This window comes from Aquarana catesbeiana, linkage group LG09 (assembly GCF_042186555.1).
Source record: "Aquarana catesbeiana isolate 2022-GZ linkage group LG09, ASM4218655v1, whole genome shotgun sequence".
In the NCBI taxonomy this organism is placed as follows: Eukaryota; Metazoa; Chordata; class Amphibia; order Anura; family Ranidae; genus Aquarana; species Aquarana catesbeiana.
In genome coordinates, this window is record NC_133332.1 from 225162887 (window position 1) to 225234975 (window position 72089).

At 42.9% G+C, this 72089-nt stretch overlaps 1 protein-coding gene across 2 annotated transcripts; it reads left to right on the plus strand.

The window, feature by feature from the left end:
• The first annotated feature begins 8344 nt into the window (after window positions 1-8344).
• WDR31 (WD repeat domain 31) lies at window positions 8345-40059 on the plus strand. Of its 2 annotated transcripts, none has more exons than XM_073599837.1 (10): window positions 8345-8492; window positions 16352-16476; window positions 18214-18343; window positions 24583-24657; window positions 24756-24900; window positions 27097-27197; window positions 29645-29712; window positions 32198-32339; window positions 36170-36332; window positions 39356-40059. In XM_073599837.1, exons 2-10 carry the CDS (start codon window positions 16430-16432, stop codon window positions 39514-39516), a joined length of 1032 nt encoding a protein of 343 aa, XP_073455938.1. In that variant the 5' UTR covers window positions 8345-8492; window positions 16352-16429; the 3' UTR covers window positions 39517-40059. The 2 variants fall into 2 exon arrangements, with proteins under 2 accessions (XP_073455938.1, XP_073455939.1); XM_073599838.1 differs by lacking the exon at window positions 8345-8492 and adding an exon at window positions 11867-11984.
• The last annotated feature ends 32030 nt before the right edge of the window (window positions 40060-72089 follow it).

Consider the following 72089-nt stretch of genomic DNA (forward strand, 5'->3'; position numbering starts at 1 on the left):
CACATAGTATGTAGGCCAGTTGGGCTGAGGAGCAGGAGCTACCTCAGTTATTTAGGTCATGGAGATCCTTAATTCCCCATTCCCACCTGTTTTGCCAGGGAAGGGGATTAATGCTCTGGGACATCATCTGCTGGGTGGAGTGTCACGTGTGTGTGCGCTCTCTTTCCCACCATTCAGTATAAAGGAAGCATCTCTTCATTGCTTCAGTTTTTTTGTTTGCCAGCTTCCAGTTCTTCTTTAGGCGACAGTATAACACAAAGGTTAAAACTTACTGTGTCCCTCAATAGACTCAAAGAAAAGGATTTTAAAGTGAGTAAAAAAATACCTTATTTATGCCCCAATAAAGGGGTTGTTTCTAACCCTTTTAGGTGAAGTGTATGTTTTGTAACTACATTACTACACAATCTGAGTTAAAGAGAATTGTTTTGCAAGCCTTTCTCATTTTGCATTGGATGTCGATATTCTCATATAGCAGTTATTTTAAATTCACAGGAGTTATGTTACAAAATCTATATTTCAAAAGTCCTTAGCGTACCTGCTAGACCTAACTCAGGCCACCATTTCATTGCCTAAACCATGCATTTATCAACAAAGAGCTTTGCCACAAAATACTTAAATGTCATATGTGATTTGTCTCACCTTAACCTTGCCAAGTCTTGTTATTGCTTACAGTATATGGGTAACTGTACTCTAAGCACTGTCATAATGGTTCCCATGGGTTGTATTTTATGGTGAATACCAGGTCTGTCACAGGTGGCAATATGGGGCTATATACTTAGTTCAATAAAAAAAAAATAGACAAGTATAGCGAGCCCCTTATCTCCCCTCTGCTCCATTGTTGGATGTCACCATCCCTCCTCTTCACCTTGTTCAATTAAAAAACACCTTGTATTTCTTGCTCTATATTTTTTATTGAAGAAAAGGTTGAGTAACAACATATTTCAGAATTGGGATCACAATTAGAACATAAAGTGTGTCTTATAATAAACAAAAGGGATAGAACAACATCAGGAGGTTCGAAGTACCATCCACAGAGGTTTAGTGAAAATCCAAAACATATTTTATTATTTAAAGTGATACTAAATTCTCATTTTATTTTTTAAATAACAAACATGTCATACTTACCTGCTCTGTGTAATGGTTTTGCAGAGAGAGGCCAGATCCTCCTCTTCTCAGGTCCCTCTTCGGCACTTCTAGCCCCTCCCCCCTACCAAGTTCCCCCCACAGCAAGCAGCTTGCTATGAGGGCACCCGAACCACTGCTCTGTGTGTCCATTCAGACACAGAGCCATGGCCCGCCCCGCCCCCTTTCTCTCCTCATTGGCTCACTGACTTTGACAGCAGCGGGAGCCAATGGCGCTCCGCTGCTGTCTCAGCCAATCAGGAGGGAGAGTATACAGAATACTTTATTAATCCCAAAAGGAAATTGTCAAAATTTCCTGGCCAGTCCCAGCCAGCCAAGTCTCTCGACATTTGATCGATATGGGGCTCAGGTAGGTATTAGGAGGGCTGAAGCACAAAGAAGGTTTTTATTTTAATGCATAGAATGCATTAAGATTAAAAAAAAGAAACTTCTGCCTTTAGAACCACTTTAAAGTATTAGGCAAAATAAATATTCATACTGGAAAGCTAATGACAATAAACATGGAACCTATGTTCAATAGTAACTCCAAATTTGAGAAAAAACAATCTCCTCTGGGTGATAAATGTACATTGCAAAGTTTTTTTAACCACTTGGCGTCCGCGCTATAGCCAAATGACAGCCACAGCGCGGACCTGAATTTCCGGGAGGCTGATATGACGGCCTCCCCTTTGCACGCTGTGATCACCGAGTCACTGAGACTCGGCCCCTTACCACGTGATCAGCTGTCAGCCAATGACAGCTGATCACACGATGTAAACAAAAGCTCGGTAACCTTTTTTTTTTTCTCCTCACGCTGTCAGCGTGAGGAGAAAAAAAAGCCGATCACCGGCTTATTCGGGACATCGGTCCCGAAGAGGCAATTCTGCCAATTCTGCCTCATCTGTGCCCACCAGTACCCCCTGCCAGTGCCGCCTGCCATTGCAACCTGCCAGTGCCCACCAGTGCCACCTATCAATGCCCACCAGTGGTGCCAATCAGTACCACCTAGCAGTGCTGCCTATCAGTGTAACCAACCAGTGCCCATTATTGCCACCCATCAGTGCCCATCACTGCCACCCATCAGTGCCCATTACTGCCACCTATCGGTGCCCATCAGTGCCGCCTCATCAGCGTACATCAATGAAGGAGAAAAATTACCTGTTTGCAAAATTTTAAAACAAAATATAGAAAAATATACATTTTTTTTTTTTAAATTTGGTCTTTTTAAATTTTTTTAACAATAAATAAAAATCGCAAAGGTGATCAAATACCACCGAAAGAAAGCTCTATTAGTGGGAAAAAAATGATAAAAATTTCATTTAGGTACAGTGTTGTATGACCGCACAATTTTCATTCAAAGTGCATTAGCGCTGAAAGCTGAAAATTGGTCTGGACAGGAGGGGATTTTAAGTGCTCAGTAAGCAAGTGGTTAACAAACTTTGTTGCAGATTCCTATCTTTTGCTATTCTGAAGAAATAGCAAGTTTTTTTTCTGCATCAGTAAGATAAAAAACCATCTGCCTTTAGAACCAATTTAAAGTTTTATTTCGCACACCAGCAAAACAATACAATTCCAATATCGATAGAGGGTATCCCCTTCCCGCCGAGCGTACGCAGATGTGCACAAGGGATGTTTACATTCCTTGTGACAGCAATAAAAGTCATCAAAAAAATTTTTTTTTTAAACACAATTTATAAATATAAAAATAAACAAAAGAAATAAGAAATTTTTTTTTTTTAACCCCCCCCATCCCCGCGAGCTCGCGCAGCAAAGAAAATGCATACGGAAGTCACGCCCGCATATGTAAACGCTGTCCAAATCACACATGTGTATCGCCGCGATCGTCAGAGCGAGAGCAATAATTCTAGCACTAGACCTCCTCTGTAACTCTAACCTGGTAACCGTAAAAAAAATTTAAAGCGTATTAGGTACCGTATTTGTCACCATTCCACGAGTGCGTGCAATTATAAAGCGTGACATGTTTGGTATCTATTTACTCGGCGTAACATCATCTATCACATTATACAAAAAAATTGGGATAACTTTACTGTTTGTTTTTTTTAATAATCATGAAAGTGTCCCTTTTCCCAAAAATTTGCGTTTAAAACACCGCTGCACAAATACCGTGTGATATAAAATATTGCAACAATCTCCATTTTATTCTCTAGATTATCTGCTAAAAAAAATATATATATAATGTTTGGGCGCTCTAAGTAATTTTCTAGCAAAAAATACGGATTTTAACTTGTAAACACCAAATTTCAAAAATAGGCTTAGTCATGAAAGGGGTATAATATTCAAAAGGGTTACATAAACATTTAATAAAATATAGCCATGAGCCAGAGAGGCAACTGATAATTTCAGTACTCTGTAAAGAAGTGCAACAGTGTGTTAAAATTGATGCTCCTGGTACATCTAGATGACATTAGAATCAATAATAATCCCTATTCATATATTCATAGAGCCCTTCAAGCATAATCTTGCAAAGAAAGAACAGTTATAATACTCAAGAGAGAGAAAGAGAAGAATTGAGTAGGGAGAGCTTATAAAAAATAGGCTTAGCGATCTCCCAAAGACGCAGAAACTGTAGATAGAGGAGTCATCCGCATTTGCATATATTTGGCCCAAGAGTCCCAAGTCTTCTCGAATTGCTTCATTTATCTTTTCATGAATCATAATCCATGAGATTTTGTGTTTAACCTTCTCAAGGAGACAGAGGATTTTTTCCATGCTCCCACTATTGATATTTTGGCAGCAAGAAGGATAAAGAAAATTAGTCACTGTTGACTACAAGGTATCTCGGACACTGGTTGAATCAATAAAGCTATTTGAGGTTGTTGCTGTATTGACAGTCTAGCCACATGGCTAAAACAAGGAAAAAATCCTATTATAAAATCTCCTTATCTTGGGACATTCCCACCGTAGTGAACATCCCCTGAAACAAAGTGGAGAGGAGTGAGGATACATTTTAGCTAAACTAAAAATTAATAAGTACCCTAATCAATACTTTAAGGTTGGCCTCAATCAGAGACACATTCAGAATTCCCCTAAAGGAAGATCAAAAGTGTTGATGTCACCTATCCAAATCCAGATCAACTGAAGAGTCTCTGTCCCAATCTGTCATATATGGTAATTTTTTGAAGGAGAAGCCCGTAGATCCTCGTTGACCCAGGTCTTTAGTACACCATTTCTCCTCCTTTGTGAGGATGAGGAATGAGGGTTTCGAGGGATCAGAAAAAGCCAAAATCTCAAATTGTTGCCTATCATTAAGTTTCGTAAGCCAATAACACATGGTAAAAGGTTCCACTTGAGTAAAATAGTGTCCAATACAATATAGACCTTTGTCAAGCCACCACTTAAATTCCCTTGCATCCAGACCTGGAGGGAATTTGAGGTTATTAAATATTTGGGCCAGCAGATTTAACTCAGAAATAAGAGTTCTATGATCCCATAACCTAGAGGGCTAGAACACCTTGTATTTTTTTCAAGAAGTTCTGTAAATAGTGGCAGTGCCAAGCAAGCAACCCATTGTGGTCAGTGTGCAGAGGGGAAGCCACGCACAGAACTCAGAAGATTTCAACTTTCACTTTAGTAACACCGACTACCACTATGATTGTCAGCTTCCCCAGGGGTCCCTCAGGTATCAGATATACATACTTTCATTGTGCCAAACTGGACCAATGTAACTATGTAATTGAGATCATACCTGGAGTTCAGCTTTAAGTTGGCTGGTGTGGTTCCCCCCACCAACACACTTTTATTAGTACAGGCCACAGAAGTCACATAGAGGTCGACAGGAGGAACCACAGAGGGGGAGATTTACTAAAACTGAAGCGTGCAAAATCTAGTGCAACTCTGCATGGAAACCAATCAGCTTCCAGGTTTTATTGTCAAAGCTTAATTGAACATGTTGAAGTTAAAAGCTGATTTGCTACCATGTACAGCTACACCATATTCTGAGTGCTCCAGTTTAAGTAATTCTCCTCCAATATCTGAAGTTACAGGAAGAATCGGATAACAGTCAGCAAAGTTTGAATGTGCCATCCAGTGGAAAGGTGAGCTATTGCAAGGTATGCGATTCTTAATTTTATCAGGTAAGTGAGAGGGTTGACATCTGCTGCAATGAATCAATATAAAGGCCTGTGGCAACAAACTTTGGGCTTGTGTTAATGGCATTAGTTTGAGATATTTCCGAGATCATTTAGAGAATGTATTCCTGGTGTATTTGACCTGTAGTTGTTCTCCTTCAAGCAGGTTTTTCACCCCAATAGATTTGTATATGAATACAAAACCCACTTGAAGCAAACAAATAGCCCCTCCACACAGGCTGTAAACACAAGATATGCATTAAAGCCTCGTGCACTCTGGACATTAGGCCCCTGATGCATGGGATTCCAACGTTTTCATCAGTGGCAGCTGGTGCTCCATTTATCGGGGGGGAAGCAAATAAACCCCCCACCCCGCCGGCTCGCCAGCCCCACACTTACCTCATCCAGGTGGCGGGCGGCTTCTGCTCTCGGCCAATACGGTTGCCTTTCCTCCTGGCCAATCCGGCCCTAGGACCCGCTTCCTGTCCTGATTGGCCGGGAGGAGCAGCAGGAAGACAATAGCGAATGCTGATTCGCTAATGTCACAAATAGGTGGGCTCGGGGCGCAGTGCTCTCTGCCCGAGCCCAAACTTTTTGAAGCCAATTAAAGCCTCAGTGTTTAATCATGTGCTTCAAAAAGAAAAAAAACCTCATAGAAATCTATGCGTCCCGCGCCCCGCATGGAGATTAGGGGCAGCCGCATAGAGGGGTGCGCTCCCAGTACAGAGGCCAGGGTCTCACGGAGAGCCCCCCGGGCCCTGTACTAATGATCGGGACCTGGAACTCCCGATTCCGGGTCACCTGATCGCTGTAATAGTCTCTGATTGGCTATCATAGTGATCAGTCATTGTGAAGCCCGACCCCATGTTTTCTCTCTCTGAATGGAGGACAGAGAGAGGACAGTATCTCTCTCTTTCCTTGCAGAGAGAAAAAAAATTGTGTGTAATAAAAAAAAATATAGTAATAAAAAAAAATACCTAGATCAACGTTTGATCTAGGTCAGTGCCAGGGTTAGTGCTTGGGTCGAGGTCAGTATTTTTTTTTGGGCACAATTTTTTTTTTTAATCAATGTCAGTTAGTGTCCATGTGTTTTAGGTAGGATAAAAAAAAAGCAAAATGTGCACTTTTGTTTCTGGGCTGTACTACAGGTACATACAACTAACACACACATATGTGGTATCACTGAGATCATTGGGAGCAAGAGAATTTATTTTGGGTTGTTCTTTTGTGGTAGGTTATAGTAGTAGCAAGAAATATACATTTTTAATATTTTTTTTTTTTTTTTAACTATTTTGGGCCAGTTTTTACTTTGATAATAAAAAAAAAATCAGGAGATATCCGTTACCATTTACCACCAAATGAAAGCCCAATTTGTCCTGAAAAAAACACGGTATAATCCACCTGGATGCACAAAGTAGTTGTGATGATATGTTCGGTTTTACTAACACATGTTAAAGTTGCAAAATTGTGCTTAGGCATTAAACTGGAAGTCCATGCTAAAACTAAAATCCCTGCATCTATAGACACCCACGATCTAACACTATACCTTCTCTGAAGCCAATCCGATCTCCAGTGGCAGAAGCTCTGCAGAGGATACAGACGACAACGGCTATGAAATGAATGGGAAGTGACATCACCCATAGAGTTACAATGGGGCTTCCGTTGTCGGCTGTGTCCTCTGCACCCGCCTACAGAGCGAAGCCACATCTGACAGCTCGGTGCGGGATCGGGTCGGATCAACTTCAGAAAAGGTATGTATACTGATTTCTTCTTTACAGAGCTAGATAGGTTAGATCGTGGATGTCTATAGATGCAGGGATTTTAGTTTTAGCATGGACTTCCACTTTAAGATCTGTTTTACCATTAGGCACAAAGTGGATCTGCGGCTGGACAGTGCACAGAGTGGCAAATGTACATCTTCGCCAGCACACCATGGATCAGCAAAAAGTTTTTCATTAAAAACCTTCTTGGACAACTTTTTGCTGATCCATGGTGTGCTGGCGAAGATGTACGTTTGTCTGATGCTTCCAGGACCCAACTGGTAATCGTTGCAGCACCCACTATTTATGTGCCATTTTACCAGGGACGTGTGCTATAGGAATATTGAATAGAGTGCACAGAGTGGTACTATTGTTTAGGGCACTATTCCCCCAGAGATGAATGTCTGGAATGCAGACTGCTTGCACCCCAGGGTTCTATCAAGAAGTTCCCCCCATTGAATAGTGCCCAGTATGTATTGCGCATGCGCCGTACGGAACAGCACAACAGCTGATTTGCCGATCAGCTGGGCTGACGTAACCAGGGCGCATGCGCATATCGTAGGAGGTATCTCTCGATGGGAGATACCATTTCATGGGCACAATTTAAACCTATACAAACAGTGGGGGAGAACGTAGTTCTCAGATTGTGCATTGATGCTGCTGGAGGGCGGCTAGTGGCTGTGTTGAAGAGTTGGTTTTGTCCGTGATTGCAACCCAACCTTTCACACAGGCAAAACCGGACGTTCAACGCAGACAACACCAGACCATCAGCACACTGTAAAGCCACCCCGCAACAGCGAGGCACAATGTCAGAACTACGGTCTCCCCCCGCTGTTTGTATAGGTTTCAATTGTGGCCGTGAAATGGTATCTCCCATCAAAAGATGCCTCCTACGATATGCGCTTGCGCCCTTGTCACATCACTCCAGCTGATCGTCAAAATCGGCTGAAGTGCGGCTCCGCCCTGCGCACATGTGGCCACTATTCGATGGGGGGCACTTCTCAACAGAACACCGGCCATTCATCCCTGGGCACATAGTGTCCTAAATAAGAGTACTGCTTAGTGCTATCCAGTAGCAGCTTTCTGCCCCTCATAGAGTTTTACAGGCTGCTGGCGGGGGGGGGGCGGGAATGGTGGTGCACCTGTGCCTTCTGCCAACACCAAACACTCAGTGTACATAAGGCCTAATAGTACAGCCTTTCCTCTCAGTATTGGGCTATTTTATCTACCATCCCTGCCTGGGAGCCCCTGGAAAGTCAGGCACTTCTGGCAGCCATTAACTACAACTCCTTCTAATCTCAGCTCCCTTCTCCACTCTATATCAGTGTGCAAGGCAGCAGGTGGGTCACATGACTCCCTGCTCTAGGGCACTCCTCGAGGGGCGGAACCAATGGGCTGCGGCTCAGGTGGGATGGTTTTCCATGTGACACCCGCGCCTAGTAACCGGTGCCGCGTTGCTAAGGAGAGAAGAAGAAGACGGCGGAGGATGGGCGAGCCCGGGGGGCACCGTGTGCTGTGCGGGGTAACACTATTCATCCTGCCACCAATGGCGGCACCGTCCTTTTGTTATTGCTGGCTGTGTGCCGCCGTTATCATTCTATTGTTCGGCATTGTACTCCATGTAATCACCCCGGAGGGCTGTGTTATTATCGGAGGTGCTGATCTATACACGTGTGTGTGGATGACAGGGAGGTGATACTGATAATAATACAATGACATGTCCATTCATTTCCCTCTCATCCATATTATATAACATGGGTGACAGTTCATGGATGGGAAAGCCAGCGATTGCCAAGGCAGTGCGATCGTTTGCGATTTTCTGTTCGGTTTTTCATCAGATCGCCTTCTGTTCTCTAAATCAGGGGAATGAGCGCCTCTCTGTGCAAATAGCGATCAGGGAAAAAAAATCACTGTTTGCTCTTTTGATTAATGGAGTTGTCGCCTGTAATTGGTCACATGATCGTGGGACTGAATAAAACTCAAGGCGGTTCAATGCCAAGCGATCCGTCAGTTACCTGTGTAGCTCCAGCCTGAAGTATAGGCTTGCATCTAAACTGCCACGACTCTGAAAAGCGATCCCTTTTCAGATCACTTTTCAGGGGTGTTTGACAGGCGGTGAAGAGGCGATCTATCACCTCCTCACTGCTTGTTTTAACCCTGTACATGCTGAACCAACGCACCGTGTTGCATGCGGTTGTGGGAGCGCTTGCAGTGTGTCTTTATTTGCTGAAATGGGTCGCGCTCAGTGGGATTACTGATCGTTGAACACAACAAGAGTGATCGTTTTTGCTGAAGGCAGGGGATCCGCTACCTATGCAGCTTTTGGGGGGGGGGGCACTAAAAACGTGGCTCAGTCGCATTTTTTTTTATTGCTCCCCCCTTAATTGCACATCTAAATAAGCCCTTAGGGTGGCCATACACATTGTACAATCACAGTCTCATCTAAATTTACTAAAACAAAATAATAAGAGGAAAAAAACAAAACAATCCATTCATTTTCTTTTTTTTTCAAAATACTTTATTTTTAAAGATTGCACATGGATTTTACAGAAACAACATATCACATATGTCCAGTGAAATAATGTGTCATACAATTAGCAGACCAACACTGAACTGGAGTCAAAAAGAACATATGAAATGGCAACCCGAGGAACCAGGCAATAGCGGGTCCCTGAACACAATTTGCACAGTAAATACCGTCAATAAGGGGAAAAAAAAGATGGGGGTGAAGGAAGAATAGGAACTAGATAAGGGGGAGGGGAGGAACAAAAGGGGGACCATCTCACATAGCCCAAAGAAAAAGCATTCATTTTCTATCCAGTCCTTAAGCTGCCCATACATTATACAATTTTCTTTTTCAATTTCCTTTAGATTTACCTTCAACCATGTAGTGCAAGGGCCTGCCTGATTGCATACAGAGTGTAAGTGTTTAGGTTTGACCTCATATTATACAGTGAGCAAAAAAAGTATTTGATCCCCTGCTGATTTTGTACATTTTCCCACTGACAAAGAAATGATCAGTCTACAAAGGGGTCCTATGCATTAAGATGAAAAAACACCTGGCAGTGACCGGCCAGCCAGCCCCCCCGTTTTACTTACCTAACCCCTCGAACTTGACCCACGGAGACGCGCTGTCTCTCTGCCTGGGAGTTCTCAGCTCTTGAATAGATTGATAGCAGCGCAGCCATTGGCTCCCACTGCCGTCAATCAAATCCAATGACGTGAGCGCCGGGGGGCGGGGCCAAGTCCTGCATTCGGCCTCTTTGAAAACCGAATGCTGGACTCGGGAGCGCGCCTGCAAGGTAACCCCTTTGGGGAAGCACTTCTCCAAGGGGGTTATCAGATGTGGGGAGGAGCCACTGGGGGACCCCCAGAAGAGCAGGATCGGGGCCACTCTGTAAAACGAGCTGCACAGTGGAGATAAGTATGATATGTTTGTTATTTTTTTTAAATAACCTTTACAATCAATTTATTGGTCGGTTTATTTTAACAGTGAGAGACAGAATAACAAAAATATCCAGAAAAACGCATTTCAAAAAAGTTATTAATTGATTTGCAGTTTAATGAGTGAAATAAGTGATTGACCCCTTCGCAAAACTTTTTTTTTTTTTTTTTTTGCACACATCTCAGGAGGGATTTTATCCCACTTCTCTTTGCAGATCTTCTCTGAGTCTTTAAGGTTTTGAGGCTGTTTGGTAACTTGAACTGTCAGCTCCCTCCACATATTTTCTATGGGATTAAAGGGGTTGTAAACTCTTGTGACACTGACCGGCCCCCCAGCCCCCCCGTTTTCAAATCCAATGACACGTGCGCCCGGGGGGCGGGGCAGAGTCCTGCATTCTGTGTGAATGTACACAGATGCAGGACTCGGGAGCGCGCCCGCATGGGTGTCCACCTTAGGAGAGCCTTCTCTAAAGTGGACACTCGATGCGGGGAGGAGTTACCAGCGACGCCGGGGGATCTGATTTAGAAATATTTACATCTTATTGGATATCCTGAATTTTGTTTTCCCAATTATTGGTCTTTTTTACTTGTCAAATTTACAATAAGCAACATATAATGATATATATTATCTGACATATAATTACATATCATACTCTTTAAAGCGGAGTTCCACCCGTAAAATCAACTTTACATAGTATTCTCCTTGAGCAACAACATTTGGAAATCTTTTATTTATTTTTACTCACTCAGTAACCACTGTTGCTATGGGGTCCCTTCTATTCTGCCACTTCCGGTCCGCGGCGATTGACGTGATATCTCTCCGCGCCTGTGCTCCTGGGAGATGTGTGTCATCTTTCCCAGGAGTCAGTGGGCAGCGCCGAAGGCTAGCATCGCGTTGTTTGAAACCGGAAGTGAAGCCACGAAACCATAACAGGGCGGGCATTTCCTCCTTCGCCGACCGTTGTTATGGCAACAAGATAATAATCCTTTCCCTGCGCCCTGTGTAAACGGCGCACGCGCGAGAACGGGAGGTGCATGCTGGGTATCCAGCATCACCATATCCAGGAAGAGAATACTAGTGGGCTTCACATGCCCATACTAGAGATGGAAGCGCTCTACAGAGCAGAAATAAAGAGTAGGTACTATAAAGAAAACTGGAATTGAGCGGCGATTTCATTAATAACATGGATTAATAGTGTTTAAATAGTGCATTTGCAGTGCAGAAAAATGCAGCTTGCTGTACTTTATTTCACTGCACTGCAATAGTGTGAACTATGCCCATAGGATAACCTGGATTTCGGACTGTCTGTGCAGTTGGAGTGCAATCAAAAATGCAACCCGCTGTATCTGGTGTGAATGGGCCCCTAATATATCACTTCCCTCTGCCTGAGTGACAGTACATAATTATTATCACGCCATCCAGAGCTCTTCCCCTCCCTATATGAAGGTTAATGGGCTAACCAGCTTTCTAGTGGTGTCATGTCAATCAGGCTGACGTCGCTGAGTGCTGATCCTAATGGGATTTGTTCGGCTGTCTCCCATAGCTACATAATGCCGGCCATCGGAAATGGTGAGCAAATACAACCTTCTCAACCTTCTTTTTTTTTCTTGCCTCCATTCTGCGTCTAGCTCAAACCCCGTTTAATCAGATTTGATTACATAGATCTTTCCGGGATCCTGTAAATGCATTAAATGGGTTTATTTATATACACTGTAATCTTCTAAGACTCTAAAGTGGATTGGAAAGCATCCGTTCCCAATGAGTCGCGGTGTTTATTTCAGGCCATCTTACATCCCTGAAATGTCCCTTCTTATAGACGATGTATACTTTCTGTACATTGATCTGTTCTTCTAAAAGTGTTCTGTATTTTCTATTCCAAGTGTGTGAAATACAAATGGTCTGAGTTGATTCATAACAGATACATTCTTCCTTTTCCAGCTGTTCCTTTTATAGACTTGTATGTGATCGGTTGCTGTAGTAGTTTAACCTGGATGGTTTTTATTTTAGATCCTTTGATACACAAGAGTGTAGGTCAGTTTGCTAGCATGATATTGTTTACTTTACCCTGAAGTATATGGCACCCACATTTGAGGTTACAAATATGTTTCTAAAGAATTGAACCTCTGCCTCCGTAACTTGCCTGACTTGTGCCTGAATGTAAAAACTGGCAATACACAGGCTGATTATGACATTTAACCCTTTCACACCTAAGCCTATTTCTGACATTTGTTGCTTACAAGTTAAAATCAGTATTTTTTGCTAGAAAATTACTTAGAACCCCCAAACATATTTTATATATATATATATATATATATATATATATATATATATATATATATATAGTGTGTATATATTATATTTTTGGGGATACTAAGTAATTTTCTAGCAGAGACCCTAGAGAATATAATGGTGATCATTGCAATATTTTATGTCACATGGTATTTGCGCAGCGGTCTTTCAAACAAATTTCTTTGGGAAAAATTCACTCTCGTGAATTGAGAATAAACTAAACAGTAAAGTTAGCCCAATTTTTTTCTATAATGTGAAAGATTATGTTAATCCGAGTAAATATATACCTAACATGCTTTGAAATTGCGCACACTCGTGGAATGGGGACAAACTACGGTACCAAAAAATCTCTATAGGCGATGCTTTAAAAAAATGTAACGGTTACAAGGTTAGAGTTATGCCGCATACACACGAGCGGAATGTCCTTCAGAAAAAGTCCGATGGGAGCTTTTCATCTTATATTCCGATTGTGTGTATGCCCCATCTGACTTTTTCCGTCGAAAATTCAGATGGACTTAGATAGAGAAAATGTTTTAAATTTTTCCGACGGAACTAATTCCTATCAGGAAAACCGCTCGTCTGTATGCTGCGCCGACGTACCAAAAACAACGCATGCTCTGAAGCAAGTACGAAACGGAAGCTATTGGCTACTGGCTATTAAACTTCTTTTTTCTAGTCCCGTTGTACGTCACCGCGTTCTGGACGGTCGGACTTTGGTGTGACCGTGTGTATGCAAGACCGCTTGAGCGGAATGCCGTCTGAACTCCGTCGGAAAAACCTTTAGAGTTTATTCCGACGGCAAAACCGGTCTTGTGTACAGGGCATTACAGAGGAGGTATTTTACTAGAATTATTGCTCTCACTCTGATGATCGTGGCGATACACATGTGTGATTTGAACACCGATTATATTTACGGGTGCGATTTACGTATGCCTTTTCTTTGTTGCACGGGGACGGGGGGCGCTTTACTTTTTTTTTTTTTAATTGTCCCTTTAAAAAAAAAAATTTGATCACTTTTATTGCTGTCACAAGGGATGTAAACATCCCTTGTGACAGTAATAGGTGGTGACAGGTACTCTTTATGGAGGGATCGGGGGTCTAAAAGACCCCAAATCCCTCCTTTGCATTTAAAAGTATTCAGATCGCCAAAATTGGCGATTCTGAATACTGTAATTTTTTTTTTAAATCAGTGCCAATAAGAATGGATAGATTAAGGGCAGGGTATCAAGGGTATACCTGGAGGGAGCCCACCCCTCCTTGAAGGCACAGGGATGCACATGATGCCCAGCAAGAGCACAATGGCAGTGAAGGCATCCAGTGCGCCCCTGCAATTCAATCAACTGGAAAAAAAAAATGGCAACCACCCCAACCTATAACCAGCCTTTGAAGCAAGGCGCACATGGAAGGGCAATGCACATCTCAAACAAACAAAAGATTTTCCAGCACACACAGCATGCAAAACAACCAAATTGGCCCTGTCTAACAGTTTGCGGTAAAAATAGAGGGTTTTGTTTGCACACATTTGCAAATAGATGTGTAAGCCGCAGTGCCCATATCAAGGTACCACTTGAATTGGGTGCAGGGACTGCCTTTTGTTTTTGTTTGTGATGTGCGTTCCCCTTCTATGTGCACCTTGCTGCCAAGGCCATTTATAGTTTGGGGTGGTTGCCACTTTTTTGTACAGTTGGTCAGAATAGTACCAAAAGTGTAGCGCTTAAATGTGAAGCAAAATACAACAATGAATGTGGAACAAATGGGAAATAGACCCCAATAATTACTGATAAGAAAACAAAAATAAAAATGCCAAAATACAAATACAAATGAACCCAGTGACTGGTGATAAGTGTCCAAAAAGAAGTCCAAGTGAACAAAGTATGGAAAAATTGATTAATGAAAAATGGAACAGTATTTCATATAAAAGGATCCAAAAACTTCATGTAGAAATCATAACAGTGAACACAATGTGAACTTGAAGTGGAAAGTGCCACCACCAAACCTAGGGAGGCTTACCAGGGCGTTTGGACACACAAGAACGTATGTTCTGTGGGTCAAACAGGCTTGTGTTGTATGCACAACCAATGGAACTGGACACTGGGATCCTCAAAGGGCTCCAACAGGAACTCACAGCTGTCCTCAAGATAGGTGGTAGTGTTCATATTTCTCATAGAGTTGGTAACCAGGTGATCGTGGATATAGTAAAAATATAGAATCGCGCTAAATATGAACACTAATTATGCACACATACATATACTTGATAATATGGCAATGTGTCCATATATGAATATCACATCTAATGTGAGCAGATATTGGAAAATGTCATAGCACCAAAATTGAATAAACAATAATTAATACATTCAAAAATTAAATTATGTGAAGGTGCCATCATGTAAAGACCAATTTTCGAACGATAAATCGCTCAAGGAAATAAATTAATCAGTTTCTCGTTTGTTTTTAGCTTCTGGGTCACATATGCGCAGTACCAACAGTTCAGTTTTTACCAGGCGAGAAAGGCATTAAACTTTTAATTTATCGTCCATTTACCTTTCAATTTATTGTCTGTTTCTCAGAAGTTTTCCAAACTTTTCATTCGATTTTTAAATGTCAAAACCGATTTTCGATTTGTGCCCATTGGGTGGACGAAAAACAAACAAACTGCCCAAATTACAGGTTTTCGAACAATTTTTCATCCAGTGCAGGGATTTGCAATTAGCGGACTTCCAGCTGTTGCAGAACTACAACTCCCATGAGGCATAGCAAGACTCTGACAGCCACAAGCATGACACCCAGAGACATGATGGGATTTGTAGTTTTGCAACAGCTGGAGGCCCGCTAATTGCATATCCTTGATCTAGTGTATGGGCATCATTAGTCTTTTTTTTTTTTGTTCAGCCCAACAGTGTATGGCCAGCTTTAGCATGCAGTGCTATTAAGTGAAAGGTGTCATGCCACCAATCACATCTCTAGTTATATTTGCTAATAGAATCCCAACTGACAATGACAATTTTTTTTTAAAGACAAAATATAAATGGGGAGATTTACTAAAGCCGATGCACACAGAATCTGGTGCAGCTGTGAATAGTAACCAATCAGCTTCTAACTTCAGCTTATTATTTGACAATAAGCCCCCGTTCACATCCGTCCAATTTGACATGTCAAATCGCATGCCAAATTGGAGCCTATTGCCGCCAATGGCACCGTCCAAATTGGTGCGAAGCCGACTTTGCGGCACCACACCAATTTGCAAAAGTAGTTCCTGCACTACTTTTGGCGACTTTGGGGAGCGATTTCAATAGACATCTGTGCAGGAACCCGCACAAATGTCTTTCAAATCGCCCCCCGAAGTCGCAATGAAATGCGGGTTTGAAATTGTGCGAGTTCAACTGCGCCTCCAATGTGTACAAGGTCTAAAACCTAGAAGCTGATTAGTTACTATGCACAGCTGCACCTGATTCTGTGTGCACCAGTTTTAGTAAATGTCCCCCAAAGTGATAATGTAAAATGACAGGAAAAAGGATGGCAATAGTATTGTGCTGCAATTATAATATAATGAATTCCTATATTTATGGGAATATGAATATTTATATGGACTCTAGAGAACTTTAATTTGTCTGTAGCAGAATTCTGATCTGATATTTCTTTGCTGACAGGTCTCTGCACAGAATTCCTGATGTCTGGTACATTAGAGGTCCTATTGTCCTGTGTGTTCCATCTCCCCTCCTGGAAATATGGGAAAATTCCAGAGTAAAGTCAAACGTAACAGCTCGAAGTACAGGTACCGTGACCACTCGCCCTATACAATCCAAGCAAAGATCCAAAAAGCTGAAAGGTGCTCAGACCACATCCTCACCTTTTCATGCAGTACAGTTTCAATGCAGGGTGTATTAGTAGCATTTTATATGTATTACTATACATCTCTATGGAAAGTAGATTTTGATGGACGTTCCTAAGATGCAGCAAGCAGGATTTTGTTTTACCAGCAGAAAAACACTAATAAGTGAATATTTTATCAACCACTTTATAAAAAGTTGCCTGTACATTGTCACATTCTTTGTAAATTTTACTTCTATAGCACCAACAATTTACACAGTACTTTACTTTTATTGTACATCCACATCAGTCCTTGTCCTCAAGGAGCTTACAATCTAAGGTTCCTAGCTCACATACATACATACACATACTAGGGCCAATTAAGCTACCAGCATGTCTTTGGAGTGTGGGAGGAAACCGGAGCACCCGGAGGAAACCCACACAAACATAGGATGGACATGCAAACTCCAGGCACTTACTGAAACCGACAATATGAAGTATAGGATAAGATTTCAATATACAATCATTTCAGGCTACTTTTTACACTTTACTGGCTATTCTTAGCCACTTGTAAAGCAGGCTGTATACGGCACCTGCGACTCCTGGTGCAAGAAAGGGCCAGGAAATTTACGCTAGGTATAAAAAATGCCTCCAAACATTTATGTGCATGAACCCTAATACAGCCACCACATGTAAGGACCGGTAAGCTGCAGTATATTAAGTTTTCGTTTTTGGCCTTTAAGCCTAGGTTCACATTGGAGCAATTTGGCATGCCATTTAACATGTCAAATCACATGCCAAATCGGCAGCAATAACACCGTCCGAAACGGTGCGATGCCGCATTTGCGGCGCTGCACCTATTCTCAAAAGTATTTTCTGTACTACTTTTGGTGACTTCAGGGTGTGCGATTTCCAGCAGCCCACACAGATGTCTCTGAAATCGCCCCCCCGAAGTCGGGACTGACATGCGGGAATGAAATCGTGCGAGTTCAGCTGAACTTGCACATTTTCATTCCCGCTGTCTGTGTGAACCAGGGCTTAAAAGAAAAGTAGAGTGACATGAACCCCCAAACCTAAAATTGTTCCTTTGGACATGGTAGGTGTCCCCTTTGTAAGATTTTCCCTCGCCTCCTTTTTTGGTGACAGCTGTAAAACTTCATCAGATCGATAACCCAAATACATAAAGAGAGGTCCTAACTCTTTCATACTCTCTCCAAACTAAAACAAAATAAACAAAAAAAATATATAGTGTTTATGCTTTATTGCAGGACTTTCTATTAGGGTGCTTTCATACAGGCTTTCCAATCAGGTCCACCTATCAGTTTTCCAGGAAGACCTGATCGGAAGTTCTATGTAAGTCTATGGTCAGGCATATATAGATGGAAGTGCATCCATTTACATCCTCTTACCTCCTAATCCATCCAGGTACATTTTTTCTGGACCTAAATGTGATAGATCGGAGGTAGCCTTGATATAAACACTCACAAGTCTGTTTTCATCCAGACGCCAATCGATTGAACACAGATGTGGAAAGTGTCAAAATGCAGAAAAAAAACTGAATGGGCATAATTGTCACAAAAGTGCCATCCATCCCAATCTGCTCCGATTCAGCAGATCTGTTCACCGATTCCCTGCTGATCAGACCAGACAGGACCTTATAGTGAAATGATTTATTGGATAATTTGTGACATTTTACATTCAGGGCTGACCACCATGCGGAGGAGTCTCCCCCAGTCCAGCCAATCCCACAGCAAACCCGAGCTCACAATGATGCCGTTACTTACATCTCAGCCCTGAAATCGGACCTGTGTGTATCGGGAGGGAAGGACAAGGTAAGTGCTAATTGTGTGACCTCAGTCCTGTGGATACATTACCTGCACTGTGATATAGGCTACTCTGTAATTAAAGCACAGGGGTTTAGGTTTCTGCTAGATTGCCGGAATGTGTACTACACAGACTGACGCAGGATTTCACACTTCTGCCAAGCTGAACAAATGGAGAGTATGATTACACTGAATGCCAGGCAAATATTAGTCCAACTCCTAGACTCCCCAGTACACATCCACTCACCAATCCTGGAGGCTACCCATCATACAGTATCTCACAAAAGTGAGTACACCCCTCACATTTGTGTAAACATTTTATTCTATCTTTTGATGTGACAACACTGAAGAAATGACACTTTGCTACAATGTAAAGTAGTGAGTGTACAGCTTGTATAACAGTGTAAATTTGATGTCCCCTCAAAATAACTCAACACACAGCCATTAATGTCTAAACCGCTGGCAACAAAAGTGAGTACACCCCTAAGTGAAAATGTCCAAATTGGGCCCAAAGTGTCAATATTTTGTGTGGCCACCATTATTTTCCAGCACTGCCTTATCCCTCTTGGGCATGGAGTTCACCAGAGCTTGCCTCCTCTTCCACTCTTCCATGATGACATCACAGATGTGAATATTAGAGACCTTGCGCTCCTCCACCTTCCATTTGAGGATGCCCCACAGATGCTCAATAGGGTTTAAGTCTGGAGACATGCTTGGTCAGTCCATCACCTTTACCCTCAGCTTCTTTAGCAAGGCAGTGGTCATCTTGGAGGTGTGTTTGGGGTCGTTATGATGGAATACTGCCCTGTGTTTCAATCTCCGAAGGGAGCAGATCATGCTCTGCTTCAGTATGTCACAGTACATGTTGGCATTCATGGTTCCCTCAATGAACTGTAGCTCCCCAGTGCCGGCAGCACTCATGCAGCCCCAGACCATGACACTCCCACCACCATGCTTCACTGTAGGCAAGACACACTTGTCTTTGTACTCCTCACCTGGTTGCTGCCACACACGCTTGACACCATCTGAACCAAATAGGTTCATCTTGGTTTCATCAGACCACAGGACATGGTTCCAGTAATCCATGTCCTTAGTCTGTCTTCAGCAAATTGTTTGCCGGCATTCTGGTGCATCATTTTTAGAAGAGGCTTCCTTGTGGGATGACAGCCATGCAGACCAATTTGATGCAGTGTGTGGCGTATGGTCTGAGCACTGACAGGCTGACCTCCCACCCCTTCAACCTCTGCAGCAATGCTGGCAGCACTCATATTTCTATTTCCCAAAGACAACCGCTGGATATGACGCTGAGCATGAGCACTCAACTTCTTTGGTCGACTATGGCGAGGCCTGTTCTGAGTGTAGCCTGTCTTGTTAAACCACTGTATGGTCTTGGCCACCGTGCTGCAGCTCAGTTTCAGGGTCTTGGCAATCTTCTTATAGCCTAGGCCATCTTTATGTAGAGCAACAATTCTTTTTTTCAGATCCTCAGAGAGTTCTTTGCCAGGAGGTGCCATGTTGAACTTCCAGTGACCAGTATGAGAGAGTGAGAGCGATAATACCAAATTTAACACACCTGCTCCCCATTCACACCTGAGACCTTGTAACACTAACGAGTCACATGACACCGGGGAGGGAAAATGGCTAATTTGGCCCAATTTGGACATTTTCACTTAGGGGTGTACTCACTTTTGTTGCCAGCGGTTTAGACATCAATGGCTGTGTGTTGAGTTATTTTGAGGGGACAGCAAATTTACACTGTTATACAAGCTGTACACTCACTACTTTACATTGTAGCAAAGTGTCATTTCTTCAGTGTTGTCACATGAAAAGATAGAAGAAAATAATTACAAAATTGTAAGGGGTGTACTCACTTTTGCGAGATACTGTATATGTTTTGCCTTTTTGGTTTTCATACTTTTTATTTCCAGATGTTTTCAGGCCAGTCAGATGGCACGTAAGGTTCTCTAATGCTGGCCATACACTATACGAAAATCGGCCAAACTTCGGTCATTTAGACAGTTCATTCCTTTTTCAGCCAGTTAATGAGCACAAAATTGATAATCATTAGGATGTTTTTGAGCCGAAAAAACGACGGACAAGTTTGGAAATTTTCTGCCGAACGAACGATAAATTGAAAGGTTAATGTGTTTCCCGTCCGAACTGTTTGCATTAGGTATATGTAAAAAAAACGAACAAAAAATGCAATCATTTATGTCCGTTGAACGATTTAGCGGTCATTACATGATGGCACTATCGTTTGCGCTCACGGCCGAATGTTCGTTTTTTGAAAATGGGTTCGGACGATTTTTCGTATAGTGTATGGCCAGCATTACTCTTTTGCAAAAAAGGGAGAAAGGCTGGTGCCATGAAAGTTGGCTAAAACATTGTTTTATTAATGCAGGTGAACAACAGTTAAAAAATCCAACGTGTTTCAGCCATCAGGCCTTAATCATGGCAACAAGTGACACAAATCAGCTTAAAGTGGCTCTTCAGTCATTTTTTCAACTTTCTATCTATTAAATCTTCTGCCCTTGTTGTTGTTGTAACTTTGGATAGTAAAACATTTTTGTTCTGCCAGTAAATACCTTATACAGCCCACTTCCTTTTTTTTGTTTGGTAATTAGCTTAGGCTTATGACATCATGTACAGCTCTCTCTCTAACTCTCGCAAGGGAGGGGGGATGAGTCATAGGAGGGCTAATGAGAGCTGCAGGGGGCTGGATAAAGGCGGAAATAACAGGAGACTGCAAAGATCCATGTGTATTTAACCACAGAGAAGAAATGAGCAGGTAAGCAGAGGTGTGAGTGTGTCTATCTGTATACATGTATGTGTAGATAGATATATATGTATATATATATATATATATATATATATACACACATACATATGTGTGTGCGTGTGTGTCTGTATGTGTGTGTCTGTGTCAATCCAGGAAGTGAACAGTCAGCAGCTTCAGCTGCCCACAGTTAAAATGGTTGCAGCCAGACTCAGTGGAGGGAGATTTCTGCAGCATATTTGGCAAGTACAGAATCACAGTATATATAAAATAATATGCAAAGTGGTTGGAGGGAAGCTTCAGAATGGCAAAAATGTTTTTATTACAAATCATGTGAGCAGTCTGAAGTTCCTCTTTAAATAGTGTAGACTAAATCACATGGTCATCCCCAAGAGTCACATGACCCCCCCCCCCCCCCCCAAAAAAAAGGGTGGCGGCAAATATCAAAACATACAAAACATATAAAAAAGAGCACTATTAGGCTTAAAGTGGTGTTCCGGCCGAAAATATACTTTTTTAAATAAAAATACCCCTATATTACACAAGCTTAATGTATTCTAGTAAAGTTAGTCTGTAAACTAAGGTCTGTTTTGTTAGTTTATAGCAGTAGTTTATTTTATAAACTTACAGCAGGCTGTGGCCATCTTAAGTGTGGGCATCTGAAGCCAGACTGTATTTCTTCCTGGATCTCATCCTTGCAGATCTCGCACATGCTCAGTGCAGCACAAGCAGTGTAATAGGTTTCAGGTCAGGTTTCCATAGCAAGGGCAGTGTCAGAGGAAGTTGCTGCCCCTTCCCAGAAGGCATTGCAAACAGGAAATGATGCAATGGGCCACGGCCAGGGAGGAGGAAGTGAAAAATGAATACAGCAGATATACAGTAGGTGCTGAGAATTTTTTTTTTTTAAATATCCAATTCGTTTACAGTGCACAGTTTAGTGAGGGATGCTGAAGAGTTGTAAAAGTGGGTGGAACTCCACTTAAATGTACATGGGACGTTTTACAACCTCTCCTGAACTATTTAACTTGACAGATAGTAACCGACGTTTAAAAATGTCCGTTTTGCCGCATTTACATGCCACGTTTAGAAGCGTTTTCTTTTTTGTTTGTTTTTTTCAAATAGTCAAAAACTTAAAACGCCTGAAATAAAAACGCGCCTAAATGTGAGTTACCGTGTTTACAAGCTGTTTACAAGCAGGCGTTTGATATGCCTTTGAACATCCGTCCTGAACGCATTTTTTTGCTTTCCAGAAAATGCTTATAAAGTACTGTAAACGACCCTGTGTACATGTACTGATAAGATAACATAGAGGAGAGATCAGGGGCAGTTGAAAAAAACACCCAACTGCTCCTTAACATCCGTTTACCAGCAGCAGTGTACATGAGGCCTAAGCATACAATTGCACATAAATGTATAGATAGATATACATAGAGTTAGATGGTCAGGTTGAAAAAAGACACAAGTCTATCTAGTTCAACAAATAAAAGGAAACAAAATCTATAATATCCCTATACCCACAGTTGATCCAGAGGGAGGCAAAAAACCTCAAGAAAGCAGGGGAAAAAACTCCTTCCTGATCCCCTGAGAGGCAATCAGATATTCTCTGGATCATTTTTACCTGTAAGTGTCAGTACCCAGTTCTATTATGTACATTTAAGAAAGAATCCAGGCCTTTTTTAAAGCAATCTACTGAGCTGGACAGAACCACCTCTGGAGGGAGTCTATTCCACATTTTTACAGCTCTTACTGTGAAGAAACCTTTCAGTTAAAATAATCGCATTTTGTTGCTTTGCAGCCTGAAATGAAGACAGACACAGTTTTTGTTTTAGCTGTATTTACTGACTGCAACTTATAACATCCATGTGAAAGATATAACACCAACATGTCAGAAGGGGGTGATTCTTTCCTACACCCACTGTATATATCTCTTACTCTTTGGCTCTTCTCTGGCGGTTTGTGGACCTCAGTGATGCAGAGAGTGGTGTTGACTTGATAATATCAGCATTGCTCTCTGTATCTGTGTCGGGATCCCATAAGGAGGTAGGTCCATGTGCTCTGCAGGCTCAGTATGTCATCGGCCTTCTGGGTTACGCTGGATGTCATTAAACCCTAAAGATTAAAGCTTGGTATACACTTGTGGAATTTCGAGCGAAAATTCTCAGTACATTTAAATGTCGTTCGAGATTTCATTTGCTTTTAACATTCGATTTTGAAATGAATGAACATTACCAAACAAAAACCAAATACACTGTTAGAAAGTCATACATTTGAGAAAAACTTTCCTTCTTGCTCCTTCGAATTTTCTCATCACTGTGGTTGAAAATAAACCCTACTATGATTAGAAATGCAAACAAACAAACATTCTTCCAGCGAAAAAATGTCAAACAAAACTCTACAAGGGTATACCCAGCTCAATAACATCTTGTGGCCAAAAAGAATTACCATTGGGGAACAAAACCAAAGAGAAAGTGAGTATTTAAAGCGGAGTTCCCACAATTTTTTTTTTTTAAAGTCAGCAGCTACAAATACTGCAGCTGCTGACTTTTAAAATATGGACACTTACCTGTCCAGGGCGCCCGCGATGTCGGTACCCGAAGCCGATCTGTCCCTCAGCTCTCGGGTGCTGCCACCGCCATCTTCAGTAAGGGAATCAGGAAGTGAAGCCTTGCAGCTTCACTTCCTGGTTCCCTACTGCGCATGCGCGACTCACGCTGCGCGTTCCCACTGGTCCCTGCTGTCTCCTGGGACCTGTGTGTCTCGCAGAAGACAGCGGGAGGGGACGGGAAGTGGCGTAGATACCCGTGGGTGGCTCGGGTATCTATCACCGAAAGTGGGAGCAAAATACCTGGATTATATAGGTATCTGCTCCCCCCTCCCCCCTGAAAGGTGCCAAATGTGACACTGGAGGGGGGAGGATTCCGAAAAGCGGAAGTTCCATTTTTGGGTGGAACTTCTGCTTTAAACCAGAGCTGCATATTTTAGCTGCTGGTGGACCTTTAAAAGATTTTTTAAAAATCCCAGCACTAAGCTTTATCAAAAAAGAAATTGATTAAATCTGTATTAAATAAATACAACATTACATGCATTTTTACCTACAGCTAGCACAAGTATCCGTTATCTGTCTTCATATCAGCCTCCCGTACACCTGAACAGACAGAGAGAGGAAGGGGCAGCTGCTCCTTGCTCATGTTCACAGTACAAATGTGAACATGACTAAGGAGCAGAAGGATGACCTCATCAGTAGCTAGGGCAGGTCATAGACCAGACAACAAATAATATATTATGGCAATTTATATTATCTGGCAATACTAGTGGCACTAAATGATTTTTATAGCTGTTGGATGTCAGCATATACTGTAGATAAATAATGGTCAACGGCTAAAGTATAGATGGATAACACAAATCTATTGCCCAATAATTTTGAACAAATAATATAGAATGGTGATGCTAGTCATCCCTTGTCTCATCTCAGGCTGTTGTTGTGTCCAACTGGAGAAGTGGAACGGCTCTGAAAAGATTTGTGGGGCATGATCGAGAGGTTTCCAAGGTAATATATATAGGTGCTGTCATGTTTTTGTGTAAATATCAAGTGTACACATTACCAGGCCTCCATGTAAATGGATAACATCTGCCATCTTTTTATAGATTACATGTGTGTTTGGGTCAAACCGGTTCTTCAGCGCCTCACGGGACAAGACGGTTCTCATGTGGGATCTGCATTGCAAGGCCGGCAGTGCTCAGACGTTCCTGGGTCATCATCTAATAGTGACAGGGCTGGCAGTAAGTCCTGGTGAGGTTGCATTCTTTGTCAAATTTATTATCAATAATTATCAATCAATTGTTTTTATGTAGATACTGCCCTTGAGGACTGTCAGTGTTTTCAATTTCCCGGACAGTGCCACCTAACCTACAGTTAGATGTTTAAAGTGGAATTCCAGTCAAAATAGATTAGGCTTATGCCGCGTACAGATGAGCGGACTTTCCGGCGGACTAGGTCCGACGGGATTGGTCCGATAGCTTTTCGGGATAAAAATCCGATGGACCTAGAAATAGAACATGTTTCAAATCTGTCCGACGGACTCAAAGTCCGACGGACTAAAAATGGGAAAACTGTTCGTCTGTGTGCTGGTCCAAGGGACCAAATACGACGCAAGGGAAGCTATTGGCTACTGGCTATTGAACTTCCTTTTTTAGTCCCGTTTACGTCATCACGTTCAAACCGAACGGACTTATGAACGGACTTAGTCCTATCGTGTGTGGCCAATTCTGTTGGTTTGGAAAGTACGTCGGACCTAGTCAAAAAGTCCGCTCGTGTGTACGCGGCATTAGATTGTGGGAGAGAGCAGGTTTAGAGTTAGGTTCTTGGAATTCCACTTTAAACAATTTATCACTCCTCAAAGCACTATTGTATCCAGTCACTTAAATGAAATATATATTTGCTTATAAGGACCCTAAAGTTTTGGCTAAAAATACACTTGAAACCTCTTAATGGTTTGTCATGTCTCCCTAAAACTCCAACTGTGAGATTATTCATAATAGAGAAAGGTATTGGAAACACTCTGAGGCTAGGTTCACACCTTTGTATATATGTTGTTTTATTGTGTTTTTGATGCATGTTTTTTGTGTGCTGTCATTGAAGCATATGGGGCCAACAATGCATGTGGATGCATAAAAAAAAGTACCTGTTCTATTTTTTTCAATGCACGTTACTGCAATGCACAGTGGTGAATAGGCTCAATAGAAAAGAATGGCAATCCTCTTGTGCATTAGGCAACGCACTTTAACTTTCATAGGTATGAACGTGGCCTTATGTTAGTTGAACCTCACAAAACTACAAGGCCTCTAGCACGTGGGAGTTTTTTACTGATCTGAAATTAAATTCATTTCTTTTCTATGGGACATTGCACACAGCTAAGTAAAGATCAGTAATACAGCAGTGAGTACAGAGCAGTAGTGTATGTAGTAGTTTACTCACATACATATATTTACTCGTCTATAAGCATGTTTACACCTGTATAAATGAGTATATTACAATACTGGCAATGAGGAAGAATTTTACTCATCTATATGCTTATACACCTTTACTCGCCTGTACTCAACATTACTCAGGTATTTACACACAGTTTATGGCTCCTTGCACATGGGCTTCACAAGTTCGAGTAAACATCAGTAAATTATGATGCCTGTGTGCAAGGGGCCTAAGATGAGTGGAAACAGAGCAAGGAACTGTATTTGGGAGATTTTACAGCTTCAATGTGCAAGAGATAGAAGAAGAAAAAGAGAAGGAAAGATTCAGAATTAGTAGATGACTCCAAGGAGACTTTTGTCAGTAAAAATTCCCATTAAGAGGCAATTCCTGTTCTTGCTTAGATGTAAAGTGCTGTGCAATTGTAGGCACTGGAAGTAACCAGGCATCTTGGTCTGAAGTTAGCTTGTTGAATAGCAAGGTATTCTTGCAGGTCATGGAAGACTGCTATGTGACAATCAATTGCCCTCGAAGCCGGTTACATATGCCCACTGAAGCCCTCACAGGTGCTTGCCTGGCTGGTCACCACTACACATTGTTACAGATAAAATCCTTTATTGAAGATCTAGCATTACAACGTCAGGAACACTTAAAATCCTTACACATTTCACGCTACACTTTGCTTGGTCATAGATGACTGCTAGCCTAGGACAATGGAAATGCAAGTTTTCATGTACACATGCTAAAGGCACATTGTGCCCTGGATACATTCTGCTTTCGCTGTTCCTGATTTTTACTGATAACATTGAGGATCTCTCATAACTGGAAGATTGCTTTAATGATTTCTTCTTATGATTATATAAAACTTTAATTGTGCCAGTAAAAGTAATGATAAACCTCACAAGTAACATAGCTGTGAGTTGGCAGTCCACCAATAATGGTCCTGGGAGGGTCAATGCTGAGATCTAATGCAAGAAAAGCTATTACTTTTCTGTCTGATAGAATCTCTTCTGTTTGCAGACGGTACCCAGCTACTGACGGGCTCCAGAGACAATACACTGTGTAAATGGGATGTGGAAACTGGCCAGTGCTTGCTCAAGACTGCTGTGTCTAGAAACCTGGTGAGTGGAAGCATGTATTTAGTGATGGTGAGATGTAATTCATCACATTGCTATTTAAAGCTTAAGTCGGATTTGCGTTTGTGTTTTTTCTTCATTATTTATCAGAACTAAAAATATATTTTTTTTTAATTGTTTTCAGTAAAATACATATGAAATGTTCCATAAGTATGTTTTTATTTTCACAATCAGCCAGTAAGTGGAGCTCCTTTTCTTTTGTATGCTGGACTAGCCTTAGTGCTTTGCTGAAAAAATTTACAGAGCTGAGCAGCTCAAGCTGAGAATTCTACATACAACCGAATGAATCGGAGGAGTCCTCTTGCTCTGTAGGTTCTGTGTAGACTTTCAGTCAGAGAGAAAATCTGAAAAAACTTCTTCTGTTTGACTGTTCTCTGTCTATAGAGGACCCATAATGCTCTGTGACACTAGTGCCAGTGGTGCTGTTTGTATAAAATGATTTATTTATATAAATAGAAACAAATGATATATAAAGCACCAGTTTGAAAAGATACATTTTTAAATATATTGCATTGCATGGTTTAAGTCTTTGTGGTTATGTAGAAAAGTTTTTTTTTTTTGTCTGCATGTGGCTCTTATACTCCTTTCTTACATCACTTCCTTAGTTTAAAATATAAATTAGGTAGACCCCAGCCTTTTCTTTAGATTATTAATGTGCTGTCCTGTACTTGGTAATGAAGCAAGGATGGTTTGATGCATACTAAAGCTGGGTACACACAGTTTGAAATGCAGCTTGTTTGCCAGGGGCAGGCCACATTTCGATCAGTGTGTAGCCCTTCCTGTTAGAAGCTGATTGTTAGATCGGCTTCTGTCAAATGGGACTGCCGGAAAATCTTCTTCAAACAGCAGCTTCCAGACAATTGGCTGCAGCCCTGATAAGTGTATTCTGACAATGGAGAGTCCCCACTGCCAGTATACATTGTCCCAGCGAAGAGGATCTTGCATCTGCCTCACTTGTGTGGATGCAGGAATCTGTTACTTTTTATTTGTTCAGCCTGCACTAACTGTGTATACCTAGCTTTAGATGTGACAGGCCCATCAGTCATTTCCCATCTCCATCACCACGAGTTAAACCAATCCCTAAAAACCAGACTGCTTTACAGTGGCCTTATGTAAGGGGGTCAAGCTTAAAGTGTTACCAAACCCAGTTAGAAATGTTTTGCCTATTCACATACTGATATGAAACTGTTGAACTTCCCACGAAAAATGTAGTGGATTTCTGTTAAAACCTCTGGATTGTTAAAATGATGTGTACTCGACAGTATCTCTTTTCAATAAAAACGTAATTGATTTAAAAAAAAAAAACAGCAATATGAAAATAGTTCATCTGGCCCAACCCCCACCCACAGTGCCCACAGCTTATAAATCTTCATTTTACATTAAAATATTGCCACTATATATCTTTTTGGCTGATCTGTATACCACGGTCAGTGATAAATTGCACAGTTTCTTCAGCGCTGAGAGTTCAGGTAGGAGGAGATTTCCACTGCAGCCTGTATACACGCCCACATGTGTGATGTCAATATCATGTGACCTGGCTAGCACTGATTAACAAGTAAATGTTCTCTCCAGCATAAAAGACACAACTGAGCATGTGCAGGTTGGTTACTTCCTGTGTGTTAGCTGGCCTTCCCAAGGTACTTAATGCAAGAAGGGAAGGATCTGTGCATACGGGATAAAACAGCCGTTTTACACAATGCAGAGGATTAACCCCTTAAGTTTCACAGTGAGTATAACAAGCATGCTATGCTGCATATACAGACTGATTTCACTGTTGTGGGTTTAGTAACACTTTAAAGCTTAATAGTCCCTTGACAGTGGTTAAAAACAAACAAGTAACTGCAATACTTTCCTCTCTGGTACTGTCCCCTGCTGTAATACATTTTCGCCTCTAGACGTGTCAATGTTGGTATCATTCAACGCAGAAGACAAACTGTGAGATCAGGGTGTCATGGACCCACCCCTGATGGGATGTCATCACAGCGCCCTGCACTCACAGTGTAATGATGCAGAATAAACTGATCAGCAGCTGCACCCACTCATCTACAACATTTTTATAACATGTCCTTTCTACAGAAGTCGGTTAAACAATTGTCTATTACTGAGCTGGGATGGTCTGACACTGACTGACATTTGTCTGGTCCCTTCTAAACCAGTTAAATTTCAATCAGTGTATGGTTAGCTTTAAAAGGCAAATGTAAAAAAAATACAGCATAGGCAGAAATTTAGAAGGGGGCAAAGATAAAGAACACTAAACATTTATGTTAATGAAACTACTGTAAATATGTAAGTTTTATAAGAAAATCCTGTAACCCTCTGAACAGCAGGACTGTACAAGGGAGAACCAGCCAGAGTGACTTGGCATCTGTGGTAAAAAGTTCACTTTAGTGATGACAAAACTCTCCATATAATATGTGCTTTCCATTCTGCAGGTAACACACCTTTGCTGGGTACCCAGAGAGTCCTGTGTTGTTCAGACCTCAGAGGATAAAAGTGTCCGGTCAGTAACATGTCATATCATTGCTCATTGTTGTACAACTATACTAGTAGTGATTTGATATCCAAGTTTTTTGTTTTTTTCATATGTCCTCTTACAGCCAGAAATGAGTACATTAGTGCTGACATCCCATAATGTATATACAGTAATTATTTTCTAGTCTATTAAATATGGGAGAAGCCCATAAATGGTGTTTTATAGGCCATTTGTAACCTTGAAAGACCATAAAAGTCAGGAAGTGCCACAATATGTTTGCCATAAATATCCCATCTACTAATCTAGTTTTAAACAAAGTGATGGCATTAGAAGCAGAGTTGTATTCTTTTTCTTCACACAAAAATAACATTTCACTAATAAATGGGATCTCTTTTGGCTGAGTAACCTACTGGCTTTCTCTCTCTATTGTTCTATGTCCTGCACATTGCAGCTGAAATGTCCCCCCCACCATAATTTATGGTTCTGTTCCCCCTAATTCTGTAGTTTTTTTGTGGTCTAGCCCACCTTGGGGTTGTTCCCTCTTTTGCTTTTTACATTTTTACTAATAGAAAAAAATTGGGCTGGAAAATCAGTTGCAGCAATCCTAAAATTTCACTACTGGAGTTTTAGAAAAACATGCAAAAGGGTTAAGCCTAAAACTTGATAGACCCTTGGCAGTGGCTAAAACAAACAAGTAGCTTTGGTTGTAATATTTTCCTCTCTGGTACATTCCCCTGCAGTAATACATTTTCACCACTAGATGTCTTCAGTCTTGGTACCATTCAACCCAGAAGACAAACTGTGAGATCAGGGCGTTGTGGACCCACCCCCGATGGCATGTCATCACAGCGCCCTGCACTCACAGTGTAATGATGCAGAATACACTGATTTGCTTTTTGCATTCTCACTAATAGAAAAAATTGGGATGGAAAATCAGTTGCAGAAAATCTCACCACTAGAGTCTTAAATAGACATGACAAACCAGGTGGTTTAAAGTATTTCTTTACTAAAAAAATACTTTTGTTTTGGAAATAGCAGTTCTATGTTGCTGAATGCTGAGACAAGGTGGGGGCGGAAACGAGAGCAGCTGCAGGAGAGGTGCGAGGACCACATGAAATGGCCTGGTGGGCCGGATTCGGCCTGCCGGCATTGTGTTTGGCATATGTGGGCTAAAGCATATATATCATATTTCAGGCTAGCCCTCTTGATTGTGCCCTGAGACCCCCTTCCCCTACTTTCCAACTTCCTATACAAATGTCTACTTCCTAACTACGCACCTCACCATCCCAGATCCCTCAACAGTCTTAAAGAGGAAGTAAAACCATCAATTTAACAGTTTAAAAAAAAACAGTTACATTTCCAGCAAGTGCCGGGAATGTAACTGTCACATTGGTTGTGCTCTCAACCAAACTGTCAAACCATCCAATGGTTGACATCATAACTGATCACATGTGCAGCATCATGGCAGTTGCAGATTAAACAGAGGCCAAGATGACAGCCTCCTGGGCTGAAAACGATAGGAGGAAACTCACACTTTAAGCTGGCCATACACTGTTCAAATGTTGTCCACTTTCTGCCGGCTCAGCCAAAATTCGAGCAGTTTACGACCCTGCCAGCACCTCCGCAAAAGCTGATTGTTCAGTCGACTTTAGTTGAAGGAGCCTGTGAGAAAGATGTTGGCCAAACAGTGCCTACATCCAATTAGATGCCGGTTGCCAGAATAGAATACCCCAGCAGAGGGGATTTGTCCATTCTGCTGTTAGTGTGGATAAAGGAATCGGATTTCTTTTGTTCAGCCCACAGGCCAAATGTAGAAATCTATACGTAGCTCCTGTTTTGATTGCTTAATGCTTTATTATTCCACTTTCAGTGTAACATTGGCTTATGTAAGCATGTTGATTTATTTTTTTAACTTCCACTTTGTATTGTTCAGCTTGTTGAACCTAATCTTGACATTTAATACCACTTTTTTAACAAAATCTATACATATATATGGCAAGCTTTAGTCCTTTATCCCAGTGACCTTTTTTTAAATACTGTCAGTATAACTGCTTGGAATCTGCATATGTACCATCTTCCCACAATTCCCTGCATAGCAGATATCAGACTGAGAGTGGAAGGTTCTGTCAATCAGCCAATCAGAATTTAAAAAAGAATTACAAATCTCCTGGCAGATAAAACTGTTTACATGAATGTTTTTAGCCATCTATCCATATGTTTGGCTGGGATTTGACTTTCATGTTTGCAGGTTTGAGTAACTGAAATAACGTGCAGCTATGAAGATTCTTGGCCATATATACTGTATGTATTTGGTTTGCTCCTTTTTAGCTTTTGACTCATGTCTCCTCTCTTTATTCTGAATAAAAATTACCGTAGGAAATAATCATTATTATGCAGCTAGGTCCTGGGCCTTTTAGCAGCCACTGTAGTTGTAGTTGATCCTAGGTTGCTGTCATATCTTCTTCTGGTTACTAGTCAATGCATTCCTTCTTGCTCTTCTCACTTCCTCCAGTGTCTGGGACATCCGTAACCTGAATTTGGTACACATGTTCCCAATGAAGCAGTATATACAGATGCACTGTGATGTCAGCGAAGATGGAAATTACTGCCTAACCAGCAGCAATGGCTTTGGTGGACAGGGCTGCGAAGCTACGGTGAGAGATCAGCTTGTGCTCTTCTCCAGCTATGTGCAATCCTAATCTTTTTGTTTGGCAATAGTGTTTATTAAGATTAAGACGAGCAAGAAAATACAAGTAACATTGCGTGGTAGCAGAGAACAATTACAATGCCACTGATCCCCTCCTATACAGAATGCATCAACAGTAAAACAAAGTGGAGAACAGGATGTTTTCACTGTTAAACTTCTTAACACAAAAAAAGGAAAATAAGATAACTTCCAAACTGCATATACAGCAATTAGTGTAGTACCGCAATTACCTATATCCAGTTTTGAGATAATAATGTACTAAACTTCTCTAAATGAAGACATTATATAACTAGGGTTAAATAAAACATCTACAAACAGGGCCATGGATAAATCCATGGAAAAAAACAAGCTTAACTTACCACCAGTCCGCAGACAACCAAATAACCTGTCTAACAGTATGCGTTAAAAGCAGGGGTTTAGTCTACACACATTTGCAAATGCATGCGTAAGCCACAGAGCCTTGTCAAGGCACCCCGGTATCTGTGGTACCTAACACTAACTTATGAGTGTCCTCACAATGGAGGCACATGCATTCTGATGGATAGGTGAGACTGAAGGGGAGCCCCGCTACCCCTTCTTAAAGGTGCAGAGGCACACTGAACACCCAGCATGTAGCACAATGGCAGCAAAGGTGTCAGTGCGTTGCCTGACCAAAAAACACGACAGTGATACAAAAAGACACCACTTGCTCACATCTATAGCTGGCTATCGCAGTAAGAAGCATTGGAGGGCTAATATCAAGAACAAACAGGGCCATGGATAAATCCATGGAAAAAAACCAAGCTTAACTTACCACCAGCCCGCAGACAACCAAATAATCTGTCTAACAGTATGCATTAAAAGCAGGGGTTTAGTCTGCACACATTTGCAAATACATGCGTAAGCCACAGAGCCTCGCCAGGGCACCCTGGTATCTGTGGTAAATAAAACATCCTACATTGATCTTTAAGAGAAGGCGACTGTGCCAAAAATTAGGTACGAGCCAAACGCCGCTGCTCACCTGCTATGCACGACATCATGTGCAACCTCCTAATGAAGGGAGGATAGCCACGCAATCCAAGCAAAAGAGGCAGACGTTCCCCTAAAGCTAATAGGGGAGTTTTGTAGCAGAGAGAATAGACAGGAGGAAATTAGAAAAAGAGAGAAAAGTAAGTAAAACAGATTACCTACACGCCAACCTCCCAATTCGGGGAATTGCCTAAGCAAACTACCCTGAGAATTACCCGTTAGATAAATAGTCCAGGGGCTCCAGGATTTCTGAAACAGTTTAACCTTGTCGTTCAGAATCCTGAAAGGTGCTCATTAATCGTAACCCAAGACAGTTTAGCCTTAGGGTGATACTAAAGTCTATTGTTTTTTGTGTTTAAACAAACATGTTATACCTAGCTTCTCTCTGCAGTATTTTTGCACAGAGCAGCCCAGATTCTCCTCTTCTTGGGTCCCTCTTCAGCACTTCTGGCCCCTCCCTCCTGCGGAGTGCCCCCACAGCAAGCAGCTTGCTAAGGGGGCACCCGAGCCGCAGCTCCGTGTGTCCATTCAGACACGGAGCCGTGGCCCGGCCCCGTCCCCTCTCTCTCTCTCTCCTCATTGGCTCACTGAGTTTGATTGACAGCAGTGGGAGCTAATAGCGCCCCACTACTGTCTCATCCAATGAGGTGGGGGAGTCCTGGGCACTCGAGTCTCTCCTGCGACATCGCTGGATAGAGATGGAGCTCAGGTAAGTATTGGGGGGGGCTACTGCACACAGAAGGTTTATTTTTTAACCTAATGCATAGAATGCATTAAGATAAAAAACCTCCTGCCTTTAGAACCACTTTAAGTAACTCAAAGGGTATGGTAGCTGACCTCCCAGATCTGGCTATTGTGATCTTTGCAGCCACAAAATAAAAGTAATTAATCTTTTAGAATATCTCAGGACATTCTCCACCGGGCTGCCCAATAATGCTTGTTTTGGGGACTTTTGCAAGTTAACCTGGGTGAGGGAGTAGAAGAAATTATAAATACACAAATCCAAAAATGCCTTACCTTTGAGCATTGCCACCAGATGTGAAATACCGCCCCCTCCTGGCCACAGCCACAAAAGCAAAGTGGAGAAGCTCCTGGGACAGAAACAATATACCACCTCATGAGCACCTTATAATTTTCTTCGCTAATTGAAGTGTTATTGAGCGACCTAAAAGCATTTTGGTCTAACAAGAGCCACTCATGTATTTCCAAAGATTTATTACAGTCATTTTCCCATCTCTCCATATGACCTTGCTTCTCAGCATCGGATGTTAAGATGGCTTATATTTCCGATATATGGCCTTAAGTGTATCAAATTTATTGCATAAGAATTCCATAGGTGACATAGACACTATATCAAATTTACATGTTAATGAATGAAAATAGTTTGCTAACTGAAAATAACGAAAAAACTTTGCCTAGTCAGCACACCTCTTTGGTTCCACAGGTGCTATACGTAAGAACCCTTTGGTAATACACTGATCAAAAGTTCGGGGGACGAGGCCCAGGGTGAATCCTAATCTTTTTAAAATGAACCAAGGCAAAAGCTACTTTGTCTCTCCTAAGGGCTCTTTGTACAAAGCAGACACTAGGGTCTAGACCAGGGATGTCCAACCTTTTGACCTTCCTGGGCCACATTGGAAGAAGAGGAATTATTTTGGACCACACATAAAATACACTAACAATAAAGCTGGGTACATATGATCCGAATATTTGCTGGTTCACCAGGAACCATCAGACATTCGGTATGTGTGTAGAGCTGCCTGTCTTGCAGAAGCTGGTCTCACAATGTGCATGCTGGAAAACCAGCATCCGACCCGCATTCCATCAGCACTGGCAGCCAATGGCTGCCAATGCTGATCAGAGTGTTCTGGCTTGGGGGCAGTCCCTTGTCAAAACAAAGTAGAGCAGTGGGGGAGATCACCGCACTAACATTGAATGTGTTAGTATAGTGATCTGTTTTTTTTTCGTTCAGCCTGCCGGGTTGAACAAAAAAAACTATTGTGTACCTAACTTAAGGATAGCTGATGATCAGAAAAAGTTGGGCAGATCACAATTAACAATTGGATTTCAACTATGTGCTGTGTGTGGAAGTAGAGGGAGGGTTGTGGGTGGGGTGCTTTGGGAGGTGCAACTAAAATCTGGGGGAGGGGGGGCAGCCCATCCCAGCACCCCTCTAGATTTAGCTATACTGCATTTACTTGCCTGGAGCTAGCTGGGAGTCACTGCTGCCGCAGCTATTGCAAACAGGGCAACCCCAGCATGCCTGTGCCTGGCTTGTTGTCAGTGCCTGTTGCCATGGTGCTATTGCAACCCTGGCATCCCTCCACACATTAATGGGCCTGGCTTGTCCGTGCTGGGCACCACAGCTGCTGTAATTACACAACACTTACCCCTCTCCTCACCTACATAACATAGTGGGGAGGTATTCAGTAGTTCACTAGGAAACCTGAGAGGGTTGATTAGACTCCTTGATATTACACGGACAAATTGCACAGGAAGTTATCAGCTCACAACATTTCCAGCACATTCACAACTATTATCTTACAGAACACTGTATTCAATGGTATATCTAACAGACCAAAAAGGAGCAGAGAAGGTGCAAAGTTCATTGTTAGGTAGTCCTCCACTTAAGGTCATTGGTAATTACAAAGGAGGTTGTACAATCAGGTTGTAACTGGTGGTCAGCTTTAGCAGTAGTTTTCCAAGATTCTGGTAAATAACAAAAGAGCTTCACATTTTGAACCGTGGTAAGTGTACTCTTTCTTCCAGTTATGGGACCTCCGACAGACAAAAAACAAGGTGTGTGAATATAAGGGCCACCTGCAGAGCACCACATCATGTGTCTTTCTAGATAAAAATACATGGGACACCCCACTAGTGGCCACTGCATCACATGACTGTACGGTAAAAGTCTGGGAGCGAGACACTGGAGGTAAGTACTGCATTAACATTTACTGTATGGGTTTATTGGGCATCAAATGATTAGGCTGCAGATACCAACTCACCTTTGTAGAAAGATCCTCAGTCACAGATACTCATAGTACCACAATCTGAGAATTCAGCCTACCCATTAACTTGGGACTAGGGACATGTTGAGATGCTGAGATTGTAGCCAATCCATTGAGAAGAGATTCATGACATCACTGAGGTTGCAGCCTATTAGAGGCCTGTGGCATCAATCAAAATGTACCCTATCCATTTATCGGAGACTAGTGACAGCACTGAGAATGCAGCCTATCCAGTCTTTTGAGTCATATGAAATCATAGAGCATGCATCCCATCTGTTCACTAGAGACCAGTGGCTGAGAATCCACGCTTTAGAGACTGATGGCATTACTGAGAATGCAGCCTATCTACAGTTGAGCTAAAAAGTTTGCATACCCTGGCAGAAATTGTGAAATTTTGGCATTAATATTGAAAATATGACTGATCATGCCAAAAAACTGTCATTTAACCACTTCAATACCAGGCACTTAGACACCTTCCTGCCCAGGCCAATTTTCAGCTTTCAGCACTGTCGCAATTTGAATGACAATTGCGCGGTCATGTAACACTGTACCCAAACAAATTTTTTATCATTTTGTTCCCACAAATAGAGCTTTCTTTTGGTGGTATTTGATCACCTCTGCAGTTTTATTTTTTGCGCAACAAATAAAAAAAGATGGAAAATTTTGAAACAAAAAACAAGTTTTTCTTCATTTCTGTTAAAAATTTTTGTAAATAAGTATGTTTTCTTCTTCAATGACGGGCACTGATATGGCTGCACTGATGGGCACTGATAAGTAGGCACTGATTGGCACCAATGAGGTGGCACTGATAGGCGGCACTGATAGGTGGCACCGGTATGCGGCACTGATGGGCACTCATAGGTGGCACTGATGGGCACTTATGGGTGGCACTGATAGGTGGCATGGATGGGCACTGATAGGTGGCACTGATGACACTGATGGGTGGCATTGCTGGGCATCACTGATGTCACATGTTATACAATGGTGGCCTTCCCAGGCCAATTTTTTAGCTTTCAGTGCTCTTGCACTTTCAGGGAGAATTGCGCGGTCATGCAACACTGGACCCAAATTAAATTTTTATCATTTTGTTCACACAAATAGCAAAATATTCTGGTGGTATTTATTCACGACTCATTTTGTAAAAAACAATATTTTCTACTTTCTATTTTAAAAGAAATCCAATAAAATCTCATTTGTCATAAATTTAAGCCAAAATGTATTCTGCTACATGTCTTTGGTAGAAAAAAAAAAAATCCTGTTAAGTGGATATTAATTTGGTTTGTGTGATCACAGACATATGTACGCAGATGATCATGTACAGATGTGCACAGATGATCACGGACAGATATGTGCAGATGATCATTGGGACAGAAGATTTTACTGGGACATATGTGGGGAACAGGTGTTTTTACTGTGTTAACATGTGTGTGGTGACACTATTTTGGGGACATTGTGTGGGTACACTGGGTTGGATATCAGTGTGTAAAAAGCTGTAAAAAACAGCTCATACTTACTGATGACCGGCCGGCTGCAACAATCTGCTCTCCCTCTCTTCACTGACAACTTCCGTGTGAGGAGAAGAGAGCTAATCGCCTAGAAACCGGCTCTCCATTTATGTCAAATGATGGCTGTGATTGGATGCGGCCATCATGTGACCAAGTGGGCCAGTCACAGAGCTCTCCTGCTGATCTGAGATGCGCCGTGTCCGGGTGACACGAGCGCATTAGGATCGCGCCGCTGCATGGGCACGATCACTCTCCTTCTGAAGGACGTTCCTGAACGTTCACTCAGAAGGAGGAAGCACCCACCTGGCCGTATATGTGCAATGGCCGGGTGGGAGGTGGTTAAGGAGCACAATTCAACAATACTTGAACAAAAAGGAGCTACATGGTTGAGCTGCCAGAAGGAAGCCTTTACTGCGCCAATGCAACAAAAAAAGCCCAATGAGGCATGTCAAGGTGTTGTTGGGCTTATTGTAACCAGGCTTTTTTGTGGAACTTGTGCAGTAAAGGCTTCTTTCTGGCAACTTGACCATGCAGCTCTTTTTTGTTTAATTAGAATCATATTGTGCTCCTTAAAAACAACCACACCATCTTTTTCCAGAGCAGCCTGTATTTCTCCTAAGGTTACCTGTGGTTTTTTTCTTTGTATCCAGAACAATTCCTGTGGCAGTTGTGGCTGAAATCTTTCTTGATCTACCTGACCTTGGCTTGGTATCAAGAGATCCCCAAATTTTCCACTTCTTATTTAGTGATTGAACAGTACTGACTGGCATATTCAAGGCTTTGGATATCTTTTTATATGCTTTTCCACCTTTGTAAAGTTTCATTACCTTGTTATGCAGGTCTTTTGACTGTTCTTTTCTGCTCCCCTTGGCTTAGTATCTAGCCTGCTTAGTGCATCCATGTGAGAGCTAACAAACTCATTGACTATTTATACACAGACACTAATTTCAATTTAAAAAGCCACAAATGTGGGAAATTAACCTTTAATAGCCATTTTAACCTGTGTGTGCCACCTTCTCTGTCTGTACAAAGGCCAAACATTCCAGGGTATGTAAACTTTTCATCAGGACCAATTGGGTGATTTCTGTTATTATGATTTTAAAAGGAGCCAAAAAAAGTGATAATAAATGGCATCACGTGATTGCTATCCTTAAAAGACGGTTTTTTGGCATGATTAGTCATATTTTCAATATAAATGCCAAAATTTCACAATTTCTGACAGGGTATGCAAATTTTTTAGCACAACAGTTAATGTACATATATACTGGAGATTCTAGTCTTTAAGGCATTCTGTTGTGTCATTTTGTTGCTCTTATAAGATGTCCTCTTCATTTTTTCTTTTAGTCAGCAGATGCTTTTTAAACTAGAAACTGCAGAAAATCATTACAACTGTTACAAAAACTGCTAAAAATGTTTTTACCTTTTTTTTTTTCTTTTTTTAGCATGTCTGAGCAGCTTGTTTTTGGATGGCTCTGGGCCATTATCCTCCCTGGCAGTCTGTGATAACACCTCAGTCTTGTGTGCCAGCTTTAACTCAGGAATCCACTCCCTTCGTATACAGAGCAGCAGGGGAGCTACACTACAGCAAGTTGCCAGCTTCTGATGTCAGATGTCAGGCTACTCTACCTTCTTTAAAAGGCCAATGCCTGATAGTACACAAGTGTCAAGGAACGGATGGGCTGGAGGACAGTCCTATTAACCTTTTGGTTTTTATTGTACAAAACTGAGAGTACAGCCAGCAAGCTATATCAAGTGATGAAATAATGGGTCACAAAACTCAATGTTGCCCATATGACCATGTGGAGTACACTGTAAAAGCCTTTACCCAGGATTATCGAATGACTGAAGGATTAACCTACAAACCTGCACACTTGAAATGCTGGATCGCTGGATCATTTATTGGAGTAATTTGATCCAGGGCCTAATCATGTACTAAATACTTTTCTGGAATTTTTAGCTTGAGGACCAAGCTTAGGCCTAAATCATTTACTGGCTACTGCTGGTTTAGACCTTGAGTATAGATAGGTATGGATACCTACGGTATATACCTATATAGATACCAATATATGGGTATACAGTATCTCACAAAAGTGAGTACACCCCTCACATTTTTGTAAATATTTTATTATATCTTTTCATGTGACAACACTGAAGAAATGACACTTTGCTACAATGTAAAGTAGTGAGTGTACAGCTTGTATAACAGTGTAAATTGCTGTCCCCTCAAAATAACTCAACACACAGCCATTAATTTCTAAACCGCTGGCAACAAAAGTGAGTTCACCCTTAAGTGGAAATGTCCAAATTATGCCCAAACTGTCAATATTTTGTGTGGCCACCATTATTTTCCAACATTGCCTTAACCCTCTTGGGCATGGAGTTCACCAGAGCTTCACTGGTTGCCACTGGAGTCCTCTTCCACTCCTCCATGATGACATCACGGAGATGGTGATGTTAGAGACCTTGCGCTCCTCGACCTTCCGTATGAGGATGCCCCACAGATGCTCGATAGGTTTAGGTCTTGAGACATGCTTGGCCAGTCCATCACCTTTACCCTCAGCTTTTTTAGCAAGGCAGTGGTAGTCTTGGAGGTGTGTTTGGGGTCGTTATGTTGGAATGCTGCCCTGCAGCCCAGTCTCCAAAGGGAGGGGTTCATGCTCTGCTTCAGTATGTCACAGTACATGTTGGCATTCATGGTTCTCTCAATGAACTGTAGCTTCCCAGTGCGGGCAGCACTCATGCAGCCACAGAGCATGACATTCCCAACACCATCCTTGACTGTAGTCAAGACACACTTGTCTTTGTACTCCTCACCTGGTTGCCGCCACACACACTTGACACCATCTGAACCAAATACGTTTATCTTGGTTTTATTAGACCGCAGGACATGGTTCCAGTAATCCATGTGCTTAGTCTGCTTGTCTTCAGCAAACTGTTTGCGGGCTTTCTTGTGCATCATCTTTATAAGAGGCTTCCTTCTGGGACGACAGCCATGCAGATCAATTTAATACAGTGTGCAGCGTATGGTCTGAGCACTGACAGGCTGACCCCCCACCCCTTCAACCTCTGCAGCAATGCTGGCAGCACTCATACATCTATTTCCCAAAGACAACCTTTGGATATGATGCTGAGCACGTGCACCCAACTTTTTTGCTCGACCATGGCGAGGCCTGTTCTGAGTGTAACCTGTCCTGTCAAACCGCTGTATGGTCTTGGCCACCGTGCTGCAGCTCAGTTTCAGGGTTTTGGCAATCTTCTTATAGCCTAGGCCATCTTTATGTAGAGCAACAATTCTTTTTTTCAGATCCTCAGAGAGCTCTTTGCCATGTTAAACTTCCAGTGACCAGTAAGAGAGTGAGAGCGATAACACCAAATTTAACACACCTGCTCCCCATTCACACCTGAGACCTTGTAACACTAACGAGTCACATGACACCGGGGAGGGAAAATGGCTAATTGGGCCCAATTTGGACATTTTCACTTGGGGGTGTAGTCACCTTTTTTTGCCAGCGGTTTAGACATTAATGGCTGTGTGTTGAGTTATATTGAGGGGACAGCAAATTTACACTGTTATACAAGCTGTACACTCACTACTTTACATTGTAGCAAAGTGTCATTTCTTCAGTGTTGTCACATGAAAAGATAGAATAAAATATTTACAAAAATGTGAGGGGTGTATTCACTTTTGTGGGATACTGTAGATCATTTTCTGGTATATTTTGTTTCCCACCTAATCTAAACATAGATCCTGTATTCTTGAATTTTCTGGTTCCAGGCCCAGCCTAAGCATACAGTAGATCCCTTCTGAAATCTTTTCATTCCAGGTCTAATCTAGGCATTGATTTATTTTTAACTGCTTACTGGGGATTGTCTTCTGCACAGGTCACATACTCACCCACCGAGTAGAACCAGCGTTGTCCTGCTGAGATCCTCTTCTGTTTTGCCACTGCTCCATTGAGCAATGTTATTTTATAACCTTTTCTGAGTTCAGCCAGCCGGCCTACTGATGATGCACCACTAGGTCTACCCCCTCCTTTTTAATTGAATGGAGAGACAATGCCTCGTAGTATCTGCACATCGCATATCCCAGGAGGCATTGTGTCTCCTTTCTGTAAAGGAAGAGGTGGTGGGCCTAACGGTGCATCATCAGTAGGCCGGTTGGCTGAACCCAGAAAAGGCAAAGGGCGAACAGTGCACATTATTCACCTAGACAAATGATATGCACAGAGGTGTGGCCCAAACCCTTTTTTTTTAAAAGAAACAATGGTAAAAAAAAACAGTGCTTTATAAGGAGAGAAGAAAGGGAGGGAAGAACCTTTTTGGTTCATAACCCAGTCTAGATCTAAATAATTTTGGTCTTTTTGTAGGTCTTAACCTAAAACCTAAATCCTTTGTTTTTCTGATCTAGGACCCAATCTAACTCTAGAATATTTTGGATTAAAGTGTAATCTAGGTCTAGGGTTTTGTAAATAAAAAACTGATCCATTAGGATGTTTTGCATACATCTGTTTTCTGGGCCTGCCCTTTTTTGAGCTCCCTTTTTTAAAATAACTTTTATCTTTTCGGGTTTTATATTTGAGAAGTTTTTAGTTTTCTTAAATATGAAAATTATAGGGGATCCCCTTATCATTAGATTTTCCTTGATAGAACTTGAATAATGAACTTGACATTTTAACTCACTCCTACTGTCTTGGAAATGTTATTTGGGCCAAGGAGCAATGATGATATGCAAAGTGCAGTAACACAAAGCAGCCAAAATTCTCTTTTTTTCATAAGTATAAAGCCATCAGAGCAGCTATAGATACTGGCTGAGGGCTTTCTATGGGTTACTGCTCTTAAGACATTATAGGAAGAGGTAGAGATATTGACTTTCTATGTTACAAAAAATCTATTCACTGCAATGGCCCACTGTTATCTACAACAATGTAAAATACCAGTTTTGGGTTTACCCCTCTCTGTCAGTCCCTCCACTGGCTTCTGGTCGGCCAAAGAATTACATTCAAAATACTAACAACTACGTACAAAGCCGTCCATAGTTTAGCCACCAGCTACATCACTAGCCTAGTCTCCAAATACCAACCTACTCGTTCTCTTCATTCTTCTCAAGACCTCCTGCTCTCTAGCTCCCTCGTCACCTCCTCCCATGCTCGCCTCCAGGACTTTTCCAAAGCATCTCCAATCCTATGGAATGCCTTACCCCAATCTGTCCGCTTATCTCCTACTCTATTAGCTTTTAGACGATCCCTGAAAACCCTTCTCTTCAGAGAAGCCTACCCTACCCACACCTAACAACTGTATTTTCATTTTCTCCATCAGCTCACCCCTCACAGTTATTACCTTTTGTTTCCACTTGACCCTCCCATCTAGATTGTAAGCTCTAACGAGCAGGGCCCTCTGATCCCTCCTGTATTGATTTGTATTGTAAGTGTACTGTCTGTCCTCATGTTGTAAAGCGCTGCGTAAACTGTTGGCGCTATATAAATCCTGTTTAATAATAATAATAGGTTCAGTTGGCCTTTTAAAAACAGATTGGATTAGCCAAATCAACCATACCCTCCAATCTGCCCTGTCATGGGTGACATCTAAAAAGACAGAAGATTTGTAGCACTGCCTCTATAGTTACTGTATTTGACAGATGCACTTAGACATAACCATGTCACTTTACAGCTGCACTTGATAGCTTTTTATGAAAATAGAAAAGCTTTTAATGTTTCTGTTACTAATTCATAGGTTTTTAACTTTGTGTGTTATTTTGTAGAAACTGTGATCGTTTTTAATGCATTTTTTTACAGACTAATTTCATGTCACATGCCAATGATTTCCACACACATTATTGTATGTTTTTTGAAGGAAACCTCTACTGAGAGAATACACAGGGAGCCACTTTGTACCTCTCCTTCTGAAATACTTGTTGCCTAGCTTTTTCTAGCATCCACATTTCCTATGTCTTTAACCTGAAGCAAATATGAAGGTCAGAACTCACGATCTGCATATTTATATTTGTTCTATGTCAATGACTCAGAAACCCGACATTCAGTGTGACAGCCAGGCAACTGATATTTTTACAATTGGAGGTGGACAGTGGCAGCCCCACATTTTTCATAGGCTTCCTTGTCTTGTTGAAAAAGTAGTATAATTTAAGACCACAAGATGGCAATGGTGCACTTTTCCATTTCAGGGTAATGTTATTCATCTTCCCTTGTAGAATACAATATAATACCATTGTAACTTTAATATACCATGTTGTAGATATAAAGTCCATGTGAAATGTTAAAGCTTCTGTACTCTTTTATATCACATACCTTAAACATATAAAACTTCAGTTATCATGTTTTATCATCTATTTTCATTTAACACAACTTTACCTGCAAAGGCAAAGTTATAATTCTGTTCAGTCAGTCTTGTGAGTTACACGCCTCTGCTACAATCTATAGCCAAGCTGGTGACACCACTGTTTTTTAGTTTAGGTTTTTTAGCTCCCTTGGTCAACTTTGCTTTCAGGCAACTAGACTATGATTCGCCACCATCACCTCTGTCGAATGAGCAGTCAGGTGACACAGGAAGTTGCTTTGGGTGTTGGAACCCCAGCTGCCCATAGTTATCTAGAGCAGAGTACAGAATGCTTACATTGCTAAATTTGTGGTGTAACAGCCGTATTACAAGATAAACATTTTGAGTAATTATTGTAACATTTATCTGAAAGCGATTTTTGACACAAATGTCATATTTTTATTTGCTTGGTGTTTCGTATTTTGGTATTTTGATTTTATATACAGACTAGGAAAGTATATTCATGAACATAGGCGTGCGCACAGGGTGTGCTGGGTGTGCCTGGGCACACCCAAATTACCCTATGTGATGCCGAATCCCCCTGCTTTCCGTTTCCACCTTGCAGTGCTGCCAACTTCCCTCCTCTCAGGAGCAGGGAAGGGGCTGGTAAATATTTTTTTTTTTTTTTTAACAAACAAAGGTGTTTTATTGTTGTCATATAGGTTGAATAAAAAAGCATATCCATAGGTACAGTATATATCATCACATGGAATACATTTGTGTACATACAGGTCCAGACAATACAGTGAACAAGTACAACATGCAGCAAAAGTTTGCATACAGGTAGCATGTGGGTTAGGTTAATACATTCCGCGTAGGTGTCTAGTAGTATACCTTTCACTGTTATCTATCTTAGGATATGAGATCCTCACCAGTACGTTAGTCAGAGGTCCATGGGGCCCAGACTTTTTCATATTTCCACTTACAGCCTCTGTTCAAATATGTAATTCTATACATGGGCAGTGCAGCTTTGACCAGTGCCTTCCAGGAGGAGATGGAGGGGGGGGGTCTGGTAGGATCCATTTGAGGAGGATTTCTTTTTTGTCAAAAAAGAATAGGTATGCAATTTGTAGTTTTAAGTGGTGTGGTCTTTGCTCGTCATTGTGAACTCCCAGTAGTGCCAACTCAGGTGACATTGGGAGTGCCAGTTGCAGTCTGGAGTTAACTTCCCTAAAGACCTTCGTCCAGTAAGTGGAAATGACAGGACAGTCCCAGAACATGTGGAAGAAGGTTCCTATATGTGCTTTACATCTGGGACACTCGGGGTCTTTGTCTGGGTACATCCTGTGAAGTCTTTGGGGCGTATAATATATCCTATGCAAAAATTTTACCTGTATTAGCTTATCTCTAGAGGAGATAACTAATTTGGGGCCATACTCCAGGCAGTCCTCCCATCCCTCCCTATCTAGTGAGGGTATGTCACTGTGCCATGTTTCCCACAAACGTTCTATTTTCGGGGACTCATTGCCCAATAACGCACCATACAGAGTAGAAAGAGGCTTGGTTAGATCCCCCGGAGCCAATAGTTCCTCTATAGAATCAGCTTTGAGTGTGATCGGCCGGGGGAATTGGGCTCTAGTGGCATGTTTGAGTTGTAGGTATCTGAATGCCATCCAGGTTGGTAAATTATATTTAACCTTCAGATCCGCAAACTTCAGTAGGGTAGCCTGGGGCATGATGTGGTCCATTGTCGTGATGCAAACCTGGCCCACAACTGTGGATCCGGAATGGAGTGAAGTTGTGGTAGTGTGGGATTGCCCCACAAAGGTTGTGCCGGAGACCACTGATCCGGCCGCAAAAAGCGCCGCCGGGCAGCGGTCCACACCCGACACGTTACCCTGGTGGGTCCCGGTGTTGTCTCACACACCCCGGGACCCCTGTAAGGAAAGCTGCGGAGCCCAGCGAGGGAGCCCAAGCAGTTTGCCTCCAGGCATACCGCTGCATTGGATCTATCCCCTTGGCACCACCACTGGACTGTCACTAGCACCGCCGCTCAGTAATAAACTTGAAAATTGGTGTAGGGCTTATCCACCCAAGTGGGCAGGTAGCCAGAGCGTGGATCTGGCCAACCGCGGTATCGCCCCATTCCATATAAAGGAACCTATGCATTTGTTTATCTCTTTGAAAAAGCTGACTGGGATCCATATCGGGTAGTTTCTGAATAATTACATTTGGGTAATATGATCATTTTTAGTAGGTTAATGCGGCCTATCAAATTTAGTGGCAAATTTGACCATGTTAAACACTTGGATCTAAGGGTCGACAAGACAGGCATCAGATTTTTTCCCAAGAAGTCTGAGTGATGTTTCGTTACTTGGACCCCCAAATAACGAAATTCCTCAACCCAGCGGAGAGGAGTGGAGGCCGCCCCACGGATGGCTCCCTCATCTAGGGGGAAAAGTATTGACTTGGCCCAGTTAATCCTTATACCAGAGTATCCTCCAAATGTGTCAAAAATACGTAGGGCAGCTAAGAGCGAGGGGCCTGCGTCGTTAAGGTATAATAACGAGTCGTCCGTGTACAGGGACAGACGCTTACCCAGCCGCAAGCCCAGCACACCTGGAGCATTCCTGACCAAAATGGCCAGGGGCTCCAGGGCCAGGGCAAAGAGGCCAGGGGAGAGCGAGCAGCCCTGTCTCGTGCCACGGAAAAGGGCGAACGGCTCTGACAGCCAGTTGTTCGTGCAAACCCGTACCCTCGGTGCCCGATATAGGAGCTGGATACCATGTATAAATTTAGGGCTGAACCCAAATCGATGCAAGACCTCCCATAGATAGGTCCATTCGACAGAGTCGAATGCCTTTTCAGCGTCTAATGAGGCGATTACCCTAGTGCCTTGATTGTCATGTGTTAAGAAAGAGCCTTCTAATATTGATGTCAGTCCCCTTCCCAGGCATGAACCCTGTCTGATCAATATTTACCAGATCCTCTATCACCTGAGAGAGCCTATTAGCAAGGATTTTTGCAAAAAACCCGGCTTAGGGACAAGAACTATGACAGCCTCGTTCATTGAGTCTGGTAAGGCCTCAAGAGATTCAACGTTGGAGAATAATGTCTGTAGTTTGGGAGCTAGGAGTTCTGTGAAGGTAGAATAGAACTCAGAGGGCAACCCATCCGCCCCCGGAGCCTTCCCACTCTTCAGACCTCCCATGGCCATTTGGACCTCTTCCAGTTTAACATTCTCCTCCAACCTCTTCCTGTCTCCCTCAGACAGGGAGGGAAAGGACACAGAGTCTAAAAAGGTCAGTAGGTCAAATTCTGTATAGTCAGCCCTAGATGTGTATAGTTCTTCAAAATAATCTTTAAATCTAGTATTGATGTTGGGGGGGAGGTGAGAAGCTGGTCCCGGCAGTCTTTAATGGACCCAATAGGAGTGGAGGGGATGTTGCCCCTTGCTAACCAAGCCAGGAGCTTCCCATTCTTCCCCCCGAACTCAAACACCTGTTGGGCCGAATAAAGGAGGGCCCTATTTGTATCCTTAAGTCTAGCGTCAGAAAGATCACGTAGCGCCTGTTGCCAGGCTTGATATTGAGCCTCAGTCTGGTTGGAAATATAGTCAGCCTCTAGTGTGATGGACCTACCCTCCAGCTCCTCCAGGGCCTGGGCTCTTTCTTGTTTAGTGCGTGATATCTTGGATATAAATTCTCCTCTAACCCAGGCCTTAAAAGAATCCCAGAGTACTGGGGGAGGGGCTAAGTCAGTATTCTCAGTCCAGTAGTTGCATATGGATGCTGTAATAGGCTCCTGGAGCTTCTCCTCTGTTGCCCAGTAGCTAGAAAGTCGCCATAGGTGGGACCCAGAGGGAACAGTTAGTGTTAAAGAAAGACACAAGGGAGCGTGGTCAGAGATCCCTCTGGGAAGCATAGAGACATTCTGAACACATTGCAGGGCCAATCTAGATCCAAACGCCAGGTCAATTCTAGATAGTGTTTTATAGGTTGAGGAGTGGCAGGTATATTCTCTTTCTTTCGGGTGCGTGTGTCTCCACACATCCGTAAGGGCGAAAGTGTCCGCCCACTGCCGGAGGTGAGGAGAGTCACGGGTCGATGCACACATCCTATCCACGTCAGCGCATGGGACCATATTAAAATCCCCCATCAGAAGTACGAAGCCGGTGTCCAGCTGGACTACATAATGTCATACAGGATTTGGACCGATGGGGAAGATACAACCCAACCAGTACAATATCCCTATCAAAAATATTTGCGTGTACTATGACATACCTGCCCTCCTTATCAGTCTTTCTAGCAATGGGTCTAAAGGGTAGGGATTTCCGAACCAGGATGCTGACCCCACAAGCATATGTAGAATAAGTGGTATGATAGTTTAACCCCACCCATGGTCTTTTCAAGGAGATTGTCTTATGGCCTTGAAGGTGGGTCTCTTGTAGAATGCAAATGTCAGGATTATGTTTCTGTAGAAAGCGGAACACCAGGGATCGTTTAACCGCTGAGTTTAGGCCCCTAACATTCCAAGAAATTACTTTAATTGGAGCCATTTGAGGTATATGGGAGAAATCAGTGTAGGGGTAGAAGGCTCGCGGGGCAGCATCCTGGCCCCATGCATGAGGAACACTGTAGCACATATGACACTGTACCAAATTACCTTAAGTATAGACATCACAAAACACCTGAGGTGACAAAAAAACACCTTTAACATTCCCAACCCTTTCCCTAACCCTCCCCGCATCCCAATCCCCAACCTAGGAATGCTTAGAACCCCAAACATTATACACCCAATGCTAGGGGGCGTGTACCAGTGGGCGTATATATACACTGAGGGAGGAGCGACCCCGCAGATCTGGAGAGGCTCCACCGCCAGTGTAGGAGAGGATCAACACAGTTATTAGGTCTCATCTCCATCCGTCAAATGCGCACCAAGAGATAACAAAACTCATACCCTTTACGCATTTAAACATGAGCAGGGGGGGAATAGCATACGATTAGACCCCAAGAGAAAAACAATCCCATCCCCTTGAATAACAGTTCTTTTAATCAGGGCTAAGGATAAACCTTCCGCATTAATATTTCACAGTCTGCACAGAAGTAAAGGGCTACAGTACCTTTACCTGACACTAGAGTCCGTCAGTGAGTCAGAAGTTAGTGTAAAGGAAGTCTTTCCAGTTTGGGCACTTTACAGCAGGAGGAATGAGACTCTGTGCAGGAAAAAAAAAGGGGGGGGGGGGGAAGAAGGGGGGAAACCCCCCCTCCCCCAACATATAAGGCAAACCCTGCAGCAGGAAACAGCATTTCGGCATAAGCTATGAAATCCGGAGTACTTAATGGTGAACAGAAACCTGAGTGTGCACAACTGCACAAGATCACCTGGTCTGTCCAGGGGCACTTTCTTCAAATGTTGCAAACAAGTAGGTCAGGCACAACAGGTGCAACCTCACACCTGGAGGACGATCTCCCCCAGACATCCACCCCAAGGTCCTCCCGTCAGGTAATTTATGAACAGAACAGGGGGGCTGTAATACTGAGGTAAGAGGTTGTTAAATGTGAGACCAGCAGCCATCAGCGGTGCGGGGGGAGGGATTCTAGCCAGGCAGATGCATCTCTGGGAGAAGTAAAAAACCTTGTGGTTTCACCATCTTGAACCCACAGTCTTGTCGGGAACAGGATACTATACTTAATGCCCTTCACTTGCAAAGCAGCTTTTACTTGGTCAAAAGAGCGCCTCATTTTTTGCGTTTCCACTGAGTAGTCTGGCAAAATCAAAAGATCGCTGTTTTGATATGCCAGTTCCCCCTTTACTCTGGCCACGCGGAGTACCTCATCCCTATCCCTGAAGTTCAGGAATTTGAGTATAAAAGTGCGCAGTGGGCCCGGTTTAGGGGGGATGCGGTGCGCACGTTCCACTGCATAGAAGGGTGAAAATTGTGCCAGAGGCAGGAGGGTTTTTAGTAGATTTTCCGCAAACTCAGTCGGGTGTGAACCCTCTAGAGACCCTCCGCCATGCGGACAATGCGGAGGTTGTTTCTCCGATTGCGATTTTCGGCATCTTCTGCTTTGTATTCAAGGGCTTTAATTTTAGTGTGCAGCATTCACAGGTCAGTGGTATGGCCCTCCACCGTGTCTTCTACATGACTTATGCGCTGTTCTGCTGTATGGATTCTGGAACGCATTTTGTCCATGTCCTGCCTGATTAACCCCACATCAAGCTGCACAGCATCTACTTTGTAGTTAGGGAGGTGACAGAGGCATGACAATTTGTGATGGCAGTCAGGACCTCTGTAAGTCTGGTTACAGGCGGTGAGGGCTGCTCCTGGCTCTCCGCCTGGGACGCCATGATCGTGGATGGGCGCCTTCCAGACCCCACGTGGTCCCTGCGGACTGGGACGGATTCCTCCGGCACAGGGGGGAAAGTATACTTCTTACCCCGTCCTCTCGATGCCCGGGATGAGTAGCGTCTCATAGAGATGTCCACTGCCTCTGCGGGTGTACTCTGGCCGCCAGGAGGAGGGAGGAGAGCCTATGAACCTTGGCAGAGATTGCAGGCAGTCCAGGGGCCCTTCCAGGAGGTGGTGGATTGCAACAGGCAGGGAGGCTAGGAGAACTCACCAGGGCTGTCATTGGGTGGAGCAAGATGGCCGCCATTCCAGGAGGTAGGCCGGAGCTGCAGCCTGTCCCCAGAGAGATACAGGGCACAGATACACAGCAATAGCAGCCTCAGGTAGTCCGGAGGTGAATCCAGAAAAGGAGCAAGCTCTGTACAAGCAGGGAGGCCCGAAAAACTTGCCCGGGCCTCCGCCGGGTGGAGCAAGATGGCTGCTGCTCCAGAGACTAGGCCGAAGCCGGGGCCTTTCCTAGGGCCAGTGCTGAGCCAGACATCTTCACCGTAGCGGTCCTGGGCGGCGTTCTAACGAGCTGACAGGCTCCAGAGGCAGCAGGGAGAGCAGGACAGATCCCCAAGTGCAGTGGATGGTGTCCGATGAGCAGGATGGTCAATCAGGAGTATGGGGCAGTGGAGCTCACACAATCTGTGACCTACTCCATTGCTCTCCAGGCCACGCCCGGCTGGTAAATATTTAATTAATAATCTGAATGAACACAGTGAGTGATCTGTACCGATCGCTCCTACCTTCATTCTTAACTGAAGCATAGTAAACCATATTTACTGCAGGCTGCAGAGAAATCTCTGTCCCCAGTTTCTTTCTCTGTCTCAAAAGTGAGATATGAGGGGTCTGTTTAGAGTCCAGGGGTCTCAAACTGGCGGCCCTCCAGCTGTTGCGCAACTACAAGTCCCATGAGGCATTGCAAGGCTGGCAGTTACAAACCCAATGGCGGGCGGAGGCATGATGGGACTTGTTATTTTGCAACAGCTGGAGGGCCGCCAATTTGAGACCCCTGATATTTCACCAAAGCCCCATAATGGGACTCCCCCCCAAAAAAAAAAAAAAAGTAAAAATTATAAAAAAACTACTGACACTGTCCACTGCCCTACTGCCACCAATCTTTGCTCTACTGACACCATCCATTGCTCTGCTGATCTGCACCCAAGTGTTTGCGCTCTGGGGTGCACACCGTAATGCAATAGGCTACGCACACCAATATTCATGAAGGCTATGTTAAGAAAGGTGCAAATTAATCAAAAAGCCTTCCAACTGTATTGGTGTGTAGCATAGTAACACCTTAGAACAGAAGGTATTCACGTATCTCCATCACATATCCTAAAAAAAGGGGATTATTCCCGATTTCAGAACAGTGGGTGGAGCCACACAAATCATTCTTTATGTACCAAATGACCAACAACTAGGGATGAGCCGAACACTCCCCTGTTCGGTTCGCACCAGAACATGGGAACAGGAAAAAAGTTCGTTCGAACACGCGAACACCGTTAAAGTCTATGGGACACGAACATGAATATGAATAATCAAAAGTGCTAATTTTACAGGCTTATATGCAAGTTATTGTCATAAAAAGTGTTTGGGGACCTGGGTCCTGCCCCAGGGGACATGGATCAATGCAAAAAAAAGTTTCAAAAACGGCCGTTTTTTCAGGAGCAGTGATTTTAATAATGCTTAAAGTCAAACAATAAAAGTGTAATATTCCTTTAAATTTCGTACCTGGGGGGTGTCTATAGTATGCCTGTAAAGGGGCGCATGTTTCCCGTATTTAGAACAGTCTGACAGCAAAATGACATTTCAAAGGAAAAAAGTCATTTAAAACTACTCGCGGCTATTGCATTGCCGGTCCGACAATACACATAAAAGTTCATTGATAAAAACGGCATGGGAATTCCCCACAGGGGAACCCCAAACCAAAATTTAAAAAAAAATGACGTGGGGGTCCCCCTAAATTCCATACCAGGCCCTTCAGGTCTGGTATGGATATTAAGGGGAACCCCGGCCAAAATTTAAAAAAAAAATGACGTGGGGGTCCCCCTAAATTCCATACCAGACCCTTCAGGTCTGGTATGGATTTTAAGGGGAACCCCGTGCCAAAATTAAAAAAAAAAACGGCGTGGGATCCCCCCAAGAATACATACCAGACCCTTATCCTAGCACGCAACCTGGCAGGCCGCAGGAAAAGAGGGGGGGACAAGAGAGCGCCCCTCCCCTCCTGAACCGTACCAGGCCACATGCCCTCAACATTGGGAGGGTGCTTTGGGGTAGCCCCCCAAAACACCTTGTCCCCATGTTGATGAGGACAAGGGCCTCATCCACACAACCACAAGTTTGTGGGGGTTTGCGGGCGGGGGGCTTATCGGAATCTGGAAGCCCCCTTTAACAAGGGGACCCCCAGATTCCGCCCCCCCCTGTGAAATGGTAAGGGTTGTACCCCTACCATTTCACTAAAAAACTGTCAAAAATGTTAAAAATGACAAGAGACAGTTTTTGACAATTCCTTTATTTAAATGCTTCTTCTTTCTTCTATCTTCCTTCATGTTCTTCTTCTGGTTCTTCTGGCTCTTCTGGTTCTTCCTCCGGCGTTCTCGTCCAGCATCTCCTCCGCGGCGTCTTCTATCTTCTTCTCCTCGGGCTGCTCCGCACCCATGGCATGGGGGGAGGCTCCCGCTCTTCTCTTCATCTTCTTCTCTTCATCTTTCTTCTCTTCTTCTCTTCTTCTCTTCTTCATCTTCTTCTCCGGGCCGCTCCACATCCATGCTGGCATGGAGGGAGGCTCCCGCTGTGTGACGCGTCTCCTCTTCTGACGGTTCTTAAATAACGGGGGCGGGGCCACCCGGTGACCCCGCCCCCTCTGACGCACGGTGACTTGACGGGACTTCCCTGTGACGTCACGGGGAATGCCACAGGGAAGTCCCGTCATGTCCCGTGCGTCAGAGGGGGGCGTGGTCACCGGGGGGCCCCGCCCCCCGTTATTTAAGAACTGTCAGAAGAGGAGACGCGTCACACAGCGGGAGCCTCCCTCCATGCCAGCATGGATGCGGAGCGGCCCGGAGAAGAAGATGAAAAGAAGAAAAGAAGAAGATGAAGAAGAGAAGAAGATGAAGAGAAGAGCGGGAGCCTCCCCCCATGCCATGGGTGCGGAGCGGCCCGAGGAGAAGAAGATAGAAGACGCCGCGGAGGAGATGCTGGACGAGAACGCCGGAGTAAGAACCAGAAGAGCCAGAAGAACCAGAAGAAGAAGATGAAGGAAGATGGAAGAAAGAAGAAGCATTTATATAAAGGAATTGTCAAAAACTGTCTCTTGTCATTTTTAACATTTTTGACAGTTTTTTAGTGCAATGGTAGGCATTTCACACAGGGGGGGGGCCGGGATCTGGGGGTCCTCTTGTTAAAGGGGGCTTCCAAATTCCGATAAGCCCCCCACCCGCAGACCCCCACAACCACCGGCCAGGGTTGTGGGGATGAGGCCCTTGTCCTCATCAACATGGGGACAAGGTGTTTTGGGGGGCTACCCCAAAGCACCCTCCCAATGTTGAGGGCATGTGGCCTGGTACGGTTCAGGAGGGGGGGTGCTCTCTCGTCCCCCCCCTCTTTTCCTGCGGCCTGCCAGGTTGCGTGCTCTGATAAGGGTCTGGTATGGATTTTTGGGGGGACCCCACGCCGTTTTTTTTTTTAATTTTGGCGCGGGGTTCCCCTTAAAATCCATACCAGACCTGAAGGGTCTGGTATGGAATCTAGGGGGACCCCCACATCATTTTTTTTTTGGCCGGGGTTCCCCTTAATATCCATACCAGACCTGAAGGGCCTGGTATGGAATTTAGGGGGACCCCCATGTCATTTTTTAAAAAAATTTGGTTCGGGGTTCCCATGCCGTTTTTATCAATGAACTTCTATGTGTATTGTCGGACCGGCAATGCAATAGCCGCGAGTAGTTTTAAATGACTTTTTTCCTTTGAAATGTCATTTTGCTGTCAGACTGTTCTAAACACGGGAAACATGCGCCCCTTTACAGGCATACTATAGACACCCCCCCGGTACGAAATTTAAAGGAATATTACACTTTTATTGTTTGACTTTAAGCATTATTAAAATCACTGCTCCTGAAAAAAATGTTTTTAAAACTTATTTTGCATTGATCCATGTCCCCTGGGGCAGGACCCAGGTCCCCAAACACTTTTTATGACAATAACTTGCATATAAGCCTTTAAAATTAGCACTTTTGATTTCTCCCATAGACTTTTAAAGGGTGTTCCACGGCATTCGAATTTGCCGCGAACACCCCAAATTGTTCGCTGTTCGGCGAACTTGCGAACAGCCAATGTTCAAGTCGAACATGAGTTTGACTCGAACTCGAAGCTCATCCCTACCAACAACACATCCAGCCACTGGTGCATAGTGCAGATACAGCAATATTATTCCAAACTGCATACAGCTGTTTCAGGCTTTTTGGCCATCAGCAGTGCAGTATATATACAGACTGGAAACTACTCCTAATGATTACCTGGATAGGAAGGAAAGAGAGTTCATAGTGTTCAAACAGGTCAGACCAGTCTCCCAAACTTGTATTAATGAGAACCTATTCTTTGCCTATTCTTGGGGTGGTAGGGTGCCATGGTTATGCAGTAATCTTTCTCTGTCAGCTTACCTCATCTCATGTGTTCAGACTAAGAGGCCAGTCACTTTCACCTGGCCGTTTTTATAACCTCTCCTCTAAGCATGGCTCCACCCCAGGCCCTATCAGGGAACCCTATATTAACCTGTGTACTGCAAGCTAGCGGTGCGTTTGGCTTCTACATTTGTCTCTGTTCCTGACAATTTCTGTCTGCTCATGATCCTGACCTTTTGGCGTGTCCCCGACTATCCCTGTTTTCCTGTGACCCTGAACCTTTGGCATGTACTCTGTTGTTCCTGTCTGCTAGTCACCCTGACCTCTGCCTTATCCCTCTACTATCCTTGTTGTTCCAGCCTGCTGCTTCCTCTATCTCCTGTAGTCTACCGTGAGCATGAGCTGTGAGACCCTGGGGGCCGCGACCTGGAGCCAGACTGCAGCGCAGTCATAGGCGTGCGCAGGGGGTGTGCCAGGTGTTCCTGGGCACACCCTAATCACTCTGTGAATGAACAGGAAGCTGCTCAGCACAGAGCGCTTCCCATTCACTTACTGTCCCGTGCAGCTGAGGCTGCAGAGGAAGACGTGTGTGAGCTTTGGGGTTTGAACAAATTTTTTGCCTGTTCACATGTTCTGGTGCGAACCGAACAGGGGGGTGGCTCATCCCTAGTCCCAACATATGACTCTGTATGATTTTAAAAATCTCTTACTTAGTATGTACTTAACTCCACCCGCTTGTCTCACATCTTCACTCTACACACCTTTTAATATGTTCTGCCCTTGGGCACACAGGGAAGCCAACATACTACATTCAGCTAGGCCTTACATTCCAAGACCACATGCTCAGCCCCTGTACTGCAGTGGGCTCCAAGATGGAGACCCAGTCACTAAGTGGGGAACATGAACTACCACCTGTTCCCTCACTACCAGGGTCTCCATCGCCTACCACCATCACCGCCTCCACTGTCTGCTGCCTGCTCTTCCTGATTCTCAGTACATATAGCTTTATTCATAACCTCAAGGGATAACCAGGTTACACTTCTTACTGTACATCTCAGTCTCCATAAACCAGAGGGTTAGATGATGTTTCATTCCCAGTTCCTAGTTCTTGTAATATACTATAACTAATCATTACTATAATTCATTCATTTCCTCTTCCCAGTAAATGACACAGACAGCCTCTTTTTCAATTAAACTTCATTTATTGAACACTTAGTAAACTACATTTGAGGTAGTATATCAGAACATCATCCTCACATACATGGCCATACATTGGGGGGGTGGAAGATGATCAGAGGTTAAGACCACCTGGGGTACCCGAGCTATTACATTCTACTATGCTAATTCAGAGTAAATAGAACAAACTCAGACTTTATAAAGTAAAACTATTAAAAATCCAAAATAAAACAATTTAAATCTATATCAATATTTAAACCAGTAGGACATAAAGTGTTAAGATCAAAAATCCATTTTGTTTCATTCATGGAAACCGCCTGAGTCATATTCATACCTCTCCAGTAATTCTCTATTCTGTCTATCCCACAAAATTCTAATAAACTGGGATCTTGGTTGTGGTAAAGTTTAAAGTGGTTCGACAAATGATGTTTAGGGAATCCTTTTTTAATATTGTTATTATATTATATATGTTCATTAATCCTTACTCCCAATTTTCTTGTTGTGCGACCTACATATTGCAGCCCGCCTGGACAGGCTGCAAGATAGGTCACATGGGTAATCTGGCAAGTTATAAATCTCTTCATTTTGAACTCTCTACCTAAACTGTTTGATTTAAATTAGTTCAATTTTCTTTTCCTCTTTTTTCTTTAAAGTTCTGCACCCCACACATCTCCCACAATAAAATAAGCAGTAATCTTTCTTCCACAATAAAATAAGCCAGTCTAGTCCAGAAATGTGACCAACGTTCTGGGTGGATCCAGAACTTTGGGGGCTAGAATATGCCTCAGAGTTTTTCCTCTCCGGTATATAAATTTATTTTTTTGGGGGGAGAAAAACACTCTTAACCACTTCAGCCCTGGAAGGTTTTACCCCTTTCCTGACCAGAGCACTTTTTACAATTTGGCACTGCGTCGCTTTAACTGCTAATTGCGCGGTCATGCAATGTTGTGCCCAAACAAAATTTGCGTCCTTTTTTTCCCACAAATAGAGCTTTCTTTTGATCACCTCTGTGGTTTTTATTCTTTGCGCTATAAACGGAAAAAGACCAAAAATTATGAAAAAAAGATATTTTCTAGTTTTTGTTATAAAAAAAATCCAATAAACTCAATTTTAGTCATACATTTAGGCCAAAATGTATTCATGTATTCAGCCACATGTCTTTGGTAATAAAAAGTCAATAAGCGTATATTTATTGGTTTGCGCAAAAGTTATAGCGTCTTCAAACTAGGGTACATTTTCTGGAATTTACACAGCTTTTAGTTTATGACTGCCTATCTCATTTCTTGAGGTGCTAAAGTGGCAGGGCAGTACAAACCCCCCCAAATGACCCCATTTTGGAAAGTAGACACCCCAAGGAAATTGCTGAGAGGCATGTTGAGCCCATTGAATATTTTATTGTTTTGTCCCAAGTGATTAAATAATGACAAAAAAAAATATATATATATATATATATATATATATATATATATATATATATATATATATATATATATATATATATATATATATATAAATAAATAATTTTTTTTTTTTTTTTTTTTTTTTTAAAGTTGTCACTAAATGATATATTGCTCACACATGCCATGGGCATATGTGGAATTGCACCCCAAAATACATTCTGCTGCTTCCTCTGAGTAGGGGGATACCACATGTGGGGGACTTCTTGGGAGCCTAGCTGCGTACGGGGCCCCGAAAACCAAGCACCGCCTTCAGGATTTCTAAGGGTGTAAATTTGTTATTTCACTCCTCACTACCTATCACAGTTTTGAAGGCCATAAAATGCCAAGATGGCACAACCCCCCCCCCCCAAATTACCCCATTTTGGAAAGTAGACACCCCAAGCTATTTGCTGAGAGGCATGTTGAGTCCATGGAATATTTTATATTTTGCCACAAGTTGCAAAAAGTGGCAAAAAAGAGATTGATCGGTGGGTATGCCCACCATTAGAATGCCTCCCTTCATCCACCCACTTCTAATGATGGGCATACATGCACCATTTATATATGCCGAAGCATGGGGGCATCCGCCCCAAAAGTTAGGAGCAAATCGCTCCTCCGCCCCTATGCTTCAGCATATATGCTCTTTTTTTTTTTTTTAACTGTGGTGGTGAAATCGCCTCAGACAGCGCTGGAGTCACGGCTTTAGGTATCATGGGAGCAAATGCTGTTGCTGTCAAGATAAATAAATCTGCGCTGCAACTGAATGGCGTACCTGCTAAGCAAATTATGGTTAGCAATAAAACAAAGTAACATTACAGTATAACAGTAAGACTTACCATACCTTCAAAGCAAATACAAAAAAAAAAAAAATAGTAAAAAATAAAACATGTTTTAACGCAACCTGTGCCTAAAATATATATATGCCGAAGCATGGGGGCATTCACCCGCAAAAGGTAGGAGCAAATCGCTCTTCCGCCCCCATGCTTCGGCATATATGCCCTTTTTTTTTTAACTGTGGTGGTGAAATCACCTCTGACAGCACTGGGGTCACGGCTTTATATATCATGGGAGCAAACCCTGTTGCTGTCAAGATAAGTAAATCCGCGCTGCAGCTGAATGGCGTACCTGAAAACAATAAAACACAGTAAAGTATGAGAGAGAGAGAGAGAGAGAGAGAGAGAGAGAGAGAGAGAGATATTTTGTAACTGTAACCGGTTCCAGATTCGGGATGCGATGGCATCTTGGGAGACCCTGTGAAAGTGTGCCTAGTCTGTGCAATGCTGTACCCTACGCTAATACTCAACTAGTGTATGGTAGCGCTCAAAACATTCACCAATGCAAAGACCAGGATTTTCAGGACAGGAGGGACAATAATAGCGGGTGTCACGCCTACATACACGCTTTCTACAGACACAACATTTTCCTTGGGGGGCTGGGTAGGGGTACTCAGAAGGATATAAGGAAAATGCCTCTCATGCAGTCGGCTTACTGCATACTGCATTTGGTTGGGGAAGGTGAGGTGGAGCACCATCTGGAAACAGAAGGGCTCTGATAATCTCTTCCTGGAATTTAAGGAAGGATCCAGTCTGTCCTGAAGCTCTGTATAGCACATGAGCGTTCAGCAGAGCCAACTGAAATAAGTATACAGACACTTTTTTATACCAGCGTCTGGCCTTACGGGCAACTAGGTACGGCGGCAACAACTGGTCGTTGAGGTCCACCCCTCCCATATTTTGGTTATATTCGTGGACACAGAGGGGTTTCTCCACAACACCAGTCGCCGTAGTAATTTGGACAGTCGTGTCTGCATGAAGGGAGGTAAGAACGAAAACATTCTTATTATCCCTCCACTTCATGCAAGCAGGCTCTCTCCCCCAGCCTAAGACGGGAATATACAAGCCGCTAGGGAAAGCCCCGGCGATTAGATCGCATGGTGCCAGATGCTCCAATCTGATGATCAAACAAGTGACTAAAAAGTGTCACGCTCGTGTAATAATTGTCCACGTACAAGTGGTACCCCTTTCCGAATAAGGGTGACACCAAGTCCCTCACAATCTTGCCAGCGCTTCCTATGTAGTCAGGGCAGTTTGTCGGCTCTACGTGACTATCTCTTCCCTCGTAAACTATAAAACTACATGTATAGCCTGTGGCCCTATCACCTTGACCCCATATCTGGCACGCTTGCTGGGAAGGTACTGTTTGAATGACAAGCGGCCAGAAAACTTAATCAGGGACTCATCAATGCAGACAACTTGATGGGGAGTAAACAAGTCTGCAAAACGTTGGTTGAAGTGGTTTACTAGGGGCCAAATTTTGTAGAGCCGATCATATCCAGGGTCTCCACGAGGACGACAGAGTTCATTGTTGTTGAAGTGCATGATCCGCAAAATCTGCTCGTATCGAGCCCTGGCCATGGAGGCAGAGAACACGGACATATGGCGAATTGGGTCAGTGGACCAATGTGACCGCAACTCACTCTTTTTGGTTATGCCCATGAGGAGGGATAGGCCCAGAAAGATCTTAAATTCGGAAACCGTAATTGGTTTCCAATCTCTGGCAAGGGAGGACTGGGGAATAGTGGCGATGTGTTGACCAGCGTACAAATTGCTTTGGTCCACAATAGATCTATAGAGATCTTCAGTTAAAAACAGCAAATAAAAATCAAGTGACGTAAAATCAACTGTTTCCACATGAATGCCGGGTTGTCCAGTGAATGGGGGAGGTACGGGTGCTGCAGAAGTGGTGGGTTCCCAATTAGGATTGGCGAATGCAGCAGGAAGGGCACTATGGGCACGACGGGCCTGTGTTCATCTTCTTGGTGGCAGCGGGACACTACTTGTGCTTGCCACCTCGCCTGCTTGAACTGCACTTATGGGACTCGCCACATCACCAAGTGTTACTGCAGTGCTGGATGTATGACCAAGGTGTACTAGGCCGTTGGTGCTTGCCAGTTCACCAGAAGGAATAGCGGCGCTAGTACTTCCCTGCTCCATACGAGAGCCCTGCGGTTTTTGCACCTCAACAGCAGAAGAAGATTATTGGGGTCTGGTACGCCAGAATCTGACAGATGAGTGACTTCCTCTTCACGATCTGTTATGCTCAGAAAGGTGTAGGCCTCTTCACTGCTGTACCTTCGATTTGCCATTTTGGGCTCTAAATTTAGGGGTACACTAGTGAGACTCACAGGTAAAAAAGCTCCTGACTGTTAGCGACTTCCAAAGAAACTGTTAGCGATCGCAGGGATCAGGCCTGACTCTGCGAACACTGCAGTTATGTGTTTAGTGTTTTGTGAGTGACAGTGATCGATCGATACTGCACTTGGGTGGAGTGGGCTGGGCCTGGCGGAGGGGCAAAACGCAGGTGCTAGCAGGTATCTGGGCTGATCCCGCTAACACTGTGTTTTTGGGAACCCTAAACTGCTGGGGACGCTAGTATAGATCTGATCAGATCAGATATTGATCCGTTCAGATACTATACCAGTAAGGGAGGTGTATGCTGCGTGCGTGGGTGTTAGCGGTACTGGCACTAACCTGACGCTGCCTGGGACGACACAGACCCTATCTGATCCTAAAACCTAACTTATATTTTTTATAATCCAACTTGATGTGCAGGCTATAAAATTTTGTCGGATGTGAACTCAACATCTGATTTTCGGATGGTCAGTGCAGAAATCGTCACACAAATGTCAAAAGTACAAACACGCATGATCAGAATCTAGGAACGACTGGGAAGAGTTCGGTCTTGTAAACTACAATTAACATTCGTGACGTGGCAATTGATGAAATGTCAAAATTCTCATCTTCTTTAATGGGATAATAATGAAGCTGCTTTGCATGTAGTTATGCCTAACGTATTTTAAAAGGCATTTGTTTTGTACGATCTGAAAATCGTGAATAAAAATGCTCAAACTTCTACTAACATGAAATTAGCAGAAGGGGTGCAAAGGGTGGCGCTTCCTCTTTATACTCTTGTAGTACGTCACTATGTTTGTATTTGTGGCACGACAATTTGCGGATAGTTAGTATGCTGAACAAAATCCTGCACACGCCCTTTTGACAAAAATCAGACGCTCTGTCGTACAACAATCAGGCTTTAAGCCTGGTACACGCGGTTCAAGTATTGGACAACCGAGCGTCTGACTTTTGTCAAAAGGGCATGTGCCAGGATCTTGTCTTGCATACTAACGTTACACAAATTGTCATGCCACAAACACGAATGTAGTGACGTACTACGAGGAATTTCAGCTCTTGAACGCCACCCTTTGGGCCCCTACTGCTAATTTCGTGTTTGGTGAGCATTGATTCCGACCATGCGTGTTTGTACTTTCGACTTTTGTGTGACGGTTTTGTGTAGTGACCATACGAAAATCTGACGTGGAGCTGTCGTTTGACAAAAATTTACTAGCCTGTCATCCAACATTTGTTGTTGGAAAATTGGACAACAATTGTCAAAAGGAGCGTACTAATGGTAAAAATTTCGGACAACAGTCTTTCAACAGACAATCCCCTTCTAAAAATCGAACCGTGTGTACGAGGCTTTAGACCCCATACACACACTATTAGATTTCCTGCAGATTTTTGTCTTAAGATTTACCAAAACCATGTAGTGCAAGGGCCTGCCTGATTGCATACAAATTGAAACTCTTAAGATTTGACCTCATATTATATGGTTTTGGTAAATGTGAAGACAAAAATCTGCAGAAAATCTCATAGTGTGTATGGGGTCTTAAGATTGAATAGGTTATCCAAATGACCTATTTGGCACTTTTTTCCTTGAATCTAAAGCTGCATGATAATTTGACATCTGGCTGACAGTTGATGTTTTTACTTCTCCATTCTCAGTTGGAGTTCACCCGTAAGGCCTGGATAACTCCTATCCATTTTTTTAGTGCATTTTCAGTTTTGCAGAAACCCACTATAGGCCATTTAACATACAGGTGATACTCGAAAAATTAGAATATCGTGAAAAAGTTCATTTATTTCACTAATGACTAACTTAAAAGGTGAAACTAATATATGAGATAGACTCATATGCAAAGCAAGATAGTTCAAGCCGTGATTTGTCATAATTGTGATGATTATGGCTTACAGCTCATGAAAACCCCAAATCCACAATCTCAGAAAATTAGAATATTATATGGAATCAATAAAACAAGGATTGTACATAGAACAATATCGGACCTCTGAAACGTATAAGCATGCATATGTACTCAGTACTTGGTTTGGACCCCTTTTGCAGCAATTACTGCCTCAATGCGGTGTGGCATGGAAGCTATAAGCCTGTGGCACTATTGAGGTATTATGGAAGACTAGGATGCTTCAATAGCGGCCTTTAGCTCTTCTGCATTGTTTGGTCTCATGTCTCTCATCTTTCTCTTGGCAATGCCCCATAGATTATCTATGGGGTTCAGGTCAGGCGAGTTTGCTGGCCAATCAAGCACAGTAATCCCATGGTCATTGAATCAGGTTTTGGTGCTTTTGGCAGTGTAGGCAGGTGCCAAGTCCTGCTGAAAAATGAAGTCAGCATCCCCATAGAGCTCGTCTGCAGAAGGAAGCATGAAGGGCTCTAAAATCTCCTGATAGACGGCTGCGTTGACCCTGGACTTAATGAAGCACAGTGGACCAACACCAGCAGATGACATGGCTCCCCAAATCAACACAGACTGTGGAAACTTCACACTGGACTTCAAGCATCTTGCAGTGTGTCCCTCTCCATTCTTCCTCCATACTCTGGGACCTTGGTTTCCAAATGAGATGCAAAATTTGCTCTTATCAGAAAAGAGGACTTTGGACCACTAAACAACAGACCAGGTCTGTTTTTCTTTGGCCCAGGCAAGATGCTTCTGACGTTGTTTGTTGTTCAGGAGTGGCTTGACAAGAGGAATACGACATTTGAAGCCCATGTCCAGGATCCGTCTGTGTGTAGTGGCTCTTGATGCACTGACTCCAGCCTCAGTCCACTCCTTGTGAAAGTCCCCAACACTTTTGAATGGCCTTTTCCTCACAATGCTCTCCAGGCTGCGGTCATCCCTGCTGCTTGTGCACCTTTTTCTTCCACGCTTTTCCCTTCCACATAACTTTCTATTACTGTGCTTTGATGCAGCACTTTAGGAACATCCAACTTCTTTTGCAATTACCTTTTGAGGCTTCCTTCCTTATGGAGGGTGTCAATAATGGTTTTCTGCACAACTGTCAGGTCAGCAGTCTTTCCCATGATTGTGATTCCTACTGAACCAGACTGAGAGACCATTTAAAGGCTCAGGAACCCTTTGCAGGTGTTATGGCTTAATTACCTGATTAGAGTGGGACACTTTGAGCCTAGAATATTGCACCTTTTCACAATATTCAAATTTTCTGAGATTGTGGATTTGAGGTTTTCGTGACCTGTAAGCCATAATCATCACAATTATGACAAATCACGGCTTGAACAATCTTGCTTTGCATGTAATGAGTCTATCTCATATATTAGTTTCACTTTTTAAGTTGCATTAGTGAAATAAATGAACTTTTGCACGGTATTCTAATTTTTCGAGTATCAACTGTAGTTTCCTATGGGCCACGTTCACATCTGTGTATTTTATGGAAAGGGCCAGGGACTTTTTTCTGGTTCCATAGACTTCAATGGATCAAAAACGTCTATTGAAAAACGCAAAATGTACCTGGACTATGCAAACTGCAACCTGCATAGGTGTGAATCAGGCCTAAATCACGATCTAAAACTTTTCATATGTGTTTAATGAAGGACATGACAGGGTCACATTGTAAACTTCATCTCTCAGCTGATCCATGAATGTAAATATATTCTTCCTATACAGTTCTCTCAGAAGAGCTTGTTTAGTGATCAGGCAGCAGTTGGTGCTTTGCATAAACTTTGAATGAAGGTGCAGCTTTGTGTGTTTGGCCTGCACTGTACTGTCATTCATGATCTGTCTCCTATTGTGTGTGTGTCACCATTCCTTCGCAGTGCTACAAGTCTCGTCATGCCCTATTTATTCTCACATCAATACCTACCATTATGCATCTGTGCTCACACCTAGTAACACAAACCCTGCAGGCTGGTCTCATTCCAATAGTCTGCTCTTATCTGCCAAGTGTCCACAATAACCTCTTATCACCCTCTGATTATCAACTATTGCTCTGCAATTATCTGTGTTGATATAGGACAGCCCCAACCAAGGGAAAGTATATACTTTAAAAGGTAATAGATAAATGTTTCAGAAACTTTTTTATGGCCCGTACACACGACCAGTAAATCGGATGGAAAATAGTACTTTCAAAACGATCGATGATAATCTGATCGTTAATACAGAGATGATCATGACAGTTCATCTGATATTATCTGATTGGACAAGCAAAACTAAATTTTTGTCGTACGATACCAGATCGTATGTTTTTAGTTTTAATCAGTACAGGTTTTGGCCGAAAATACAATACATCACTTCTGAAATTTTGTTCTGCGGTACTAGAAAATTCTTCTTTCGGAACCATTTTCGATATGGAGACAAGCATGCAAGAAAACAAAACAAAAAAAAATGGAAACTCTATCGTCTGATAAACTCATCTGTGTACCAGGCATTATATACGGTATTTCACAAAAGTGAGTACACCCCTCACATTTTTGTAACTATTTTATTCTATCTTTTCATGTGACAACACTGAAGAAATGACACTTTGCTACAATGTAAAGTAGTGAGTGTACAGCTTGTATAACAGTGTATATTTGCTGTCCACTCAAAATAACTCAACACACAGCCATTAATGTCTAAACTGCTGGCAACAAAAGTGAGTGAGAATGTCCAAATTGGGCCCAAAGTGTCAATATTTTGTGTGGCCACCATTATTTTCCAGCACTGCCTTAACCCTCTTGGGCATGGAGTTCACCAGAGCTTCACAGGATGCCACTGGAGTCCTCTTCCACTCCTCCATGATAACATCACAGAGCTGGTGGCTATTAGAGACCTTGCGCTCCTCCACCCTCTGTTTGATAATGTCCCACAGATGCTCAATAGGGTTTAGGTCTGGAGACATGCTTGGCCAGTCCATCACCTTTACCCTCAGCTTCTTTAGCAAGGCAGTGGTCGTCTTGGAGGTGTGTTTGGGGTCATTATGTTGGAATACTGCCCTGTGGCCCAGTCTCCGAAGGGAGGGGTTAATGCTCTGCTTCAGTATGTCACAGTACATGTTGGCATTCATGGTTCCTTCAATGATCTGTAGCTCCCCAGTGCCGGCAGCACTCATGCAGCCCCAGACCTTGACACTCCCACCACCATGCTTGACTGTAGGCAAGACACACTTGTCTTTGTGCTCCTCACCTGGTTGCCACCACACACGCTTCACACCATCTGAACCAAATAAGTTTATCTTGGTCTCATCAGACCACAGGACATGGTTCCAGTAATCCATGTCCTTAGTCTGCTTGTCTTCAGCAAACTGTTTGCAGGCTTTCTTGTGCATCATCTTTAGAAGAGGCTTCCTTCTGGGAAGACAGTCATGCAGACCAATTTGATGCAGCTTGCGGCATATGGTCTGAACACTGACAAGCTGACCCCCCCACTCCTTCAACCTCTGCAGCAATGCTGGCAGCACTCATACGTCTATTTCCCAAAAACAACCTCTGGATAGGACGCTGAGCATGTGCACTCAACTTCTTTGGTCGACCATGTCGAGGCCTGTTCTGAGTGGAAACTGTCCTGTTAATCCACTGTATGGTCTTGGCTAATGTGCTGCAGCTCAGTTTCAGGGTCTTGGCAATCTTCTTATAGCCTAGGCCATCTTTATGTAAAGCAACAATTCTTTTTTTCAGATCCTCAGAGAGTTCTTTGCCATGAGGTGCCATGTTGAACTTCCAGTGACCAGTATGAAAGCGTGAGAGCGATAACACAAAATTTAACACACCTGAGACCTTGTGAAACGAGTCACATGACACCGAGAAGGGAAAATTGCCAATTAGGCCCAATTTTTTGACATTTTTACTTAGGGGTGTACTGACTTTTGTTGCTAGCGGTTTGGACATTAATGGCTGTGTGTTGAGTTATTTTGAGGGGACATCAAATTTACACTGTTATACAAGCTGTACACTCACTAATTTACATTGTAGCAAAGTGTCATTTCTTCAGTGTTGTCACATGAAAAGATATGATAAAATATTTACAAAAATGTGAGGGGTGTACTCACTTTTGTGAGATACTATATATGTGTAAAAGAGACCAGATTGATGTATATAATCTCATCAATATTATTCATGTTTTGTAAAACTTTTTTTCATAGTATTTAGCTATATATATTATATTACCAAAAGTATTGGGACATCTGCCTTTACACACACACACATGAACTTTAATGGCATCCCAGTCTTAGACCCCACCCATACACACTATTCGATTACCTGCAGATTTTTGTCTTCAGATTTAGCAAAACCATATAATATGAGGTCAAACCTTAAGAGTTTCAATTTGTATGCAATCAGGCAGGCCCTTGCACTACATAGTTTTGGTAAATGTGAAGACAAAAATCTGTAGAAAATCTAATAGTGTGTATGGGGCCTTAAGCTGGCCATACACCTATAGATTATCTGCAGATTTTCTATGGTTAGATGGAAAAAGTGGGAGATTCCTCCATCCACACAGTTTAGCGAACATGGAGAAATCTGTTGCACTTTTTCCATCTAACCATAGAAAACCTGCAGATAATCTATAGGTGTATGGCCAGCTTTAGTCTGTAGGGTTCAATATTGAGTTGGTCCACCCTTTGCATCTATAACAGCTTCAAGTCTTCTGGGAAGGCTGTCAACAAGGTTTAGGAGTGTGTCTATGGGAATGTTTGACCATTCTTCCAGAAGCACATTTGTGAGGTCAGGCACTGATGTGGACAAGAAGGCCTGGCTCGCAGTTTCCGCTCTAATACATCCCAAAGATTTTCTATTGGGTTGAGGGCAGGACTGTCATGTTCCTTCACCCCAAACTTGCTCATCCTTGTCTTTTATGAACCTCGCTTAATTCCAGTAAGGGGAACCCTTAAGGCGTCAGCATACCAAGGCATTTTAGACAATTTCATGCTGCCAACTTTGTGGGAACAGTTTGGGGATGACCCCTTCCTGTTCCAACATGACTATGTACCAGTGCACAATGCAAGGTCCATAAAGACATGGATGAGTGAGTTTGGGGTGGAGGAACTTGACTGGCCTGCACAGAGTCCTGACCTCAACCTGATAGAACACCTTTTAAATGAATTAGAGCTGAGCCTGCAAGCCAGGCCTTCTCGTCCAACATCAGTGCCTGACCTCACAAATGGGCTTCTGGAAGAATAGCCAAACATTCCCATAGACACACTCCTAAACCTTGTGGACATCCTTCCCAGAAGGGTTGAAGCTGTTATAGCTTCAGAGGGTGGACCAACTCAATACTGAACCCTACAGACTAATGCCCCGTACACACGGTCGGACTTTGTTCGGACATTCGGACAACAAAATCCTAGGATTTTTTCCGACGGATGTTGGCTCAAACTTGTCTTGCATACACACGGTCACACAAAGTTGTCGGAAAATCCGATCGTTCTAAACGCGGTGACGTAAAACACGTACGTCGGGACTATAAACGGGGCAGTGGCCAATAGCTTCCATCTCTTAATTTATTCTGAGCATGCGTGGCACTTTGTCCGTCGGATTTGTGTACACACGATCGGAATTTCCGACAACTGATTTTGTTGTCGGAAAATTTTATATCCTGCTCTCAAACTTTGTGTGTCGGAAAATCCGATGGAAAATGTGTGATGGAGCCTACACACGGTCGGAATTTCCGACAACAAGGTCCTATCACACATTTTCCGTCGGAAAATCCGACCGTGTGTACAGGGCATTAGACTGGGATGCCATTAAAGTTCATGTGTGTGTAATGGCAGGTGTCCCAATACTTTTCCTAATATAGCATATGTTACATAGTTAGGTTGATAAAAATACCATCCAGTTCACGGGTTATAACGATTACCTAGCCACATTTTACTGCGCATTTTTATCCGTTCAATTGAAACTTTTTTATTAGTTCAAAACTGTTTCAAATATTGGACTGTTTTTTTTTTTTTACTACAATAAATTCCAATGATATTGGATTCACACTATGTAGAGGTGTTTTCTCTCTTTTTTTATACTTTGAAATTACCACTACCAACCAGAGGGTCCTGGCATTTGTGTGGTGCCTTTGAATTGCCAATTGATCAAAAAAAGAAAAATTGGCCACTCCATCTTTGGAACATGAGCCTCGTTTATCACATGTCTGTGGTGGGTTGAGTCTGGGATCTGCAGCTGATCAGCAAGGGAGAAGATTGCACACCCAGCCCCTGGAACCCTTCCAGATTTACCGTATTCCGGTTTATGCTCAATTGATTCACCGCCGCTGGCAAGTGGGTGCACAACATAGGGTGAGAGTATCCCATCCCCCCCCTACCCTCAGAAGGTGGAGGCACTACCCCGGGTGTTATTGTATCACTAACTGTATTGCACAGAAGATAAGAAGAAATACTGACCTGTCTTCGATTATCTTGCATATATGTTATAGTGGCTTACAATCATGGACTCACTTTATTGCTTTTACCAACATGTGATGTTTTCATGCTATTGATTTATCACCTATAGTGTTATACATTTAGTGTTGACACTTATCACTTTGGTTTTGCATATCCTAGACAACACTCACGGCATTTACATCTAGTGTATATAGTTTGTATGTTGTATTCCTCTATCTCCCTCAGTCACACACTATATACACTCACCATTTATTCACATTGAAGTACTTCACAGTCTGCGATTTAGATTTACTGCAAAGTTTATTTTATTTCATGTGATTTTTATCACTGTGAACTATAACACTCATGCGATTTGGTGTGATTTGCCTTAACCATATTGGGAGTTTGATATTTTTATTCACAGCGATATATTTGTGTTCACTCCCTTATATTTGGTCAAACATTTCTATATTTGTTACATTTTTATATATAGATGAAATTTATTTTTGTTCTCACCACTTGAATACAATATTAGTTTTCTCAACCTTTTTTAAGTTGTATGGATTGCTCTTATCTTAATACTTGTTAGCATTGAAGTTTTCACTTCATTAGTTGTGTTTCACTTCCATTCACAAATCCATGCAATGTTGTGCGATTTTATTTCACTTTAAATCCACGTGATCTTGTGCGACTTCTTAAATCGCTTTACTTACACATTTGTTTGATTATAATTTTCACTACATGCACTTTTCCTTGAGTGATATGTGATTGTATTTGCATTATATACATCCTTTATTTTTCATATTTTGGACGTATTCCTGTGCTTAATACATATTATTAGCGCTACACATTTACCTCACACATCGTTGTACAATAAGTCTTATTGTTGTGTTGCCTGCTCACTTTTGAGGTTGGCGCAGTATTCTCACCCCTACTTCCACGTGTGTGTAAAGGCAGGTGGCTCGCAGTCAGGCCAGTCAAGTTCCTCCACCCCAAACTTGCTCATCCATGTCTTTAAGGACCTTGCTTTGTACACTGGTGCGCAGTCATGTTGGAACAGGAAGGGGCCACCCCCAAACTGTTCCCACAAAGTTGGGAGCATGAAATTGTCCAAAATGTCTTGGTATGCTGACACCTTAAGAGTTCCCTTCACTGGAACTAAGGGGCCAAGCCCAACCCTTGAAAAACAACCCCACACCACAATTCCCCCTCCCCTCCCCTATATTATTTGGACCAGTGCACAAAGTAAGATCCATAAAGACATGGATGAGTGAGTTTGGGGTAGAGAAACTTGACTGCCTGCACAGAGTCCTGACCTCAACCTGATAGAACACCTTTTAAATGAATTAGAGCTGAGCCTGCGAGCCAGGTCTTCTCGTCCAACATCAGTGCCTGACCTCACAAATGGGCTTCTGGAAGAATAGCCAAACATTCCCATAGACACACTCCTAAACCTTGTGGAAAGCCTTCCCAGAAGAGTTGAAGCTGTTATAGCTGCAAAGGGTGGGCCAACTCAATATTGAACCCTATGGACTAAAGCTGGCCATACACCTATAGATTATCTGCAGATTTTCTATGGTTAGATGGAAAAAGTGCAACAGATTTCTCCATGTTCGCTAAACTGTGTGGATGGAGGAATCTCCCACTTTTTCCATCCAACCATAGAAAATCTGCAGATAATCTATAGGTGTATGGCCAGCTTAAGACTGGGGTCCAAAATACTTTTGACAATATAGTCTATATCTCACTCAGAAATCATTTTATAGTTTTGGAAGGGTTCGTGCTGAGACACAAATTGGATGGTTTTGATGCTGCAAATTACAATCGACTCTGGTTTACTTTATTTTTTGTCTTTTTACAGTTTAATTTACATAACAAAATACACATTAAGTGAAAATATTGGCATTATTGTATTGTTGTATTGATATAGATTGTTGTCTATAATTTCCAGAAGACAGTTTGATTGCAAGCTATAGCTGATAGAAAGTACTCCATGTTTTCATAGCAGAGGGTGGTAGCAGGCCAGTTCTTTCAGGACTTGTACTATGGATATGGATGCATGCTGTTTGGTTTATTACCCCACTGACTTTTGTGCTTTTTGGGAAGCCCAGCAGTGTGATCTTTCCTAATAGGGGTACAAGTTTTGCCATATCGTGTAGACTGATTTGGGAAATCAGATGGAGTTATCTCCATCAGAAACACTAAGCTTTATGAAGCCACTGGATGAGTCAATGAATCAGCAACTGTATGAAAACTGAAGTATCAGTTTTATTTGGACCATCCATTTAAAGCTCAATTCCAGAAGGATATAATATACACAAATAATACAGCTCTGTATTCATTAATACATCATTAAAGTGGTTCTAAAGCCTCAAGGTTTATTACCTTAAGGCCCCTTTCACACTGGGGCGGTGGGGGCGTCGGCGGTACAACAGCGCTATTTTTAGCGCTGCTGTACCGTCGTTCTTGTAGCTGTATTCAGCCGCTAGCGGTGCGGTTTTAACCCCCGCTGGCGGCCGAAAAAGGGTTAAAATCCCTCGTACAGTGCGGCTATAGTATAGGTATAGGTATAGGTATAGCCGCGCTGTCCCATTGATTTCAATGGGCAGGAGCGGTGAAGGAGCAGCGAATACACCGCTCCTTCACCGCTCCAAAAAAGCGGTTTGCAGGACTTTTTTCACCGCCCTGCCTGCGCACCGCTTCAGTGTGAAAGCCCTCAGGCTTTCACACTGAACAAACAGCGGAGGCTGTTTAGGGGCGCTTTGCAGGCGGTATTTT

Excerpts from the sequence above, each read along its gene's own strand:
- WDR31 (XM_073599837.1), top strand. The coding sequence starts at position 16,430 with ATGGGAAAATTCCAGAGTAAAGTCAAACGTAACAGCTCGAAGTACAG. Across the intron at positions 18,344-24,582 it reads TATCGGGAGGGAAGGACAAG|GCTGTTGTTGTGTCCAACTG; the intron begins GTAAGTGCTAAT and ends GTCTCATCTCAG. Across the intron at positions 29,713-32,197 it reads TCAGAGGATAAAAGTGTCCG|TGTCTGGGACATCCGTAACC; the intron begins GTCAGTAACATG and ends CACTTCCTCCAG.